The sequence below is a fragment of the Rattus norvegicus genome, chromosome 2, assembly GCF_036323735.1.
Source record: "Rattus norvegicus strain BN/NHsdMcwi chromosome 2, GRCr8, whole genome shotgun sequence".
Taxonomy (NCBI): domain Eukaryota; kingdom Metazoa; phylum Chordata; class Mammalia; order Rodentia; family Muridae; genus Rattus; species Rattus norvegicus.
Window position 1 is genome coordinate 251,337,195 of NC_086020.1, and position 60,385 is coordinate 251,397,579.

General features: G+C 37.6%; 1 protein-coding gene across 2 annotated transcripts; it reads left to right on the top strand.

The window, feature by feature from the left end:
• The first annotated feature begins 6,055 nt into the window (after window positions 1–6,055).
• Depdc1 (DEP domain containing 1) lies at window positions 6,056–39,515 on the top strand. 2 transcript variants are annotated; one of them, NM_001305205.1, is made up of 12 exons: window positions 6,087–6,230; window positions 8,993–9,258; window positions 15,806–15,962; window positions 16,955–17,076; window positions 17,473–17,603; window positions 18,370–18,417; window positions 23,476–23,616; window positions 25,164–26,003; window positions 26,421–26,593; window positions 36,216–36,392; window positions 37,584–37,769; window positions 38,574–39,515. In NM_001305205.1, exons 1-12 carry the CDS (start codon window positions 6,183–6,185, stop codon window positions 38,712–38,714), a joined length of 2,430 nt encoding a protein of 809 aa, NP_001292134.1. In that variant the 5' UTR covers window positions 6,087–6,182; the 3' UTR covers window positions 38,715–39,515. The 2 variants fall into 2 exon arrangements, with proteins under 2 accessions (XP_006233599.1, NP_001292134.1); XM_006233537.5 differs by lacking the exon at window positions 25,164–26,003 and having other exon boundaries at window positions 6,056–6,230.
• Window positions 39,516–60,385: the final 20,870 nt, after the last annotated feature.

A 60,385-nucleotide genomic window follows, 5' to 3' on the forward strand; every position in this document is an offset into this window, starting at 1 on the left:
CTTTTTCAGCATCTAATGAGAAGATCATGTGGCTTTTTTTTCTGAGTTTATTTATAGTAGATTACATTGATGGATTTCCTTATATTGAACCAATCCTGCATTCATGGGATGAAGCCGACTTTATTATGATGAATGATCTTTCTGATGTGTTCGGTTTGCAAGAATTTTATTGAGTATTTTTGCATCAATATTCATGAATGAAAGTGGTCTGAAGTTCTCTTTCTTTGTTCGGTCTTTCTGTAGTTTAAGTATTAATGTAACTGTGGCTTTATAGAATGTATTAGGTAGTGTTCCTTCTGCTTCTCCTGTATAAATTACTTTGAGAAGTATTGATTTTAGGTCTTCTTTGAAGCTCTGATAGAAATCTGCACTAAAACCATCTAGTCCTGGGGATTTTTTGGTTAGGAGACTTTTAAATGACTGCTTCTATTTCCATAGGGGTTATGAGACTGTTTAGACGGATTATTTGATACTGATGTCTTTTTATTGGGGAATCGAGTCCATTGATATTGAAAGATATCAATGCTTCCTGTTATTTTGTTTTTAGAGGTGGGATTATTTTGTGTGGTTCTCTTTTGGGTTTGTTGTGAAAAGATTAGTTTCTTGCTTTTGGGTGTAGTTTCTCTCTTTGTGTTAGAGTTTTTCTTTTATTATCCTCGGTAGAGATGGATTCATGGAAAGATATTTTTTAATTTGGTTTTGTTATGGACAATTTTGATTTCTTCCTTTATGGTAATTGAGAGTTTTGCTGGATATAGTAGCCTGGGTTGGCATTTTTGCTCTCTTGGGATCTATATGACATCTGCCCAAGATCTTCTGACTTTTAGAGTCTCTGTTGAGAAGTCTAGTTTAATTTTTATAGGTCTCCCTTCAAATGTTTCTTTACCCTTTCCTCTTACTGATTTTAATATTCTTTCTTTGTTCTGTGCATTTGGTGTTTTAATTGTTATGTATTGAGAGGAATTTCTTTTCTGGTCCCATCTGTTTTTGTAGGCTACTTGTATGTATATGGACATCTCTTTCTTTAGGTTAGGGAAGTTTTCTTCTACAATTTTGTTGACGATATTAACTGGCCCTTTGATTGGGGAGTCTTTACTCTCTTCTATACTTATTATTCTTAGGTTTGGTCTTTTCATCCTGTAATGGATTTTGCTTCTTGACTATTGCATTTTATTTTCTTTGACTATTGTTTCGATGTCCTCTAGGGTATCTTCTGTGCTTGAGATTCTCTTTTCTATCTCTTTTATTCTGTTGGTGATGCTTGCATTTGTGACTCCTGATCTCTTTCCTAAGTCTTCCATCTCCAACGTTGTCTCCCTTTGTATTTTCTTTAATATTTCTATTAAATGAGATATTAGATCTGAATCTTGCTTTTTTGGTGTGTTAGTGTATTCAGGGCTTGGTCTTGGGGGAGAACTGGGTTCTAATGTTGTCAAGTAGCATTGCTTTCTGTTGCTGATGTTCTTGTGTTTGCCTCTTGCCATTTGGTTATCCCTAGTGCTAACTGCCCTTGCAGTCTCTGACTGGAATTTGTCTTTCCTGTGATCCTGCAATATTGGGTGTGTCAGAGCTCCTAGAAGTCGAGCTACCTTTGAGATCCTGAAATCCTGGTGTGACCAATCTCCTGAGTTCCTGTTTTGTCAGAAAACCTGGGAGTGACTTCCTCTGTGAGTTTTAGGAGTAGGTGCAGAGCCAATGCTCCAGGTCTGCTCCAGGTTCAGGTTCAAACAGGAAGGAATACATGCCTCGGGCTGCTTGGGGTTCCTGGGTCTCTGGATCCTAGGGGTCTCAGGTACTTCAAGTGTTGGGGCAGATGTTGTGGCCTCACCTGTGATCCTGGGAGTTTTTTTTTTTCCTTTTTTTTTTTTTTTTATTAACTTGAGTATTTCTTATTTACATTTCGAGTGTTATTCCCTTTCCGGTTTCTGGGCAAACATCCCCCTAATCCCTCCCCCTCCCCTTCTTTATGGGTGTTCCCCTCCCCATCCTCCCCCCATTGCCGCCCTCCCCCCAATAATCTAGTTCACTGGGGGTTCAGTCTTAGCAGGACCCAGGGCTTCCCCTTCCACTGGTGCTCTTACTAGGATATTCATTGCTTCCTATGAGGTTGGAGCCCAGCGTCAGTCCATGTAGAGTCTTTGGGTAGTGGCTTAGTCCCTGGAAGCTCTGGTTGCTTGGCATTGCTGTACATATGGGGTCTCGAGCCCCTTCGAGCTCTTCCAGTTCTTTCCCTGATTCCTTCAACGGGGGTCCTATTCTCAGTTCAGTGGTTTGCTGCTGGCATTCACCTCTGTATTTGCTGTATTCTGGCTGTGTCTCTCAGGAGCGATCTACATCAGGCTCCTGTCAGCCTGCACTTCTTTGCTTCACCCATCTTGTCTAATTTGATGGCTGTATATGTATGGGCCACATGTGGGACAGGCTCTAAATGGGTGCTCCTTCTGTGTCTGTTTTAATCTTTGCCTCTCTATTCCCTGCCAAGGGTATTCTTGTTCCCCTTTTAAAGAAGGAGTGAAGCATTCACATTTTGATCATCCAATCCTGGAAGTTTTAAAGCACGTTGGAGTTAGGCTCCCTCTGGGTGTTGAAGAAATGGGTGCATAGCCAGCCTCCCAGGTCTGCCCATGAATTTCCTTTAGATAGGAACAATTCTGGAAATGGTCTCTACAGTTTCTATCTTCTCTTTGTTGGTTATTTCAGCTAACGTCATCCATGTTGGGTCCTGGGAACCTCTTGCTTCTCTGGCATCTGGGAATTTCTAGTGGCTACACCCAGATCAACATCCCCTACTGCTACATATTTCTGTTCAATTTTCTGACCCTCTGTACTTCTCTCCTATCTCTTTCCATACCTGATTCTGCTCTCCGCCCCCCCTTTTCTCACTTTCCCTCCTCTCTTCCTCCCAGGTCTCTCCCTTTGCCTCCCATGATTATTTTGTTCCGCTTCTAAGTAGAATTGAAGCATACAGATTTTGGTCTTCCTTCTTGTTAAGAGTCATGTACCTTAGCAATAACTAACAGGTCCCTTATTGGTGTTAAATCCTGCTCAACAAGAGGGAAATCATGCCTGGTGATGGAAAGTAGCCAACTACCTGGTCATGGATAACTTACCATCATAAATTTACTAACTCAGTACTATCCCTAACTAACTTTTAAATAGTTGTCCTTTTACCCACAGATAAATGTAGTCTCCCTTCCTCAAAAAGAAGACTTCTGTTTAAAACAAAGGCCATTTAAAAAAAACACACACACAATCAATCAAATCACAGAGTTGTCGAATCCTGTCCCAGCTGAAAACATAACTCCTGGTTTTAGGGATCATTGCAAAAGGAAAGGCAGAAGAACAGAACAAGAACCAGAAGAACAAGAAGTTTGCTCTAAGACTGTGTCTTCTAGGAATGTGAGAAGCTACACTCATAAAGTTTCAACAATCTGACTGTGGTGGCTTGAATGAGAATGCTTCCCATAGACTCATATATTTGTTACTTACTCTGTATTTGGTAGAATTCTTTGGGAAGGATTAGGAAGTATAGCCTTGATGGAGTAAGCCTGTCACTGATGGTGAGCTTTGAGCTCTCTCTCTCTCTCTCTCTCTCTCTCTCTGTCTCTCTCTGTCTCTCTCTCTCTCTCTCTCTCTGTCTCTCTCTCTCTGTCTCTCTCTCTGTCTCTCTCTCTCTGTCTCTCTGTCTCTCTCTCTCTCTCTCTCTCTCTCTCTCTCTCTCTGTCTCTCTCTCTCTCAGTGGCTGTTTCAACATTCCATCCTACAGGGTGGTCTTTACTATTGCTGCATAGAGACATCATGGTCATGACAATTCTTATAAAAGAAAATATCTAATTGGGGCTTGCTTAGAGTTTCAAATGGTTTTAGTCCATTATTATCATGGCAAGAAAGCATGATGGCATTCAGGTAGACATGGTACTGCAGACGTATCTGAGAGTTCTACATCTGGGTCTACAGGCTGCAGGAAGAGAGTCAGTGGGACTGGCTTAGACTCTTGAAACCTCAAAGCCCATCTCCAGTGACACACTTTCTCCAAAAGGGTCACACCTACCCCACTGAGGACATACCTCCTAATCCCTTGTTCTACATTTTCTGTGCATGTTTATGAGAGCATTTCCAGATTTAGCTGAATATGGAAGACCCATCATGAATATGGATAGTGCTATCCCATGGGCTGAGATCATCTGCAGGAAAGAAAGAAAAATAGGAAGGAAGGAAGCAAAGAAGGAAGGAAGGTAGGACGGAAAGAAGAAAGGAAAGAAGGAAGGAAGGAAGCAAGGAAGGAAGGAAGGAAGGAAGGGAGGAAGGAAGGAAGGGAGGAAAGAAGGGAAGAAGGATGGAAGGATGGAAGGAAGGAAGGAAGGAAGGAAGGAAGGACAGAAAGAAGAAAGGAAAGAAGGAAGGAAGGAAGCAAGGAAGCAAGGAAGGAAGGAAGGAAATCCAGCTGAGCACCAGAATTCATCTTTCTTATTTTTCTGATTGTGGATGTAATATGGCCAATTGTCTAATGCTCCTGTCACTGTAATCTCTGCCATGATAGACTGTTCACTCAAATTATAAAACAATGTAAACCATTCTTTAAGTTGATATTGTTGAGTATTTTGCAATGATATGGAAAAAATAGCTAATACAGATCATTATCCAGAAAAACAAAGGAATACATATTTTAAATTTAAGTAGGCCCTCCAGAACTCATGAAGCTATAAAATAGAGTTAAACAAAAAACCCTACCAAAAAGAAAGGCCTCATAACTTTTCTACCCATTCCACATAGTTCATTAAGGTTATCATAGTGATTAAGAAAATACACAATCTATTTATTTACTTCACAAGTTACATAAAACATGAATTGTGCTTACTGTAAATTTAGGCAAATTGAGAGAAAAACGTCTAAAAGGGACACTTTTTTGAATAGAGTAAACCTTTACAGACCCATTCCCCCTGGTTGATATATTTTCATTTTTTTCCAATAAATTGTCTTTTCAGAAACTAACAAAGCAGTGGATAAAAACAGATCATATACAAATACACATATTAGTAAATGCACATACATATAATATTAAAGATCATTGGGAAGTGTAAGAGAAATAGGAGAAAGAAAATCTTGATATTGCAAGTAAATGTGGACAAGAAAACAGATGATGTGAAATTTATAAATAAACGTCAAGTACTTTGAAAGAATGTTCCTTTTTCTATGAATTTCTATTATACACGTTAATTTCCAGACTTTTTGGTGGCCTTTTCTCAAAAACGACAACAAAATCTTCATAATGTTTTCACTCTTCTGTGCAAATTATTTCTGTCATTGTTATTATATAAATCATTACCTTTCCTAAGAGGAGATAGAAGAGCAAGTCAAAGGAGTTTTTACAGAGGTGTGACTTAACACACACACATGTATGCATCTTGGTTCTACAGTACAACTGTAAAACAGTACAACTAAGGACCACTGTTTTAAACGGTAATAAGTCATCCTAATTGAAAAAACATAAAAAGCATATTAAATAAGGTCAAATATTCTGTGTGCACATGTTACCTAAGCCAGCACTTTCTTCTAACAGGTAGGGCCTGAAAGATGCTAGGAAAACCTGCAAGCCTGGTCTGCTTTGATATGTCAAATAGGCACCTAAGCTGCTTGCCCTGGGTTTAAAACTTTGCGTGCGTGTGTGTGTGTGTGTGTGTGTGTGAGAGAGAGAGAGAGAGAGAGAGAGAGAGAGAGAGAGAGAGAGAGAGAGAGAGAGAGAGAGATACAGAGTCACAGAGACAGAGAAAGACAGAGAGACAGAGACGGGGGCGGGGGTCGTCATGGAGGGAAGTTGAAAGGAAACAAACACACAGAGGCCAGCCTTCTAGGTGTAGTGTCCGGGTAAAGCCCAATGTGGTTTATATTAGCATTGGTGAAGAATCAAGAAGGAAGAATCGTTTCTGCTGTCCTGCGGTTCATTCGCTTTGCAATCCCTTCGGATCTGAGCTCCACAGCCCTCCCGTACCACCCAGACAGGCTGCGTGCACGTCAGAGCGCCTTCTCCTCCGTGAAGCATCATGTGACTCAATGGCGCCGCCAATCAGCTTCGCTCCGAGATATTCAAATCAGCAGCGCGGCAGTTGTTCCGACACCAACTCCAGGCCACAGAAGTTCCTGCTACAGCGCTGTTTCCGCCGCCTCAGCCTGGCAATGACAGCATGGAGCGTCAGGGTGCTCCTCTTGGACCTTACCGGGCCACCAAGCTGGTAAGAACGTGGAGGAGAGGGACCAGGGACTGAGGTTTCCCGGGGAATCCTGGGTGTTTGAGGGACTTAAGTCTCCTGAGGGAACTCAGAGTTACCAGATTCATGACGAGCCAGGGATCTGGTACCTCTCCTGAGCCAAGGCTCCAAGATTTCTGAGATGCCGTGGGAAACTAAAGCGACTGCTCCCGCCCCACCCCCGTCTTTGACTTGCGCTCCACTCTGGTGTCTCTCAGCTTCAGATCCAAAGTGCTGTACCCCAAAGCTACACCACTTTCTGACTCTGTGAGACAAGTCCTCAGATGTCTTCTTTCCGGGTTCTCATAATAGTCTTAGCCACTTTACACGTGTGATTTACAGCCTCTCAGAATTAGAAATTAAAGTTTCAAGTCTGGAAGCCCAGACATGACAGTTTGACTTATTGACCCTGTAGAATTCGTAAGTAGCACTAGGAAAGAACTATTCAACCTAAACCCAGAATACTTTTAGTAACCACTTTTAATAATCACTGGGATTGTGCATTTGAATTACGGTAACAGGTTCACCTAACCTGTTTCCATTGGAAAATTGTACAATGGTGCAATACATACCCACTTTAAGAGATTTTCTAAAAATATTCTGTGTATAAGAATGTGTGGTAGTCTATAGAATAGCAAGCAAATTGTCCTCTCACAAATGCTGGTCCTACTTTACCATTGTGGGAACTAAGGCTCAAAGAAGGAATTCTCCTAAAGCCACATAAATGGTGAATGAAAGAACTAGAAAAAAATGAAGCTTTTTCTGGTATGTGATCTTGTTATTCTATTGCTCAACAAGTAGTGGTGGTTATGTTTATCCGTATAGTTCTGCAATGTACCATAAGGAGTTAGTCCTGTCACATTAAAAATTTACTGTATTAGACAAAAGTAGCATAGCACCACCCCCTAAATGCCAAGTACTTACAAATACTTTACATAAAGTAAGGTTTTTTTTTCTAATTACCACAAGATAGGTATTAATATAAGGATATTGGGGTACAGGCAAAGAAAGAACAAAGATTCATAAACAAGAAGTAAAGGTAAAGTTTAAGCAAAGCCTAAATGTTTCACTCTGGGACCTTATTAATCAGTCACATTTCAAAAGTATTCTGTGATGTCTGTGAGTGCAGAGTCACGTGTCACTCTACTATTGTAGTGAAGCAGTTCAGTAAAGTATTTTGAATGTAAGTAATGAGAGAAGTTTGGGAAGAAAAGAATTATGGTTATTGTTTTTCAGGTGTAAGGTCAATATTGTGATCCTATGTGTGACACAACAGTAATATAATTAGTAGTCTCTTCAATCAGGTTAATAATCTGATTTCTAACATGACTTTTTCTGTTAAAAAGTTGTGTTTTTAATGTATTATGTTCTAGTGTTAATGTCACAAGTCTAGACAATTGACTTATTTGAAGGTAGCTCAGAAAATAAGTGATTTTCTTTACACAAATATGCATAAGTTAATTAAATGTGCAATGGATTTGTTTTACTATCATTTTTATCTATACGATGTTGATTATAGGTGTTTGTTTGTTTGTTTGGAGGCGGGTCTTTCTATGTGGTTCTGGCCGTCCTGGTACTCACCATGCAGACCAGGTTGTCCTTGAACTCACAGAGATCTGCTAACCTTTGCCACCATACCCAACACTATAGGAATCTTCATAAGAGGCACTGTACTAAGTAACTGGCATTAAAAGCCCTTCGGCATTATAATCGCTGCGTGCCAGAAGTCTTATCTGACTAGCACAGTAATTGAACACAGATTTAAGACAGAGTTGGTTAAACCTGTCTTTTGTTGTTTGTTCATTTTGTTTCGATTTTGTTTTGTGATAACGACCTATGAAGTCAGTTCTACTTTTCCTTTTCAGACAGGGTTTCACTAAGTTGTGCAGAGTAGCTTTGAACTCACCCTGTATCCCATCCGAGATTTAAACATAACAAAGCTCATACCTCAGCCTCTGAAATTATAGGCTTAAACTTAAACATGGATCTGATTATTTACGTTAATCTTTTAGATCAGTAGTTCTTAACCTGTGGGTTGTGAACTGTTAGAGGATTGCATATCCAATATCCTGTATATCAGATATTTACATTATAATTCATAAGAGTAGCAAAATTACAGTTATGAAATAGCAATCAAATAATTTTATGGTTGGGTATCCCCACAACCTGGGGAACTATATCAAAGGATCCCAACATTAGGAAGGTTGAAAACCACTGATTTAGATACATGCTGTGCTTCTTTTACCTTATATAAAAATGAGCTAATAACATCTTTATAAAACTGAGATTTATAGCTAAATACTGAACATAAGCATATTGTTTGGCATAAATTATTAATGTTAATTAAACAAAAAAAACCCTAATAGTAAATGCTTCATTGACTAAGAAGTAGGAACATTATACTTCTTTTCATTCTGAAGTTTCCTAAGTAATTGGAATTCCCAATGAATATTTAGTAAAGAAAGCCTATTAAAATAAAATATTATTTTGACACTAGAATTAGTAGTAAAAAATCTGTGAGATAAGAGTTTATGTATCACAGATAAGATTTTTTTCTTCAATAATATTTACAGTATAATTACCTGTGAAATAAAGAATTTTCTTTGTTCCATTTGGTTATTTTGAGATAGGGCCTCATGTAGCCCAAACTAGCCTGTAACTGGCTACAAACCCAAATCAATGAGATTTCATTTTTGCTCTGTGTATGTGTATGTGTGTGTATAAAAGTATTTTTCTTCTCTTTGCAGTGGAACGAAGTGACCACATCTTTTCGAGTAGGAATGCCTTTAAGAAAACATAGACAACATTTAAAAAAATATAGCAATTGTTTTACTGCAGTTGAAGCAGTAGATTGGCTTTATGATCTATTGAGAAGTAATAGTAATTTTGGTCCTGAAGTTACAAGACAACAGACTATTCAACTGTTGAGAAAATTTCTTAAGAATCATGTGATTGAAGATATCAAAGGTAGATGGGGATCAGAAAACCTTGATGACAACAATCAACTATTCAGGTACTGAATTGATATGTCATTACAAAGCCTAATTACCTCTGCTTTCACCATTATTCCTTGGTAAAAAGCCCCCTAAATAGTTACCCAATACCAGATGGTCATCCCCGAAATCATACACATACAAGTAACTTTATATAGATTGAGCAGGTTGTGTTTCTATATTTAAAACATGTATGTACAATATATACATGAATTTGAGAGAGCAAGGGTATGTGAGAAGGATTGGAGAGAGGAAAGAGAAGGAGGGAATCATATAATTATTTAATTTCAAAAATAAAAACTAAACACAAAAAAGATTAAAGAGCTGAAATTACAATATAATTGTAACTCCACATTTGTTACAGCTTCACTGCAATAGCAGCTTCTTTCTGTGGTAATGCTTTTTAGAAAGGTATTGCTGCTACTTTTTTCTTTTATTGAAAATAGATTTTTTTTGTACAATATATTCTGATTATGAATTTCTCTCCCCAAACTCCTGCTAATCCCTCCATACCTCCACTTCCACACAGATCCACATGCTTTCTTCTTGTTTTAGAAAACAAAAAACAAAAAACAAAACAAAAAAAAAAAAACAGGTATCTAGGGAATACTAATAAAATAAAATATGATAAATAAGAAATAAATCATAACATGATAAAACAGCCAAAACACAAGAAATGTATTTTAGATGCAAAGACACACACATTCAAAAATCCCATAGAAACACAAAATAAGGAGTCATAAATTATATATATGGCTTGGTAAAGGACCTGTAAGGTAAACAAAACAAACCGTGCCTTAACCTTATGAGACAGAGAACCTTTAGAGTTGCTGTCAAGTTCATTTATGTTGGCCGTCTAGTGCTGGGCACAGGGCAATACCCTTAAAGAGTGTTTTGTTTCCCCAGGGAAACTCCCTTGAAGAAAACTTAATTTTTCATTTGAAGTAGATATCAATTGGAGGTAGCTTCTCCGTTAGGGATGGTGTACGTCCACTTCTTTCAGCTCTGGGATGCCGTCTGGTGCAGCCCCTGTGTATTCTGCCATAGTCTTTGTGAAGTCCTCTGTGTGCCAGTCCTCTCGTATCTAGAAGGCCTTGATTTTTTACTGTTCTCCATCCCGTCTGGCACTTACACTCTTTTCGCATTCTCTTCAGTTTTTTCTGAGACCTGAGGGGAGGGGTTTGATGGAGACCATTTACAGCTTCGTGTTCCAAGAGCTCTCACTCAGCATAATGTCTGGCTGTGTGGGTCTCTGTACATTATTCCTATCTGCAGAGAAGCAGGAGGAAGCTTCTTGACGATGGCTGAGCATGGCACTAATTTACAAGTATAGTAGAATGTTGTCAAGTATCATTGCTACGTTTTGTTGTTTTGTTTTGTTTTGTTTTAAAATAGTAGTGTTTGGTTTTACCCTAGTTTATCTAGTATCAGGTTTTTAGTCAACCAAGCAATGTTGGGTATGGGTTCCATTCCACAGCCTGCTGCTTTGTTTGTAATGGTGATGTCTTGCTATACAGAAGCTTTTCAGTTTCATGAGGTCCTATTTATAAATTGTTGCTGTTAATGCCTATCCTATTAATGTTTTATTCAGAAAGTCTTTTCTTGTGCCAATGAGTTCAAGACTATTCCCTACTTTCTCTCAGATTTATTTTATCTGGTCTTCTGTTGGGTATTTGACCTATTTGTAATTGAGTTCTGTAGAGGTTGATAGATATGGATCTATGTGTATTCTTCTACATGCATTCAGTTTGATCAGTATCTTTCATTGAAGATGCTCTCGTTTTTCCTCCTTCTGTGTTTCTAGCTTCTTTATCAAAAACCAGGTGTCCATAGATGTGTGGAGCTATATTTGGGTCTTCAGTTTTACTCCATTGATCAACATGTCTGTTCTTGTGCCAATATCCTGCCATATATATATATAGATAGATAGATAGATAGATAGATAGATAGATAGATAGATAGATAGATAGGTAGATAGATAGATATAGATATAGATATAGATATATATGAACTACAGCCCTATAATACAGTTTGAGATATAATATAATTTGAGATCAAAGATTGTGATACCTCCAGCAGTTCTTTTATCATTCGGGGGTGTTTTCGCTATCCTGGGTTCTATGAAGAATTGTGTTGGAATTTTGGTAGGGATTGTATTGAATCCGTAGATTGCTTTTGGTAGGATGATCATTTTTACTATGTTAATCCTAAAGATCCATGAGCATTGGACATATTTCCATCCTCTAACATCTTCAACTTTTTTTCCTCCAAGACTTAAAATTTTTATAATAAAGTCTTTCACTTGCTTTGTTAGAGTTAGCCCAATATATTTCATACTATTGAAACTATGGAGTATTGTGAAAACCATTTCTATGATTTCTTTCCCAGACCATTTGTCTTTTATACATGCAAAAGCTACTACTGTTTTTTGTGATTTAAATTTGTATTCAGCTTCATTGCTTAAAGTGTTTATCAGCTATAGGAGTTCTCTCAGGGAAAAATTTAGGATCACTTATATATACTATCATAACATCTGCAAATAATAATACTCTTTCTTCCTTTCCAGTTTGTATCTCCTTGATGTCCTTCAGTTGTCCCTTCAAGATCAATCTTGAATATGTATGAAAACAGTCGACCACCTTGTCTTGTTCCGGATTTTAGTGGAAATGCTTTGAAGTTCTCTACATTTAATTAGATATGTTGTATGGGCTTACTATAAGGGGATGTAGTGCTTGCCCATAGGGAAGATGCAGGATTCAGTGATGACCATGGAAATGTGTCTCATCGTAGCAGCTAATAGTGATAATGTATCCTGTTGCTGCTAAGTCCCTGGGGCAGGCAGTGGAGATGACTGGTTGCTAACAATAGGTCTGTTTAAATTGCTTATCTGATTTTGATTTAACTTTTATAAGTGATATATATCAAGAAAATTATGCATTTCTTTTAGATTCTCCAATTTAGTGGTGTACATGTAGTTAAAGTATGCCTTATGATTGAGTATGTGGTTAGTTTTAGAGAAAGTTTCATGAGCTATTCTTTTGCTCATGTATGAAATGTTCCATAAACATCTGTTAGATCTAGTTGTCTTATGATGTCACATAGTGCTAACATTTCTCTTCTCAGTTTCGTCTGGATGAGCTGTCAGTTGGTTTATTGAGAGCGACATATTAAAGTCACCCAGTATCACTGTGTGAGGGTCAATATGTAATTTAAGCTGTATTAGTGTTTATGAACTTGGGTTCTCTTGTGTTTGATGTATAAATATTAACATTGCAATATTTTCTTGGTGGGTTTTTCCTTTGATGTTCTTCCCTATCTCTTCTGATTAGTTTTGGTTTGAAGTCTACTTTGGTGGGTTTTAAATAGCTACACTAGCTTCCTAGGAACATGTTTTTCTGTCCTTTTACCCTGGGTCATATGTTTGGTGCGTGCAGCAGAAGGATGGATCTTGTTTTTGAGTCCATTCTGTTTGGTTTTTGCAGAATTGAGTCTGTTGATGTTGTGTTAGCAATGAGCAGTATTTGTCGATCCCCCTATTTTGTCGTTGTAATGTGGGTCCTCTCCTTTTTTTTGTTTGCTGATCTAATTTACTCTTTTTGTTTGCTTGGGTGTGGTTAGATTCTTCAGGTTAAAGTTATCCTGGCACTTTCTATAACACTGGGTTTGTACACAGAGGCTGTTTAAATTTGTTTTCATCATGGAGTGACATTCTTTTTCCATCATTTGTGATAAAAGGATTTGCATGGAGTCTGGAGTGGATTCGGGTCTCCTAGTGTTTGGAACATCTCTTCAGGTCCTGCTGGCTTCTAGAGTCTCCATTGCAAAGTCAGGTGTTATTCTAATAGGCCTGCCTTTACAAATGATTGGTATTTTTCCCTTGCAGCTCTCAATATTCTTTCTTTGTTACATTTAGTGGTTTGATTATTATGTAACACTGAGGATTTCACTGATTCAGTCTATTTGGTCTTCTATATCCTTGTTCCGTTATAGACACCTCCTTCTTTAGGTTGAGAAACTTCCTTCTGTTTTTTGTTTTTGTTTTTTTGTTGTTTTGTTTTGTTTTGTTTTTTTAAAATATTTTCTGTGCCTTTGACCTGGGTTTCTTTCCCTTTCAATTTTCCTGTTATTCTTTGACTTGGTTTTCAGTGTCCTATATTTTCTGGATGTTTTTAGATTTAACATTTTCCTTGAGCAAGGTATCCATTTCTTCTCTTTCCTTCAACACCTTCCGTCTGTTGTATTCTGTTGGTTAGACCTACCTATGAGTTTCCCATTCGAGTGCCTAAATTTTTTATTTCTAGTTTTCTCTCAGTTTATATTTTCTTTATTGATTCTTTTTCCACTTGCAAACCTTGAACTATTTTCTTCATTTCATTCCACTGTTTGTGTTTTCATAGATATTTTTAAGAGATATTCATTTCCTCTTTAAAGACATTTATGTATTCATAACAGCTATTTTGAAGTCCCTTCCTTGTGTTTCAGCTATATTACATTTCTCAGGACTGACTTACTGTATTATGGTTGCTGGGATTTAGTGGAGACATATTATCCTGGTTGTTACTTATTGTGTTTTTATAGCGGGTCTAGGTCTAGGCATCTGGGTTTGGTTATAATTCTAGGTGCTGATACATGGTCTTGTCTTTGTTGTGTGGGTGTCCTAGTCCTTGTTTTCTGTTGCCCTCTCTGTTTCTTAGAAGAGTGTAGTGACTTTAAATTGCCTGGTAGGGAATTCTGCCAGACATGGCCACTGAGGGTTCTGGTTAGAATTAGTTTCTTTGTATTGGGAGCTGACAGTTACAGTTGGAGATGTGCTAGAAATGGGGTGGGGAGCCATAGGAGGGATGAAAGCAGGATGTGCCCCCAACATCTGCCTTTTTTATTGGGAGTGCAGGAAGAGAGGGAGGAGAGGTCACAGCAGGTGATCTGCTACAGAGTTAGAGATAAGACTGGGGGAGGGGAGTTGTAGGAAATGAAGGAGAGTGAAGATCTAAAGATAACCGCATGCTGCCCTGGCTTATCTGCTTCCCAGGGGCTGCCTGTGTAAGTGGATGGAGTGGTGAGCAGGTGTAGATCTTCATGGTCTGCGAGAGAAGGGCAGAGAGGAAGGGAGATAGCAATAGGTTGTCAGAGCCTGAGATGAGAATGGGGGATTCGATTTGGAAAGGGGAGGGTAAGTGAAGGTCTGGAGATTGCCTTGTATCGCTGCTCTCAAGTCAATTAAAACGATGTAGAAAACTGTATGGTTGAAGGTTGTGAGTTACAGAGTTCAGCATTTTTGAATGTTAAATAAAACATAATAAAATAGGAAGTTGGAAGGATAACAGTACTTGTGTTTTTGTATGTTATGGAAGTTTTATCACGTTTCAGTGACATTATTATTGACCTTAAGTTTTATTAATTCTCTAGTTACAAAACAAAGTCACAGGTCCTTGCCTTTAGATAATGTATAATTATTATAACTTGTAATAAGATGATGAGGGTTAATTTGTTGCCTCTGGACTCTGAAGATACCTATAGTCACATGTACATACCTACACGTAATTAAAAGTTATATATTTTTTAAAAGAAAACACTATAACTGCTTCAAATACCTCAGTTAAAAAAATCAAAACTTTTATGAGATAATTTTAAAATTATATTGTAGCAAAGTTTCTCATGCCACAAAATGTTAAGTATAAATTTAGTATATGATGAAAGATACCAAAAAAGAACAATACACAAGACTATAATGTTTACGAATATTTATTGAAAGCCTAAACACATAAAAACCATAAGTTTGTGATTCTTCTTAGGGCAGGAATGAGATTTTTATATAGTCAAAGACTTTCTTGTACTTAAGAAAAAGACAACTATCCAGTAAAATATCAATAATTATATTGCTTGATGGTTACATAATGCATTTTGGTTTATATTCTGTTGGTTGTTTGTATCCTTGAAATGCTTCATATTAAGATGAAAAACAAAATGCACCGTAGTCAAAAAAAGTAAGAGACTAAATCCTAAAATTGGAACAAAATGTCAAAAGGCTGGAAGTACATACAAACTATGAGGTTTTTTATGTTTTCTTATTTGTTTGTTTGGTTGATTGGTTGGTTTTGGTTGTGGTTTTTTGAGACAAAATTTCTCTGTACAGCTCTGACTGTCCTGGAACTCACCTGTAGACTAGGCTGGTCTCGCACTCACAGAGCTCCACCTGCCTCCCTCCTCCTGAGAACTGTAATTAAAGTCAGGCACCAACACTAACTACACAGCTATGTTTTTTTTTTTTCCAAAGAGATTTACACAGCAGTTTCCTAGAGCTATTTGTATGTATGCATTCTTTCTTCAAACAAATTAGTCCTAATTGTAACCCTGAACTGAATATAAGCAAAACTGAAATGTGCACGTATACAAAAGAAACAAGAAACTACTAAGATACTTTAAAGGTTTAATGGTAATATTGATTTAATCTAGAATTTCTATTGCTTGGTAGTGTAAGTAAATCAGATTTTTGTATGACTTTTAAAATATACTCTAGAAGTTTATTTTTATCACATCCTATTTAACTCCATATTATTTTTATACCAGATTTCCTGCAACTTCTCCACTTAAAACTTTTCCACAAAGACATACAGAAATCAAGAAAACCAGCACAGAGTACTTTTCCAAAGACAGAGATAGTATTTTTAAATTACGAAACTTATCTCGTAAAACTCCTAAGAAGCGTGGACTACAGTTCTCTCAGGTAAAATATTCTTTTACTAACCAGTAGTTTAAATAGCATTACCATGTGGTTAATAGTAAGATCATTTAAAGTAAATGATGCTTTAGTATCTGAAGCCAATACCGAAATCTCCTAAATTACAATCTCAAAAAAAAAAATTGTGTGAATGTGTTTGAAACCTGCCAAAACAGTGTCGAATACAACAATGAGGTATTTTTGAAAAGCATTTTTGTAATATAGTGTTTTGTCATTTGTTATACTTCCTATTTGTGTTAATCAGGTTACCAACCACTGTGATAAAAATCACTTTCAAAGTAGGTAAGCAACTTCAGATTCCAAAAGTTCAGTCCATATTCTCTAGTCTCTCTTACTTTAGGTTTTATAGCAAGGCACTGCGGTCACAATAGGAGCACATGAAGGAGGAAGCTGCTTATGGAAACAGGAAGGTGAAAGAAGGAAAAGGGTGCTAGATTGGGGTACCAGTAGCTCCTCCCAAGAACCTGCTGCTTGTGATACGATATCTTCCCATGAGGCTTTGCCTCTTAAAGATTCCACCATATAGTAAGACCAGGTTGGACATTAAGACTTAAATTTAGCTTGTTTGCAGCACATTTATGATCTGAACAATAGCCCTATAATTTTATAACTCTTTAACTCATCTCTCTGTCACTAGTCTTTTCTAAAACCCAAACTAGATACTTCATGTACCTAGACATGAAGTTGATTTGTAAGTGTTGGGAAAGCTGCAAAACTGAGTGAGAACTGTGTCCCATTAGTTTTCAGATACTTCGTAACTCCACAGGAGACTTTGACTTATACAGTTATTAAGTATGAAAAACTCTACCTCAATAAATAAGCTGGGATGCATCAAGAAAGACACCCGATGTCAACTTCAGTCCTACACATACATAAACACATACACACACCAACAAACAAATGTGTGTTAACAGTGCTCACCATTCCTTCAGTTTGGGTATAGACTGTAACAAACCAAAGCCTTTTTTTCCCTTCAGGAAAATACAGAAAAGATAAATCATGAAAGAATAACCAATGAAGATCAAGAAAATGTACCTGAAAACAAAGAAATAAGTCAGGAGGATGTTGAAGATGTTTGGAGATACGTTACTATGATCTAGTAAGACAAAAATAAGTAATAGTTAAGATTCTGAAGTATGTGGATTATTAATTTGATGTTTTTCATCCAAATATGAGAATGAATAAAATTATTACTTTTCGAAGCTTAGAATTTAAATACACGTGTATGGTTTTAGTAATTGCTTTTGGTATAGATCTAGTACAGCATAAAGAAGGAAGTTGCACCTTTTAAGTCATCACTGGAGCTTGAGATTTTTATTGGATTCCTCTGAGTTTTGTTGAGTAAGTATATGTGTAAAAATAGAGACTAAATACAATCCTTGAAGTTTTGTTAAGAGAAAAATAAAGTACTCTTTGTGACTTTGTTTGTTGCAAGACAGGTTGTGTTCCTCCTACTTTATAAAGAAAAAAATAATCGTTTATACTCTTCTTTTAGCCTGCAAACTATCTTAGGTGTGCCATCCATAGAAGAACTCATAAACCCAAACCAAGTAATTCCTCAATACATAATGTACAACATGGCCAACACAAGTAAGCATGGAGTGGTCATACTACAAAACAAATCAGGTAGGTGTTTAGAAAAGAATTTGGGATCTTTTCAAACCTAGTAACCAAAGGTGCATTTATAAGACAGTGCAGAGATCCAGGTATAGAAAGTGGAACACTTTCCAAGGGACATTCATTTAGCAATAATGATAGAATTTTTGTAAGTAAATATTATTCATGCTATCACAAAAATTATTTAGTTGCTAAAGTGAATTAATATATGACTTTAAATATATGATAGTGATAAGCATCCAAAATGTAGACAATAAAACTGTTATTAACAACACTTGTGTTAATGACCCACGATGTGCCAATATTTTACTAAAGCTTTAGTGATAAATAAGCTGGATATGGTGCCAATTTAAATATTTGAAGCAGGCCTCAATGTAAGAGTACCCTGATGTTCAGCCATAGTTAATTTCAGTTGTAAGCTTCACCTAGATCAGTAACGCTCCTGTAGAATAGCAATAGAACTAAAGTGGAACTAAAGAGAAATTACTAGTACATAAAGATGATATTTAGTTTATATCTCAACAGCCCCTCCTAGATAATTAATTCTTGGTTTTGGTAGCTACTTCTTTTAAGTATTATAGATAGAATCAAACTCGAGATCTCTATACATTTTTAACTTTTGTATTTTAAAATATTGATCTGTCCTTGGCTGATAGATAGCTAAGCTGGTAAGAGACTTTGATAGTAAGCAAAGTATAAAGTCTAAAAATAAAATAAAACAGATTATTAAAATGGTATAGCTAATTATACATTCTTTGTATTTTTTTTTATCTAGAGGATCTTCCACACTGGGTATTATCTGCTATGAAGTGCCTAGCAAATTGTAAGTTAAAGCAGACCACGTGTGTGTGTGTGTGAATCTGTCTATCCATTTTTCTGTCTGTCTTTCTGTGTGTTATATTGTGTTTAACAAGATTAAAAAATATTTCATGAGCCAAATGATTATCAAATAGAATTTATTATAAGCTTTTTTATTTCCTATGTAAAAAGTTATTTTGTGATTGGAATCTGTCATTTATGGTTCAGTTTAAATAAATCATAACTCAGAGGCTCATAGGGTTTGAAAGACTCAGGTAAAATCTGACTGCAGTAATTGCTACAAAGCCCAAAGGCTTAAAGGTGGCAGTTTAGAAGTATAATAGCATATGAGTAAAAGGTTAACACAGAAATATAGTTACGTAGAGCCCATGTTCATCCTTTTCATGATAAATTACTTCTTAGAACATATTAATAGAAAAAGCTATGTTAGTAATCTATAAATCAGGTTTTAGCATTTTATTCTTCAGCCTTTGTTGTAGTATTTAATCTCAAATCAGGATTTCTGCCCCACCTTACTTAAATCATTCAGTTCCCAGGTAAAAGACACACAATTGTTATATTTATTATAAGCCTTTATCAGAAATAGCTGGGCAGATTATCTACTTACCATACTATATGTCTACTTTCCTATCATAACCCTGAGTTATAACTGGCTGCTCTTAACTCCAATTGGCCAGACCTCACAGCCATGTTTTCCTAATTCACCTATCCCATGTCACCTCTCCACTCTCCACCGTCTACTCTTTCTTCCTCCTTCTGATGGTCTCCTGCTACCCTCAGCCTGGGACTCCAAACCTTGCCTACCTCCCTTCTGCCCAGCTCTGTGCTGTAGGCATCTTTATTCAGCCAGTAGTTTTAATTAAGGTCACATAGCATTACTTTGTGTACATGCAGATTCTCTAATCTCTGTGGAACACCAGGCCTTGGGGAGGGGAGGGCTAGCATTTAACATCACAATACATAGCAAAAGACCAAACCTCAACAAACCTTTTTCTTATTAATAAGTGAGGGTTAGGGGGTTGGGGATTTGGCTCAGTGGTAGAGCGCTTGCCTAGCAAGCGCAAGGCCCTGGGTTTTGTCCCCAGCTCTGAAAAAAAAAAAAAAAGTGAGGAGTGAGGGTTGGTTTTTATAATGTAAGCCTCTGATTCAAGTAATAAATTCATACTGCTTTCAAAATAAATTTTTAAAATTTGCAGATATATGCTTTAAGTTACCAAAAGTTAAAGTGTATTTTAAAAATTCTGGTGATAGAGGTCCTTTTCCAGTTATTATAAAATTAGTATTGTTGAAATTTTAATGGGATTAAATATTGGAGATCATATTCCTTATCATATGTCAAAATAACAGAATAGCAAAATAAGTAGTCATTATGTAATAACTTGCAGAAACATTTTATTCATGGAATTAAGATGAAGAGCAGAGATTTAAGCATAGACTTCTGAGTATCTTTTTCTGTAGTGCCTGCCCAACTCTCTTGTTCTCCTATGACTCATGGTGAGGAACACAGACAAACATACTCACAGAAATTTATCTGTCCATCTTTAGGAATCTTCCCAGTTCATATTATATAACAATTCTTCCACCTACTGGATTTCAGTTAATAACAGTGTGTTTAACTAGAGTCTATAGTGACGGTTCTCAACTACTGGGCATGATCTCTATCTCCAAAACTATTCACATTACAATTTATAACAGTAGCAAAATTCTAGTCATGAAGAAGCAACAAAAATAATTTTATGGTAGGGATCACCACAACATGAGGTATTAATGGGTTATAACATTTGGAAGGTTGAGAACCACTGGTCTAAGGGAAGAACAGTATTGGAAATTAATCTGTTTTTTTTTTTAATTTTTTTAATTGGATATTTTCTTTATTTATATTTCAAATGTTATCCCCTTTCCCAGATTCCCCTCCAGAAACCCCCTATCCCACCCCACTCCCTCTGCTTCTATAAGGGTGCTCCCCTACCCACTCCCTCCTGCCTCCCCACCCTGGCATTCCTCTACACTGGGGCTTTGAGCTTTGACAGGACCAAGAACCTCTCCTCCCATTGATGCCCAACAAGGCCATCCTCTGCTACATATGCAACTGGAGCTGTGGGTCCCTCCATGTGTACTCTTTGGTTGATGCTTTAGTCCCTGGGAGCTCTGGGGGTTCTGGTTGATTAATATTGTTGCTCTTCCTATGGATTGAAAACCCCTTAAGCTCCTTCAGTCCTTTCTCTTAACTCCTCCATTGGGGACCCTAGGCTCAGTCCAATGGTTGGCTGCTATCATCCGCCTCTGTATTTGTCAGGCTATGGAGACAGCTCAGGAGATAACTATATCAGTCTCCTGTCAGCATGCACTTCCAGGCATCTGCAATACTGTCTGGGTTTGGTGACTGTATGTGGGATGGATCACCAGGAATGGCAGTCTCTGAATGGTCTTTCTTCAGTCTCTGTTCCACACTTTGTCTTCACATTTTCTCCTATGAGTATTTTGTTCCCCCTTCTAAGAAGGACTGAAGCATCCACACTTCGGTCTTCCTTCTTTTTCTTGAGCTTCATGTGGTCTGTAAATCGTATCTTGGGTATTCTAAGCTTTTGTACTAATATCCACTTATCAGTGAGTGCATACCATGTGTGTTCTTTGGGTTGCCTTACTCAGGATATTTTCTAGTTCTCCACCCATTTGCCTAAGAATTTCATGAAGTCATTGTTTTTGATAGCTGAGTAGTATTCCATTGTGTAGATGTACCAAATTTTCTGTATCCATTCCTCTGTTGAAGGACATCAGGGTTCTTTCCAGCTTCTGGCTATTATAAATAAGGCTTCTATGAACATAGTGGAGCACGTGTCTTTGTTATATGTTGGGGCATCTTTTGGGTATATGCCCAGGAGAGGTTTAGCTGGGTCCTCAGGTAGTTCATTGTCCAATTTTCTGAGGAACCTCCAGACTGATTTCCAGAATGGTTGTACCAGTCTGCAATCCCACCAACAATGGAGGAGTGTTCCTCTTTCTCCACATCCTCGCCAGCATCTGCTGTCACCTGAATTTTTTATCTTAGCCATTCTCACTGGTGTGAGGTGAAATCTCAGGGTTGTTTTGATTTGCATTTCCCTGATGACTAAGGATGTTGAACATTTCTTTTAGATGTTTTTTGGCCATTCAGTATTCCTCAGCTGAGAATGTTTTGTTTAGCCCTGTAGCCCATTTTTAAAATAGAGTTATTTGGCTCTCTGCAGTCTAACTTCTTAAGAAGAATACTATACACAACTTTTTCCCCCAGAGTTTAAAAATTAAGATTCTCAGAACCTTCTGACTAACTATATTGTCTAACTATAAAGTCTTTGGGTTTGTTTCTGTTGTTTCTATTGAACCTGTGGTTTCTATTTTAGAAAACTTGCTAATGATTACTTACTATTCTATTTATTAAAGGTGGAGTGAAGCTAGTCTGATCTACATAGTGAGTCCCCGGATAGCCATAGCTATACACTAAAACCGTCTTGAAAAGAACAAAACAAACAAAAAATGTAGAATTTAGGTCTAATTCCTCCCAGCCCTATGCCCCCAGATATAAGATTCAAACTCAAAATATATTTACAAATATGTTGGCCATATAGCTAGGGTCTTCTCTGACCATATCCTAACTTTATAAAACCCATTTATCTGATCTCCATTCTGCCCTGTGGCTGGTTACCTGTGCTCAGTTACCACAGGTCTGGCTTGTCAAGTCATCCCAGAATCCTTTCTGCCTCCTGGAAGTCTCACCTCCTATTTCCTGCCTAAGTTATAGGCCATCAGATTTTTATTGACAGTGCCATATCCATAAAGACAGAATTTAGTCTCTACAAAGAACATTTCTTAATGTCTGCTTTAGAAAAATATTGTTTAGTCCCTATAAATCAAACATTAGCTTTTAAACTGTTATGTATGTACTTTGCTTTTCTTTAATCATTTTCATTGTGTATGCTTACACATGTAAAGCCATATAAAAATTTAGAGATAGAAAAAAAACCCTATATTTGTTTCAGGGAGAAGGATATTTGATAATAATGGCTACAAAATCTGAATGTGTATTTTATTCACTAGGGAGATATCCCCAAAACTCCCATGCGGTTGAATCTTTTTTTTTTTTTATAATAAACCATGTTCTTAAAGGAAAAGTCCCAAGTAAAAGTTTAGAGACCACTAAATTAGAGTAAATTAGAGAGTACAGAGTAACTAATCCTAAGGGAGTAAGTTCCTAACTTCCCTGATAGATTCTAACCTGTGTACAGAAGTTTTTGTTTTTAATAGATCAACAGTAATCAATTAAAAGTCATGGTTATTTCAATACTAGAATTAAGTCTAACACTTAATAATGACAAAATATTAAAGTCATTTAAAATTTTTAAAGAAGTGAATAAGTAAAAAAAATGAAATTTAAAAAAAAGTCACAACATAATAAAAGCTTGGACCAATATCTAATGATAGTGTGTTTACATTACAAATAATTCCATCCTTCTTGATATGTTTATGATGTATCTGATTTTTCTACTAATTAATGCATTAAAATTTATTCATACAAATATTGACATACAAAGGATGTTTAGAAGAAGTATGTTATCATTCAAATATTCTTGTCTTCACAAAATAAATTGCAACAAAATTTCATTAAAGTAATTGATGCATTTAAATTGATGGTAGCTGGCAGCTGACTGTAACTCCAATTCCAGGAGTCTGTGGCACCAGGTATGCATGTGGTGCATATATACATATATAGTTATATGTATATATAATTTTTAAAAATCGCAACATAATAAAAAGTTGGACCAATATCTCATGATAGTTTGTTCACATTGCAAACAATTCCATTTGGCATATATGTATGCATGCAAATAAAATACTCATACACATAAAATAAATAAACTTCTAAAAAGAGAACAAGAGATATGAATTGATGAATTGCATATATTGTAACATGAATTGTTGTTAACCATAGCTCCTTCATGAAATATAAGTTTAAATGTATGCATACTTTTAACTATATTTAAATTGAAATTTATTTTGCCCATTTCTTTTGCCTTCTGTTTCTTAGGGCCAAGATGTAATGACACCAATAGTCTAACTTATGTTGGATTTGAACGTGATGTATTCAAAACAATTGCAGATTATTTTCTAGATCTCCCTGAACCTCTACTTACATTTGAATATTATGAATTGTTTGTGAACATTTTGGGTATGTGTGAATTTTACTTAATATTTAAATTTATTCTATTAAAGTCTTTAAATTTCTTCAAAGTTAAAAGTCTAAAAACATGGTAAATATGAATGTGGTAAGATATAAATTATTTCAGATTTTAATAATACTATGGTTATACCAGATCAGATGGTTTAAGTATGTTTTGACACCACTTGCCCTGCAATCAACTGACATATAGTTCTATTTAGTTCTGACATCGTTCCCTAGAGTTAGCCCTAATCCTACAGGAGAAAAGCTCAGATCCACAAACCTTCCCTTACTTCTGGTGCTGGCAACAAATAAGTTCCCTTTGCTCCCTACACTTATGCTCAACTACCTACTAATCAAAAGGTCCCTTTGAACTCCTCTATAATTTAGTCATTCACTCATGAAACCCTGGAAAGTAATTGTTTGTTATTTTGTTTTAAAAAGGATAGAATTCAGGAACAGACAAATTGAAGAGACGCTCATGGAAGAGAGTAGGGGTGACCCAGAGCCTCTATAACCTCTCAGGAAAGACACCCTGAACATCTGTGTGTTCAACCCAAAGCTACCTAAGCGTCATTGTTTCAGAATTTTAAGTAGGTTTTATTGGCTAAGTATGATAGTGTAGTTGATTAAGTTTTTTGTTGCTGTTGTTTTGTTTTGTTTTTCTTGATATTGAACTCAATCTCCATCTCCCTTCCCTTCCCAAGAGGTTGTAGGCAATACAGATACGTGACTAGCCATGAGTTACATTAGCACAAACTCATGTATATTTGCAATAGCTCCTGGATAACAAGATTGATTACTCAGGAAATTCAAGGATTTTAGTGGTTCTATGCCAATAACCAAGAACAGAGACCAAGTATAGATACAAGTATCACTGTTTTTCATGTGCTGTATTTGCCTATCTCTGGATTCAACCAGTCCATAATCAAAAGTGTTTACTGTTCAGTGTAGCTACATAGAACTACAGGGTGTTTTTTGTTGTTTTGGTTTGGTTGTTGTCATTATTCTCTAAACAACAAATATATACATAATGTTTAACTTGTGTTATTGTATGAATAATCTAGAGATTATTTAAAATAAATGTTTAGGTTATATGTATGTACATGACACCATTTTAGATAAGAGACATAAATTTTCAGATTTTATCCATGGGTATCCCTGGAACCACTCTTCCCATAAACACTGAGATGACTATATATGTGCTGCTATATATACAGTTGTCATATAATTAAAGGCTTCTAAGTACTTGTAAAATTAAAAACAAGTATTTATAAGTGTGTTCTGATTCAATCCTCCTAATTATTTTGCTAAATTAATTTTTAATTAATTATTTATATCACAAATGGAAATACCACTAGTCAGTCTTGCATGTTTATAACTGAATGTTGCATGTGTCCTATTGAAATGGCTTCCAAATTAAGCATCTGCTGTGTGTTCTCTACTAACAATGTATGTCATAGTGATGCCTTATTTTTTTAACTTTACTTTGTTTCTGTTGTATTTTTATTCACTGTCTTGCAGTTGCATCTTAATTTTTGTTTATTTTCTGGTAGTTGTTTGTGGCTACATCACAGTTTCAGATAAAACAAGTGGGATACATAAAATCCAAGATGATCCACGGTCTTCACAAATCCATGATTTAAGCAATTTGAATTCCTTCAAATCAACTGAGTGCCTTCTTCTCAGTCTGCTTTCCAAAGACAAAAGCAATGAAGAATTGGATTCTACTGAGAGACTACAAAGAAGTGATCAAGGATTTCAAGAAAGATGCACCAAGAAAATGCAGCTAGTTAATTTAAGAAACAGAAGAGCTAGTGCTAATGACATAATGGGAGGAAGCTGTCATAATTTAATAGGCTTAAGTAATACAAATGCCCTGTCCTCTAACATAAAACCAAGGTGCTCTTCTTTGGAAGGAATTATAGATATGCCAGTGAATTCAAGTGAAAAGAAGTCCAGTGTCTTCTACCTGTCAGTTCTGAATATAGAAGAACACAGTAGTGAGCAGTCATTAGCACCGGTGCCCAAGCAGAAATCCCTACTTAATCTTCACTCAGAGGAATATGCTCAGCAGCCACACTCTGTTGGTTTTAAAAGAACTTCTGCTTTGACTATTGAAGACCAAGAAGACGTATGTAATGGAAAGTACACGTCAAAACAGCTTTGTAGATCTCAGAGTTTACTTTTAAGAAGTAGTACAAGGCAGAATAGTTCTATCAATAAACCAGTGGCTGAAATTATAATGAAACCAAATGTTGGACAAGGCAGTACAAGTGTACAAAGTAAGCTCGGAGGGTCTATTACCACAATCAATAAAAGACTGTGCAAAAGCACCATAGAACTTTCAGAGAATTCCTTACCTCCAGCTGCTTCTGTGTTGACTGGCACACAAAGTAAGGCTGGTTTTGGTGCATGTGATGTTAACTTTTAATGTTTGCTAACTCAGCTTTGTATTCCTGGCTTTTCTTCTCTGAAATTGCTTTGTTCTTTCCTTGAGAAAAAATGATTGTGAAATACTTTGGTCATGGCATAACCAACAATTATTCTACCCTACTTAAAGCACTTAATTTCTTTTCCTTTAATTTTACTTAATCCGTGTCACTTTATTTTCTAAGTGAAGGATTTTAATACTTAGAAATAAGCTGCAAAACAACAATGATTATCTTGCTATATTTTAAATGAATGTAGGAATTTGTAACCATAATTGAAAGAATACTATTATATTATCCTTGTTATATAACTGTATTCTGTTCATTTGAAACCCATCGTCATTGATGATTCTTTTGGGGTGGGGTGACTTTGCCTTCTAGGTTTGCTGCAGCCTCACTTAGAGAGGGTTGCCATCAATGCTCTACAGTTGTGTTGTTTGTTACTTCCCCCACCAAATCGTAGAAAGCTTCAACTCTTAATGCGCATGATTTCTCGAATGAGTCAAAATGTTGATTTGCCCAAACTTCATGAAGAGATAGGTACAAGATCATTGGTAAGTTGAATTTCTAAGAATAATTTTTGTTTCTTAAGAATTTCATAAATGTATACAATATACTTTGACTATATTCACCCCTTCCTCTGTCTCCTCCCAGCTTCATATCCTGATTTTTAAATAAATCATTAAACCCAATTAATGTTGCCCATATGTACATGGAGATAGGGCCGTCACTGGAGGATCATTGATCATGCTGGGGCCACACCTCTAAAGCAAGCTGGCTTTCCCTCCCCTAATGGACATCAACTGTCAATAGCTCCTTGGCTATGAGTGGGGTTTGTAAATCCCTCCACCTCCATACTGGAATGTTGATTGGATTGATCTTGTGCAGGCAAACATTTTTGTGAGTTCTGTCATATCAGGAAGACCATGTTTCATTCAAGTTCTCCCTGATTTCTGCCTCTTCCATGATGTTCCCAGAATTGTGTTTGTGCGTGCGTGTGTACATGTGTGTACACACATGCTGGTGCATGAATGTTTCAATCTGGTGGTGTTTCTTCCTCACCCCCAGTAGAAAAAAGACAGCATTTTTATTTATTTATTCATTCATTCATTAATTCATTCATTCATTCTCCATTCATTCATTCATTTATTTCTACACTCCAGACTTTATTGCCCTCCTGGTCTACCCTCCAACTGTTCCACATCCCATACCTCCTCCCTACCCCCTGTCTCCATGAGGATGTCCCCTCCCCTCACCCCACCAGACTTCTAATCTCCCTGGGACCTTCAGTCTTTTGAGGGTTAGGTACATCTTCTCTGACTGGACCCAGACCCTGCATTCCTCTGCTGTATATGTGTTGGGAGCCTCATATCAGCTGGTGTATGCTGCCTGGTAGATGGTCCAATGTCTAAGAGATCTTAGGGGTCCAGGTTTATTGAAACTGCTGGTCCTCCTACAGGGTCGCCCTCCTCAGTTTCTTCTAGCTTTTCATTAATTCAACCACAGGAGTCAGCAGCTTCTGTACATTTGTTGGATACAAACATCTGCATCTACTCTTTGAGCTGCTTGATAGTCTTTCAGACAGCAGTCATGATAGGTCCTTTTTGTGAGCTCTCCATAGCCTCAGTAATAGTGTCAGGCCTTGGGGGCCTCCCCTTGAGCTGAATCCCACTTTGGGCCTGTCACTGTATCTTCTTTTCCTCTCCCTTTCTGTCCATCCCTGCAGTTCTTTCACTCAGGAACAAATGGGTCAGAGTTTTGTCTGGAATGGCAACCTCATTTGATGCCCTGTCTTTCTGCTGGAGGAGGGTTTCATAAGTTCTCTCTCCCCACTGTAGGACACTTCACCTAAGGCCCCTCCCTTTGAGTTCTTAATGTCACCTTCCAGGTCTCTGGTACATTCTGGAGGGTTCCCCCTACCTCTTACCTTCCAGGGTTGTCTGTTTTATTCTTTCTGCTGGCCCTCAAGGCTTCAGTCCTTCTACCCACCCAATAACAGAGATCGTGTTTCCCTCCTTCCTTTTCCCCCTCCCAACCTCCCATCCCCTTTCCTTTCCAGATCCCTCCCTCCCTACCCTCTGGTGATTGCTTTCTTCTCCCTCTCAAGTGGGACTGAGGTGTCCTCACTTGGGCCCTTCAGCTTGTTGACCTTATTGATTTCTATGGACTGTGTTTTGGGTATTCTGTACTTTTTTTGGCTAATATCCACTTATTAGTGAGTACATATGTGACATGTCCTTTTGGGTCTCAGTTACCTCACTTAGGATGATATTTTCTAGTTCCATATATTTGCCTATAAAACTCAGGATGTCCTTGATTTTAATAGCTGAGTACTATTCCATATTGTAAATGAATCACATTTTATATATCCATTCTTCTATTGTTGGACATCTAGGTTGTTTCCAGCTTCTGGCTATCACAAATAAGGCTACTATGAACAAAATGAAACACATGCCCCTGTGGCATGGTAGGGCATCTTTTGGGTGTATTCCCAAGAGTAGTATTTCTGGGTCTTCAGGTAGATCTATTTCCAATTTTCTGAGGAAACTCCATATTGATTTCCAGAGTGGTTGTACCAATTTGCAATCCCACCAGCAATGGAAGAATGTTCCTCTTTCTCCACATCCTCACCAACATGTTGTTGCCTGAGGTTTTGATCTTAGCCATTCAGATTGGTCTAAGTTGGAATCTCAGAGTCATTTTGATTTGCATTTCTCTGATCACTAAGGACTTTGAACATTTCTTTAGGTGCTTCTCAGACATTTGAGATTCCTCTGTTGTGAATTCTTGGTTTAGTTCTATACCCCATTTTTTTAATTGGATTTTTGGGGGTTTTGGTGGTTGGCTTCTTGAGTTCTTTATGTATTTATTCATTCATTCATTCATTCTCCATTCATTCATTCATTTATTTTTACACTCCAGACTTAGCCCTCTTTTGGACGTGGAGTTAGTGAAGATTTTTCTTAATCTTTAGGTTGCCAATTTGTCTTATTGGCCTTTCAGAAGCTTTCCCATTTATCAATTCCCATTTATCAATTCTTGATTTTAGAGCATGAACCATTCTGTTTAGGAAATTTCCCCCTGTGCCAAATAGTTCTCTCCCACTTTCTCTTTTATTAGATTTAGTGTATCTTGTTTTATGTTGAGGTCCTTGAGCCAATTGGATTTGAGCTTTGTGCAAAGTGACAAATATGGGTCTGTTTTCATTTTTCTACATATAGACAGCCAATTAGACCATCACCATTTATTGAAGATGCTTTCTTCTTTCTTGTATATTTTTGGCTTCTTTGTCAAAGATCAAGTGTGTGTAAGCATGTGGTTTTATTTCTGGGTCTTCAATTCTTTACCATTGTTCAACCTGTCTGTCTCTGTACTAATACCATGCAGTTTTTATCACTATTGCTCTGTAGTAGAGCTTGAAGTCAGGGATGGTGATTCCCCCTGCCTTTCTTTTATTGTTAAGAATTGTTTTCGCTATTCTGGGTTTTTTGCCTTTCCAGATGAATTTGAAAATTGCTCCTTCCATGTCTTTGAAGAATAATGTTGGGATTTTGATGGGTATTGCATTGAATCTGTAGCTTGCCTTTGGTTGGATGGATATTTTTCCTGTTAATTCTGCCAATCCATGAGCATGAGAGGTCTCTCTATTTTTCTGAGATCTTCTTCGATCTCCTTCTTGAGAGACTTGAAGTTATTGTCATACAGATCTTTTACTTGTTTGGTTTGAGTTACTCCAAGATATTTTAAATTATTTGTGGCTATTGTGAAGGGAGTTGTTTCCCTAATTTCTTTCTCAGCCTGTTTATCATTTGTATAAAGGAAGGCTACTGATTTATTTGAGTTAATTTTATATCCAGCCACTTTGCTGACAGTGTTTATCAGCTGGAGAAGTTCTCTTGTAGAATTTTGGGGGGTGCTTATGTATACTATCATATCATCTGCAAATAGTGATATCTTTAATTCTTCTTTGCCAGCTTGTATCCCTTTGATCTCTTTTTGTTGTCTTATTGTTCTAGCTAGCACTTTGAGTACTATATTGAATAGATATGGTAAGAGTGGAATCCTTGTCTTGTTCCCGATTGCTTCAAGTATCTCTCCATTTGATTTGATATTGGCTGTTGTTGTGCAGTAAATTGCTTTTATTATGTTTAGGTATGGGCCCTGAAGTCCTGATCTCTCCAATACTTTTAACATGAAGGGGTGTTGTATTTTGTCAAATGCTTTTTCTGCATCTAAGGAGATGATCATGTGATTTTTTTTCTTTGAGTTTGTTTATGTAGTGGATTACATTAATGAATTTTCATATATTGAACCAACATGCATCCCTGGGATGAAGCCTACTTGATGGTGGTGAATGATGGTTTTGATGTGTTCTTGGATTCGGTTTTCAAGAATTTTATTGACTATTTTTGCATCAATATTCATAAGCAAGATTTGTCTGAAGTTCTCTCTTTTGCTTGAGTCCTTATGTGGTTTAGGTATCAGAGTAATTGTGGCTTCATAGAATGAATTACGTAGTGTTCTTTCTGTTTGTATTTTATGGAATAGTTTGAGGAATATTGGTATTAGGTCTTCTTTGAAGGTCCGGTAGAATTCTGTACAAAAATCCATCTGGCCCTGGGCGTTTTATGGTTGGAAGGTTTTTAATGATTTCTTCCATTTCCTTATGGGATATGGGCCTGTTTAAATAGTTTATCTGATCCTGATTTAACTTTGGTACTTGGTGTCTGTCTAGAAAATCATCCATTTCATCTAGATTTTCCAATTTTGTTGAGTATAGGCTTTTGTAGTGGGATCTGGTGTATTTTTAGTTTCTTCCCTTTCTGTTGTTATGTGTCCCTTTTTATTTCTTATTTTGTTTATTTGGATACTTGTTGTAAAAATATAAAAATAAAAAAGGTATTGGTTGTCTTTTACCCTGCTAGGTCCACACCATGGTGCCCCAAGATATCTGCTAGATACCTTGGGAGAAACACATCCCAACTTCACCATGGTGGCCCAATGTCTCCTGCCACCACACACTTTCCTACACTCAAACTGTCACATAAAAGAACACACAACACAATAATCTTTGACCCAATTGATAAGATATAATTGCCCACTTAAACATACAAAGCCCGGTACCAACCATCCCTTAGGAACATTGATAACAACCTGTAAATACACAGAGCGAGATCTTTACGGCAGCCTCCATTGTCCTGCCACGGCTTCTCCCCTTCTCTCTCCCTCCTGTCTCCTTTCTGTTCCAGTCTCCTCTTCCTTCAAACTTCTCTCCCGCCCACCCTTCCTTCTCCTCCAATGACAGGCCTCCTTCTATCCTGTACCTGCCCCTCGCCTGTTTTACAAATTCAATGGAGAGAAGGTTCTGGTGAAGTCACCTGATTCCTGAGTACTGTGACTAGGCAGCTGTCCTTGGGGCAGTGGAATTAGCATCAAAATACAGATAACTTCAGGGCAAACCACAACAGACACTACCTTTGAGTTCTTTAGTTAGTTATCTAAGGGCTTATCTAGTATATTCTCTCAAAAAAAACCCAGCTTTTGATATTATTGATTGTTTTATCCTCTTTGTTTCTATTTGGTTGATTTTGGCACTGAGTTTATTTCTTGCCCTCTACTCTTGGATGTTTTTGCTTCCTTTTGTTCTAGAGCTCTCAGGTGTTGTGTTGCTAGTAAGATCTTCCCAGGTTCTTTATCAGGGCAGTTAGTGCTATGAACTTTCCTCTTAGCACTGCTCTCATTGTGCCCCATAAGTTTGGGTACGATGTTTCAACATTTTCATTAAATTCCAGGAAGTATGTAATTTCTTTATTTCTCTCCTAACCATGTTATCATTGAGTAGAAAATTGTTCAGTTTCCACATGTATGTGGACTTTCTGTTGTTTTTTCTGTTTTTGAAGACCAGCCTTAGGCCATGGTGGTCTGATTGAATGCATGAGATTTTTTTTCAGTCTTCTTGTATAGGTTGAGAATTATTTTGTGACCATTTATATTGTCAATTTTGGAGAAGGTACCATGAGGTACTGAAAAGTAGATGTATTCTTTTGTTTTAGGGTGAAATGTTCTGTAGATATCTATTAAATCCATTTGGTTCATAACCTCTATTAGTTTCACTGTGTCTCTGTTTAGTTTCTGTTTCAAAGACCTGTCCATTGGTGAGAGTGGGGTATTGAAGCCTCTCACTATTCTTTATGGGGTTCAATGTGTGTTTTGAGCTTTAGTAAAGTTTCTTTTATGAACGTGGGTGCCCTTGCATTTGGAGCATAGATGTTCAGAATTGAGACTTTCTCTTAGTGGATTTTCCCTTTGGTGAATATGAAGTGTCCTTCCTCATCATACTTGATAACTTTTGGTTGAAAGTCCATTTTATTGGATATTAGGATGGCAACTCCAGCTTGTTTCTTGGGATCATTTTCTTGGAAGCCCTCTTTCCATCGTTTCACTATGAGATAATATCTGTCTTTGTTATTGGGGTGTGTTTCCTGTTTGCAGAAAAATACTATATCTTGTTTGCGTATCCAGTCCATTAGCTTATGTGTTTTTATAGGCGAGTTGTGTCCATTAATATTGAGAGATATTAAAGACAGATGACTGTTGGTTCCTGTTATGTTTGTTTTTGTAGGCAGCTTTATGTGCTTGTGGTTCTCTCCTTTTGACTTTGTTGTAAGATGCTTAATATCTTTTTTTCTTCCTTTGGTGTAGGTACCTTCCTTGTATTAGACTTTTCCTTCTAGGATCCTCTATAGGGCTGGATTGGTAGATAGATACTGTTAAATTTGGTTTTGTCCTGGAATATTTTGGTTTCTCCATCTATATTTATTGAGAGTTTTCCCGGTATAGTAGCCTGGGCTGGCATTTGTGTTCTCTTAGAGTCTACATGACCTCTGACCAGGCTCTTCTGGCTTCCATAGTCTCTGTAGAGAAGTCTGCCTTTGCATGTTACTTGGCCCTTTTCCCTTGCAGCTTTTAATATTCTTTCTTTATTCTGTGCTTTTAGTGTTTTGACTATTATGTGACTAGAGGATTTTCTTTTCTGGTCCCATTTGTTTTGTGTTCTGTAGGCTTCTTGTACCTTTGTGGCCATCTCTTTCTTTAGGTTGGGGCAGTTTTCTTCTATGATTTTGTTGAAGACATTTTCAGGTCCTTTGTGCTGAGAATCTTTGTTCTCTATTCCAATTATTCTTAGATTTGGTCTTTTCACTGTGTCCTGACTTTCCTGGAGGTTTGGGGTTAGGAGTTTTTTGTGTTTTGAATTTTCTTTGACAGTTGTGTTACTCTCTTCAGAGAGATTCTCTCTTCTATCTCTTGTATTCTGTTGGTGATACTTATATCTGTAATTCCTGACCTCTTTCCTAGATTTTCCATTTCCTGCTTTGCCTCCATTTGTTTTTGGTTTGTTGTTGTTGTTGTTGTTGTTGTTGTTGTTGTTGTTGTTTTTAATTGTTTCTACTTCCACTTTTAGGTCTTGGACCACTTTATGCAACTCCTTCACCTATATGATTATGTTTTCTTGTATTTCTTTAAGAGATTTATTTGTTTCCTCTTTAAGGTCTTCTACCTGTTTACGTATGTTTTCCTGTATTTCTTTCAGTGAGTTATTTATATCCTCCTTAAAGGACTCTATTATCTTCATGAGATAGGATTTTAATTTAGCTTCCTGATGTTCAGATGTGTTGTTGTATTCAGGGGTAGCTGTGGTGGGAGAACTGGATGATGCCCACGTATATTGGCTGCTATTGCTTACCATCATGTGCTTGCCTCTTACCATCTGGTTATCCCTGGTGTTTGCTGGTCTGGGTGACTCTGTCTGGAATCTGTCTCTTTTGTCCCTGGGTTGTTTCAGTTCTTCCTGGTAGGCCTGTGGCCCTGGCTGTAGCATACCTCCGATGGAGCCTTCCAACTAGGGAGGTCTTCAGAGGGGCAAAGAAGCTGCTGGTCTGTTGCCCTGACTGCAGTAGATCTCCTGGGAGGCCTTCAGTCTGTTAGGTCTTCAGAGGAAAAACAGTCATACTGTTGTCCTGAGTGAAGCTGTTCTTCAAGGGAACCTATGGACTGTGGTTTCTGTTTCCCTGTGTGCAGCAGAACTCCATGGACCCTTTCATTCTGTTGGGTCAGTTGCCCTGTATGACACAGAGCCCCCAAGAGGTTTTCAGACTGTGGTGTCAATTGCCCAGTTGCCCTGTGTACAGAGAAACTCCTGGGATGCCTTCAAGGTGTGGTGTCTTCAGAGGAGCAGACAAGCTGGCAATCACTTGCTCAGTTGCTCTGTATGCAGCAGACCTTCTGGGATGTCTCAGGCTGTGGTGTCTTCAGGGGAGCAGGCTTGCTAGCAGTCTGTCCCAGCAGAAAGGACCAGGCAGAAGGGGACTGGGGATGTTTCTTATAATGGAAAAAGTAAGTCATAAAACTAAAAGAAAACCAGGTTATTTGAAAGTGCTATTTAACTGATATTTCTATCTTATAATGCTTGATTAGAAAATCCTTCAATAATAAAATAAAGTATAAAATATTTTTAAAAATCATTTTAAAGAAAACAAAGCAGCCTCAGAAAATCAAAGCCATGTATGCAAAGCACAAAATAAAGTTTAATAATTTTACAGTGGTAAACTATTCTACCAAGGTTACATTCTTTTTTGTTTTGTATGATTGGCCAGTTCATTGTTGTTTCACTTTATGCCAAATATTTGGATTAAAAAGTTGGTTAAATTTTAAAGCATAAGAAAAACAGACCCTAAAAACTTGACCTTTTCAAGCAAAAAGTAGTGTTACACAAATTGTTTGTGTTTAGGCTCTTATACTTTCACATTTTATTAATCTTAGCAGATGACTTTACATTCTTTCTCCTTTTGCCCACCTCACAGTGATTGATCTAGTCAGCCAAACCAGAATATATCACCTCATATTAGTTCTGTCTGATTGGGAGGGAAATGGACTTGTAAGTGCTATTAAAATTAAGAGCACTTCAGCCGTGAGGTAGAGAGTAAGGAAATAATCAATGAATAATTTGCCAAAGTGTTTCCAAGAGTATGCCAGTGGGGAAATGATATCTGATGAGTTATAACAATAATCACTATGGACAAGAGGTACTGGAAAACAAAACAGACAAACAAGAACTATTACCAAGCAGCCCTAGATCAGGCTGCTTAAAAATGAGGATAGAGGGATTGATATACAGATATTGATGGGAGATGAATTTTTGAAAATTTCTGTCTCTCTGTGTCTCTCTCTCTCTCTCTCTCTCTGTCTATTTCTCTATCTCTATCTCTGTCTCTCTCATTTTTTTTCTTATGAATTGTCACTCTTTAGACTCCAGCTTAAATCTATAAAATGTTCTCATAATAAGCCTGGGTACTCTGCTTAGCTGTTCTGCTCATCACTGTGGATAATTCATTAACAATGACAGAATAGATAAAAAAAGAAAAATGTTAGTGAATATTTATAGCATTGAAAAGCATAAGAATTCAGTACAGGATGGTGTTTGAAAAGGAGATAATTTTAGTTTTCTTCTTTTTGGTTTTAAAGTTATTAAAGCATCTAAATAAAGTTTGTCCAACAGAATTTTGGAAATATGAGCCTTGTAAAGGAAAATCAAGGCAGAAGATATAGATTATATAGCTATGAGAGTAATGAATTTTCCATTTTTCCAGAGTTTCAAAATCCTTATGATAGAAATAGAGATCTGTGCATTAACTCACTGCCTAAACACTAATTATCATTAACAACCGTTTTCCAGAGTTTCAAAATATAAATAGTGCCAACTTTGCAACTTCTGCTGAACATGTGTTCCATATTATATAATCCTGGTTTGTGGTTTCGTGTAATTGGTTTAATATAAAAAGTCATTATTCTCTAACAATTTTTGACTTAAGGCTTGCATCTCTATATTAACGGAAGCTGTGATATATATTAATAAAATTATGACAGACTGAAATAAAAGCCTGTTATACATGATCCATTAGAACTTTGATAACATAATGCATAACAAATGTTATTACTGTACTGTAATGTAATATAATAAAATTCTTATCTTCCTAACTATAATAAATTATTTCCATGTGTCATAAACTGAAAGCTGCTTATCATTTTATCCCTATACATCATGCAATGAAAATTGGAAATTATTGACACTGTCATTTATATGAAAACTTGGGTTTTTAAATTGACATCTTTTTGTAGATGATAAATACTTTTTCTCGATGTGTCCTGTGTTGCGCTGAAGAAGTGGATCTTGATGAGCTTCTGGCTTCAAGATTAGTTTCTTTCCTAATGGATCATCATCAGGAAATTCTTCAAGTACCCACTTATTTACAGGCTGCAGTGGAGAAACATCTTGACTACATTAAAAAGGGCCATGTAGGTATTTTAAGCCTTAAAAATCTCCGCATTGCTTATTAGCAAGTAGCAAATCCATCTCAGAGTAACCCCATAAAAAATGGACACTTAATAGCTCATATATTCATTCTCTAAGTCAGGAATATATACAGCCCTGGGACTTTTCTTTGCCTTTCCTCTCTTGCAGTCCCATGTTGACAAATGTTTCCTTTACATTACGAAAAATATGATTATTTTTTAATGCACATAACATTGGGTTTCAAATCTAAAGTAAAAAGAAAATAAATCCCTTTACCTCCAATTTTTAAAAAAAAAAGAAAAAAAGTACCCTCAGCTCTGGTGTAAGACAAGCATGTCACTGTGGCCAGTTTTTATGTTGGTGCTGGTAATCCAAACTCAAGGCCTTATGTCTGCTTGGTAAACACTTTACCCACTGAGCCATCTCCCCAGTTCCTATGTATGAACTCTTGATTATCTCATGCTAAGTTAAATGTCAATTCTTTGAAAATCTAATGGTAAGTAGGATGAAAAGAGTCTTATTCTGATACATTCTATATAATTAATTTATTATAGAATTTGTTGTAAAAGTAGAAAAGAAGAAGGTTAATGGAATAAGCAGAATGGAAAAAAAAATGTTAGAAAAGGGGGGAACAAAACACTAAACAAAATATCTACCATATTCAGGAGTTGGCTAGCCAGCACATTTTGTTGGTGCTTTTTCTCACGTATGCTATTATAATGTTATACTGGCTTACTATAGATGTGTACCTTAAACTTTATTATCAGTAGGTATGTAGGCTCTGATAGTATTCTGGTTCTCAAAAACAATTGATCAATACTTCATTACTAAGTGAAAATATTGGTGTTTTAAACTGAATTAAAATATTTAAATTGTTATATTTTATATTTCAAATAATAAAATCTGTGATAAAAATTAGAATACCTTCCTTTAATGCTTTTATATACATGAAACTTTCATTTTTATGATTAGGAGACAGATCAAGAAAAGTTAATTCAGGGCTATAAAATAAGTTGTGGTGCTTAGATTTAGATCCTGCTCACTTTCCTCTAGTGTATAATCTTCAATTTTCTTAATACACTGAATGTGTGATTGAGGCCAAATGATAGATTATAGATTCCATCAAAAGTGTTCTATATGGGAAAAATATAACCGGAATGTACACGTTTCACTGTCTTGCTTTTCATTGACAGGTTAAAAATCATGGAGATGGACTAGTTGTTCCTTTGCCAACATATTCTTACTGTAAGCAGATTAGTGCTAAAGAATTTGATGAACAGAAAATTTCAACTTCCCAAGCTGCAATTGCAGAACTTTTGGAGAATATTGTTAGAAGTAAAAGCTTGCCACTAAAGGAGAAAAGAAGAAAGCTGAAACAGGTACAGAATGTACAACTCTCCATCCTGCAAATGTTTTCCAGTGTGTGGTTAGTGATTGCTGCTTCTAATGACATTTGGGATAAGATTTTAACTTTTACATATATAGATTGCTTATTGTTCTTCATTATGTATTTGAAGTAATTATTTTAAATTTAAAATAACTACAGCAATATTAATTGATTTTCTTTTATGTTGCTTTTATTTGTTATAATTATATCTTGAATTATCCTGAGAAAGCATTAGTAAAATCTGGATTATAACACCTGTCTCTCGGTGACTCGTCCCTGCCACTGTTTAGAATCTTCAGCTCTAAAGCAAAATGCAAGAGTCACATAATTCTAGAAAGAACACAACCTGTAAAACTCAAAAGTGAAATACAAACTGTACCAAATCCCTGTGACCTTCATAGGCCTTACCAGTGAGAAAGATTTGGGTTTAGGGTAAAAATTAACAGACGAGAACCCTAGGATTTTAACATGGACAGGGAGGGGTCTGAAGGATCTTGCAGTGACCCCCGTCAGAAAAATAGAGAGAAGTAAGTGTCAGATGAAAAATACACGACTAGTTTTATATGAGAAAATATTCAGGAACTTCAGGAAGTTTTTTGTTTGTTTTATTGTTGTTGTTTTTGTTTGTTTTGTTTTGTTTTTGGGGCATGTTTCTCTGTACAACAACCCTGCTTTGTAGACCAGTCTGGCCTTGAACTCTCAGAGATCAGCCTGCCTCTGCCTCCCTAATTCTGGGGATTAAAGGTGTGTGTCACCACACCTGGCCAGGATTGCTAATCCTTCCCTCCTTTTTAAGTTTCAGAAGGAATACCCCTTGATATATCAGAAAAGGTTCCCAACCACTGAGAGTGAAGCAGCACTTTTTGATGATAAACCTACAATCAAGCAACCAATGCTGAATTTAAGAAACCCCAAGCTTCACAGTCTGCGATACTGACTTAAAACTTCAACAAATGAAGCCATATAAGAGAATATTTCTACTTAAAAGGAAGTCTGTTGATATTACAGTTTTCCTTAAAAGGACATTATACAAGGAGATGACAAAACCGTCTTTTTGTCTGTACTAGGCTGCTAAAACTACAGGATCTTAGCTAAGTGCCTAACGAAAAGTAATACCAAATATTTTAATTAGAAACTTTTTTAATGTAATGATCTGGTAAGACTATCAGAATGAATTGTATCTTCCAGATAAAATTGTGGTGCTCTTTTAAAAGAAAACACATCTGTGTCTATATGTATATTAGCTAAAGAACGGGTTGTTTAGGATTGCTTCTTTATTTATAAGTATCAGATTATGAAAAATATTGTACTCTTGTTTAATCTTTTTATACTTGTGATCTATTTAACTGTATATAAACACACTTGTAGCTTGGCTTTTATTATTGGACTTTGGTTTATTCGAGGACAAAAGGAGGAATTTTTTGAGATAAAGTCTCCCTGTGCACCCTATTCTAACCTCAAACTCATTCCTCCTGCCTTATTTTCTTGAGTGGTAGGAATACCGCCATTCCTGACTTATATGTGTATTTTAAAAATATGTGTGAGATTTTTGTTTTCCGCTAAACATTATCTCAATTACTTCAGTTTTTTCCAGAAATATGTTTTGAATGCTTACATTTACTATCTATTCTGCTATACCAAAATAGATGTAAAATAGTTATTTAGCAACAAAAATGTGTCTTTCATTGTTTCTTAAATGTGTAGACTGTGATGAATAAAGCAAAATTTCCTCTCTTAAGACATTTATCTTTTTTAATCAAGGCTACTACAGGAAAAAGAAAAAAGGAAAAAAACCTGAAGATGTTGGAGTAGCAAAGATTTTTAGCTAAGAGCCACATGCAACAAAAAAAAAAAAAAAGAGAGAGAGAGAGAGAGAGAGAGAAAGAAAGAAAGAAAGAAAGAAAGAAAGAAAGAAAGAAAGAAAGAGAGAAAGAGAGAAAGAAGGAAAGAAAAAGAAAGCAAGGGAGACAGGCTGCTGCTCTGCTGGAAGATCAGAATCTTGTTCCCAGCACCCGCTTTGGGCCTCTTAGAATTATCTGTAACTCTAGTTCTAGGTAAGTTAAGAATATGCAGTCTTCTCCACAGAAGCCTGGAGAAACTTGTGTGGCTGCATGCACAGAGCCACACAAACACATATTTTTTTTAATTTAACATACATACTTAATAAGTAGGATTCAGCTGTGGAAAAGTATGAACTCTCATTTGTGACAATATGGATGAAAATGGGTAACACTGATAAATGGAGTAATCCAAGTACAGAAAGACAAATATGTTTGATTTGTCATATAAAAATTGTTGTCAAATATAATAGGAATGAATTAGAGTCATATATAGGAACAATGTTTTTTTTTAATTTCTGACAAAGAAGTGATAAGTGATTTTTATTGTTTTCTATTATCTTTTCTGTGTTTTTTTTAATTCTTCTCTCATACAATATATCTCAACATAATTTCTGCTCCATTAACTCCTCAGTCCATCCCCACTATCTCTCCATTCCCCAGATCCACTCCTCCATTTTTCTTCATAAAAGAGCAGTCATCTTGAAGGGGCTTGAGACCCCATATGAACAACAATGCCAACCAACCAGAGCTTCCAGGACTAAGCCACTACCCAAAGACTATACATGAACTGACCCTGGGCTCCAACCTCATAGGTAGCAATGAATAGCCTAGTAAGAGCACCAGTGGAAGGGGAAGCCCTTGGTCCTGCCAAGACTGAACCCCCAGTGAATGTGATTGTTGGGGGGAGGGTGGTAATGGGGGGAGGATGGGGAGAGGAAGCCCATATAGAAGGGGACTGGAAGGGATTAGGGGGATGTTGACCCGGAAACCAGGAAGGGGAATAATAATCGAAATGTAAATAAGAAATACTCAAGTTAATAAAGATTAAAAAAAAAAAGAAGAAGCTTCCTGGTTGCTGCCACCGCAGAGAGCTCGTAGGCAGCACCCCACGAGCAAACTTGAGCCTCCGGACCACAGGTAAGACCAACTTTTCTGCTGCAAGAGACCCGCCTGGTGAACTCAGGACACAGAGGCAAAATTCCTCTAGGACCGGGCACTTCCTGTGTTTACCGGGAGTCCCAAACCCGCGGATCCCGGCCCGCAGCAGCTCTCTGCTCCCAGACCCCGTGGGAGAGAGACCTCACCGCCTGGTCAGGTGGGCACTCCTGAGGCTGCATAGCGGAAGAGACCACCAACACTGCCCACCCCTGCCCACATCCCTGGCCCAAGAGGAAACTGTATACGGCCTCTGGGCTCCCGTGGGGGAGGGCCCAGGAGCGGCAGGACCCCTGCCTGAGACACCGCTGGAACCTGAAGGAACAGACCTGATAAACAGTTCTCTACACCCAAATCCCGTGGGAGGGAGAGCTAAACCTTCAGAGAGGCAGACACGCCTGGGAAACCAGAAGAGACTGCACTCTGCACACATCTCTGACACCAGAGGAAAACACCAAACGACATCTGGAACCCTGGTGCACGGAGGCTCCTGGAAAGAGCGGCGCAGATCTTCCTGGTTGCTGCCACCACAGAGAGCTCGTACGCAGCACCCCACGAGCAAACTTGAGCCTCCGGACCACAGGTAAGACCAACTTTTCTGCTGCAAGTGACCTGCCTGGTGAACACCAGACACAGGCCCACAGGAACAGCTGAAGACCTGTAGATAGGAAAAACTACACGCCCGAAAGCAGAACACTCTGTCCCCATAACTGGCTGAAAGAAAACAGGAAAACAGGTCTACAGCACTCCTGACACACAGGGTATAGGACAGTCTAGCCACTGTCAGAAATAGCAGAACAAAGTAACACTAGAGATAATCTGATGGCGAGAGGCAAGCGCAGGAACCCAAGCAACAGAAACCAAGACTACATGCCATCATCGGAGCCCAATTCTCCCACCAAAGCAAACACGGAATATCCAAACACACCAAAAATGCAAGATCTAGTTTCAAAATCATATTTGATCATGATGCTGGAGGACTTCAAGAAAGACGTGAAGAACTCCCTTAGAGAACAAGTGGAAGCCTACAGAAAGGAATCGCAAAAATCCCTGAAAGAATTCCAGGAAATCATAATTAAACAAGTAGAAGCCCATAGAGAGGAGTCACAAAAATCCCTGAAAGAATTCCAGGAAATTATAAATAAACAAGTAGCTGGTGCACTGAAGCTCCCGGAAGGGGCAGCACAGGTCTTCCTGGTTGCTGCCGCCTCAGAGAGCCCTTGGGCAGCACCCCGCGAGCAAACTTGAGCCTCGGGACCACAGGTAAGACCAACTTGTCTGCTGCAAGAGAGCTGCCTGGTGAGATCGGGACACACAGAGGCAGAGTTCATCTAGGACTGGGCACGTCCTGTGTTTGCCGGAGGTCCCACGCCCGTGGATCCCGGGCCCGCAGCAGCTCTCTACTCCCAGACCCTGTGGGAAAGAGACCTCACCGCCTGATCAGGTGGGCACTCCTGAGGCTGCAGAGCAGAAGAGACCACCAACACTGCCCACCCCTGCCCACATCCCTGGCCCAAGAGGAAACTGTATAAGGCCTCTGGGCTCCCGTGGGGGAGGGCCCAGGAGCGGCAGGACCCCTGCCTGAGACACCACCGGAACCTGAGGGAAACAGACCGGATAAACAGTTCTCTGCACCCAAATACCGTGGGAGGGAGAGCTGAACCTTCAGAGAGGCAGACAAGCCTGGGAAACCAGAAGAGACTGCTCTCTGTACATACATCTCGGACGCCAGAGAAAAACACCAAAGGCCATCTGGAACCCTGGTGCACTGAAGCTCCCGGAAGGGGCGGCACAGGTCTTCCTGGTTGCTGCCGCTGCAGAGAGCCCTTGGGCAGCACCCCGCGAGCAAACTTGAGCCTCGGGACCACAGGTAAGACCAACTTGTCTGCTGCAAGAAAGCTGCCTGGTGAACTCAAGACACAGGCCCACAGGAACAGCTGAAGACCTGTAGAGAGGAAAAACTACACACCCGAAAGCAGAACACTCTGTCCCCATAACTGACTGAAAGAGAGGAAAACAGGTCTACAGCACTCCTGACACACAGGCTTATAGGACAGTCTAGCCACTGTCAGAAATAATAGAACAAAGTAACACTAGAGATAATCTGATGGCGAGAGGCAAGCACAGGAACCCAAGCAACAGAAACCAAGACTACATGCCATCATCGGAGCCCAATTCTCCCACCAAAACAAACATGGAATATCCAAACACACCAGAAAAGCAAGATCTAGTTTCAAAATCATATTTGATCATGATGCTGGAGGACTTCAAGAAAGACATGAACACACTTAGGGAAACACAGGAAAACATTAATAAACAAGTAGAAGCCTACAGAGAGGAATCGCAAAAATCCCTGAAAGAATTCCAGGAAAACACAATCAAACAGTTGAAGGAATTAAAAATGGAAATAGAAGCAATCAAGAAAGAACACATGGAAACAACCCTGGATATAGAAAACCAAAAGAAGAGACAAGGAGCTGTAGATACAAGCCTCACCAACAGAATTCAAGAGATGGAAGAGAGAATCTCAGGAGCAGAAGATTCCATAGAAATCATTGACTCAACTGTCAAAGATAATGTAAAGCAGAAAAAGCTACTGGTCCAAAACATACAGGAAATCCAGGACTCAATGAGAAGATCAAACCTAAGGATAATAGATATAGAAGAGAGTGAAGACTCCCAGCTCAAAGGACCAGTAAATATCTTCAACAAAATCATAGAAGAAAACTTCCCTAACCTAAAAAAAGAGATACCCATAGGCATACAAGATGCCTACAGAACTCCAAATAGATTGGACCAGAAAAGAAACACCTCCCGTCACATAACAGTCAAAACACCAAATGCACAAAATAAAGAAAGAATATTAAAAGCAGTAAGGGAAAAAGGTCAAGTAACATATAAAGGCAGACCTATCAGAATCACACCAGACTTCTCGCCAGAAACTATGAAGGCCAGAAGATCCTGGACTGATGTCATACAGACCCTAAGAGAACACAAATGCCAGCCCAGGTTACTGTATCCTGCAAAATTCTCAATTAACATAGATGGAGAAACCAAGATATTCCATGACAAAACCAAATTTACACAATATCTTTCTACAAATCCAGCACTACAAAGGATAATAAATGGTAAAGCCCAACATAAGGAGGCAAGCTATACCCTAGAAGAAGCAAGAAATTAATCATCTTGGCAACAAAACAAAAAGAATGAAAGCACACAAACATAACCTCACATCCAAATATGAATATAACGGGAAGCAATAATCACTATACCTTAATATCTCTCAACATCAATGGCCTCAACTCCCCAATAAAAAGAAATAGATTAACAAACTGGATACGCAACGAGGACCCTGCATTCTGCTGCCTACAGGAAACACACCTCAGAGACAAAGACAGACACTACCTCAGAGTGAAAGGCTGGAAAACAACTTCAGAAGAAGCAAGCTGGAGTAGTCATTCTAATATCAAATAAAATCAATTTTCAACGAAAAGTCATCAAAAAAGATAAGGAAGGACACTTCATATTCATCAAAGGAAAAATCCACCAAGATGAACTCTCAATCCTAAATATCTATGCCCCAAATAAAAGGGCACCTACATATGTAAAAGAAACCTTACTAAAGCTCAAAACACACATTGGACCTCACACAATAATAGTGGGAGATTTCAACACCCCACTCTCATCAATGGACAGATCATGGAAACAGAAATTAAACAGAGATGTAGACAGACTAAGAGAAGTCATGAGCCAAATGGACCTAACGGATATTTATAGAACATTCTATCCTAAAGCACAAAGATATACCTTCTTCTCAGCTCCTCATGGTACTTTCTCCAAAATTGATCATATAATTGGTCAAAAAACGGGCCTCAACAGGTACAGAAAGATAGAAATAATCCCATGCGTGCTATCGGACCACCACGGCCTAAAACTGGTCTTCAATAACAATCAAGGAAGAATGTCCACATATACTTGGAAATTGAACAATGCTCTACTCAATGATAACCTGGTCAAGGAAGAAATAAAGAAAGAAATTAAAAAGTTTTTAGAATTTAATGAAAAATGAAGGTAAAACATACCCAAACTTATGGGACACAATGAAAGCTGTGCTAAGAGGAAAACTCATAGCGCTGAGTGCCTGCAGAAAGAAACAGGAAAGAGCATATGTCAGCAGCTTGACAGCACACCTAAAAGATCTAGAACAAAAAGAAGCAAATACACCCAGGAGGAGTAGAAGGCAGGAAATAATCAAACTCAGAGCTGAAATCAACCAAGTAGAAACAAAAAGGACCATAGAAAGAATCAACAGAACCAAAAGTTGGTTCTTTGAGAAAATCAACAAGATAGATAAACCCTTAGCCAGACTAACGAGAGGACACAGAGAGTGCGTCCAAATTAACAAAATTAGAAATGAAAAGGGAGACATAACAACAGATTCAGAGGAAATTCAAAAAATCATCAGATCTTACTACAAAAACCTATATTCAACAAAACTTGAAAATCTTCAGGAAATGGACAATTTCCTAGACAGATACCAGGTATCGAAGTTAAATCAGGAACAGATAAACCAGTTAAACAACCCCATAACTCCTAAGGAAATAGAAGCAGTCATTAAAGGTCTCCCAACCAAAAAGAGCCCAGGTCCAGACGGGTTTAGTGCAGAATTCTATCAAACCTTCATAGAAGACCTCATACCAATATTATCCAAACTATTCCACTAAATTGAAACAGATGGATCACTACCGAATACCTTCTACGAAGCCACAATTACTCTTATACCTAAACCACACAAAGACACAACAAAGAAAGAGAACTTCAGACCAATTTCCCTTATGAATATCGACGCAAAAATGCTCAACAAAATTCTGGCAAACCGAATCCAAGAGCACATCAAAACAATCATCCACGATGATCAAGTAGGCTTCATCCCAGGCATGCAGGGATGGTTTAATATACGGAAAACCATCAACGTGATCCATTATATAAACAAACTGAAAGAACAAAACCACATGATCATTTCATTAGATGCTGAGAAAGCATTTGACAAAATTCAACACCCCTTCATGATAAAAGTCCTGGAAAGAATAGGAATTCAAGGCCCATACCTGAACATGGTAAAAGCCATATACAGCAAACCAGTTGCTAACATTAAACTAAATGGAGAGAAACTTGAAGCAATCCCACTAAAATCAGGGACTAGACAAGGCTGCCCACTCTCTTCCTACTTATTCAATATAGTTCTTGAAGTTCTAGCCAGAGCAATCAGACAACAAAAGGATGTCAAGGGGATACAGATCAGAAAAGAAGAAGTCAAAATATCACTATTTGCAGATGATATGATAGTATATTTAAGTGATCCCAAAAGTTCCACCAGAGAACTACTAAAGTTGATAAACAACTTCAGCAAAGTGGCTGGGTATAAAATTAACTCAAATAAATCAGTTGCCTTCCTCTATACAAAAGAGAAACAAGCCGAGAAAGAAATTAGGGAAACGACACCCTTCATAATAGACCCAAATAATATAAAGTACCTCGGAGTGACTTTAACAAAGCAAGTAAAAGATCTGTACAATAAGAACTTCAAGACACTGAAGAAGGAAATTGAAGAAGACCTCAGAAGATGGAAAGATCTCCCATGCTCATGGATTGGCAGGATTAATATAGTAAAAATGGCCATTTTACCAAAAGCAATCTACAGATTCAATGCAATCCCCATCAAAATACCAATCCAATTCTTCAAAGAGTTAGACAGAACAATTTGCAAATTCATCTGGAATAACAAAAAACCCAGGATAGCTAAAGCTATCCTCAACAATGAAAGGACTTCAGGGGGAATCACTATCCCTGAACTCAAGATGTATTACAGAGCAATAGTGATAAAAACTGCATGTTATTGGTACAGAGACAGACAGATAGACCAATGGAATAGAATTGAAGACCCAGAAATGAACCCACACACCTATGGGCACTTGATTTTTGACAAAGGAGCCAAAACCATCCAATGGAAATAAGATAGCATTTTCAGCAAATGGTGCTGGTTCAACTGGAGGTCAACATGTAGAAGAATGCAGATCGATCCATGCTTATCACCCTGTACAAAGCTTAAGTCCAAGTGGATCAAGGACCTCCACATCAAACCAGACACACTCAAACTAATAGAAGAAAAACTAGGGAAGCATCTGGAACACATGGGCACTGGAAAAAATTTCCTGAACAAAACACCAATGGCTTATGCTCTAAGATCAAGAATTGACAAATGGGATCTCATAAAACTGCAAAGCTTCTGTAAGGCAAAGGACACTGTGGTTAGGACAAAACGGCAACCAACAGATTGGGAAAAGATCTTTACCAATCCTACAACAGATAGAGGCCTTATATCCAAAATATACAAAGAACTCAAGAAGTTAGACCGCAGGGAAACAAATAACCCTATTAAAAAATGGGGCTCAGAGCTAAACAAAGAATTCACAGCTGAGGAATGCCGAATGGCGGAGAAACACCTAAAGAAATGTTCAACATCTTTAGTCATAAGGGAAATGCAAATCAAAACAACCCTGAGATTTCACCTCACACCAGTGAGAATGGCTAAGATCAAAAACTCAGGGGACAACAGATGCTGGCGAGGATGTGGAGAAAGAGGAACACTCCTCCATTGTTGGTGGGATTGCAAACTGGTACAACCATTCTGGAAATCAGTCTGGAGGATCCTCAGAAAATTGGACATTGAACTGCCTGAGGATCCAGCTATACCTCTCTTGGGCATATACCCAAAAGATGCCCCAACATATAAAAAAGACACGTGCTCCACTATGTTCATTGCAGCCTTATTTATAATAGCCAGAAGCTGGAAAGATCCCAGATGCCCTTCAACAGAGGAATGGATACAGAAAATGTGGTACATCTACACAATGGAATATTACTCAGCTATCAAAAACAACGACTTTATGAAATTCGTAGGCAAATGGCTGGAACTGGAAAATATCATCCTGAGTGAGCTAACCCAAACACAGAAAGACATACATGGTATGCACTCACTGATAAGTGGCTATTAGCCCAAATGCTTGAATTACCCTAAATGCCTAGAACAAATCAAACTCAAGACAGATGATCAAAATGTGAATGGTTCACTCCTTCTTTAAAAGGGGAACAAGAATACCCTTGGCAGGGAAGAGAGAGGCAAAGATTAAAACAGAGACTGAAGGAACACCCATTCAGAGTCTACCCCACATGTGGCCCATGCATATACAGCCATCCAATTAGACAAGATGGATGAAGCAAAGAAGTGCAGACCGACAGGAGCCGGATGTAGATCGCTCCTGAGAGACACAGCCAGAATACAGCAAATACAGAGGCGAATACCAGCAGCAAACCACTGAACTGAGAATAGGACCCCCGTTGAAGGAATCAGAGAAAGAACTGGAAGAGCTTGAAGGGGCTCGAGACCCCATATGTACAACAATGCCAAGCAACCAGAGCTTCCAGGGACTAAGCCACTACCTAAAGACTATACATGGAGTGACCCTGGACTCTGACCTCATAGGTAGCAATGAATATCCTAGTAAGAGCACCAGTGGAAGGGGAAGCCCTGGGTCCTGCTAAGACTGAACCCCCAGTGAACTAGACTGTTGGGGGGAGGGGGACAATGGGGGGAGGGTGGGGAGGGGAACACCGATAAGAAAGGGGAGGGGGGAGGGGGATGTTTGCCCGGAAACTGGGAAAGGGAATAACACTCGAAATGTATATAAGAAATACTCAAGTTAATAAAAAAAAAAAAAAAAAACAAGTAGAAGCCCATAGAGAGGAATCACAAAAATCCCTGAAAGAATTCCAGGAAAACACAATCAAACAGTTGAAGGAGTTAAAAATGGAAATAGAAGCAATCAACAAAGAACACATGGAAACAACCCTAGATATAGAAAACCAAAAGAAGAGACAAGGAGCTGTAGATACGAGCTTCACCAACAGAATACAAGAGATGGAAGAGAGAATCTCAGGAGCAGAAGATTCCATAGAAATCATTGACTCAACTGTCAAAGATAATGTAAAGCGGAAAAAAAAAAACTGGTCCAAAACATACAGGAAATCCAGGACTCAATGAGAAGATCAAACCTAAGGATAATAGATATAGAAGAGAGTGAAGACTCCCAGCTCAAAGGACCAGTTAATATCTTCAAAAAAATCATAGAAGAAAACTTCCCTAACCTAAAAAAAGTGATACCCATAGGCATACAAGAAGCCTACAGAACTCCAAATAGATTGGACCAGAAAAGAAACACCTCCCGTCACATAATAGTCAAAACACCAAACGCACAAAATAAAGAAAGAATATTAAAAGCAGTGAGGGAAAAAGGTCAAGTAACATATAAAGGCAGATCTATCAGAATCACACCAGACTTCTCACCAGAGACTATGAAAGCCAGAAGATCCTGGGTAGATGTCATATAGACCCTAAGAGAACACAAATGCCAGCCCAGGCTACTGTATCCAGCAAAACTCTCAATTAACATGGATGGAGAAACCAAGATATTCCATGATAAAGACAAATTTACACAATATCTTTCTACAAATCCATCCCTACAAAGGATAATAGATAGAAAACTCCAACACAAGGAGAGAAACTACACCCTAGAGAAAGGAAGAAAGTAATCTTGCAACAAAAGCAAGAGAGCCACACAAACAAAACAACTCTAACAATAAAAATAACAGGAAACAGCAATCATTATTCCTTAACATCTCATAGCATCAAGGGACTCAATTCCTTAATAAAAAGACATAGACTAACAGACTGGATACTTATAAAGGACCCACCATTTTGCCACGTACAGGAAACACACAAATCAACAACTCAACAAAGACAGACACTACCTCAGAGTAAAAGGCTGGAAAACAATTTCCCAAGCAAATGGTCCCTAGCAACAAGATGGAGTAGCAATTTTAATATTGAATGAGATCAACTTTCAACCAAAAGTTATCAAAAAAGATAAGGAAGGAAACTTCATATTCATCAAAGGAAAAATCCACCGCGATGAACTCTCAATTCCTGAATATCTATGCTCCAAATCCAAGGGCACCTACATTCCTAAAATAAACCTTACAAAAGCCCAAAGCACACATTACACCTCACACAATAATAGTGGGAGACCTCAACATCCCACTCTCATCAATGGACAGATCATGGAAACAGAAACTAAACAAAGACAGAGAAACTACAGATGTTATGAAAAACTGAGTAATACTTCATTGTGTAAAGGTATCACATTTTCTTTATTCTTCAGTTGAGGGACATCTAGACAGTTTTTAGCTTCTGATTATTATTAATAAAAGTGTCATGCACACATTTGAGGAAGTTTTCTTGTGGTATAATGGAGCAATCTTTTGGGTATATGCTCAAGTGGAATAGCCAGGTCTTGAGGTAGTGAGATTCCCAGCTATCTGAAGAACCATCACATCGATTTCCAAAATGGCTGTACAAGTTTGTATTCTTACCAGCAATGGATGAAGATTGCCCTTGGGCCATATCCTCACCAGCATGGGCTGTTACTTCTTTGATCTTAGCCATTCTGTCATGTATAAGAGGGAATCTCAAAGTAGTTTTGATTTAACTTTCCCTGATAACTAATCATACTGAACATTTCTCTAAGTGTTTCTCAGTCATTTGAGATTCTTTTACTCCTCTGTTTAGATCTGTACACCAGTTTTTATTTGCTTTGTTGATGTCTAGTTTTTTTTAGTTCTTTTTATATTTTAGATATTAGCCCTCTGTGAGATAACGAGTTGTTGAAAATCTTTTCCCATTTTGTAGGATGCCGTTTTCTCCTATTGATGGTGTCCTTTTGTCTTACAAAAGCTTCTCTGTTTCATGTGGTCCCATTGTTGATCTTAGTACTTGCACTATGTTGTTCTGTTCAGGAACTTGTCTCCTGTGCCAATGTGCTCAAGGCTATTCCCACTTTCTCATCTCTCAGGTTTAGTATATCTGGGTTTATGATGAGATCTTTGATCTGCTTGGACTTGAGTGTTTTCAGGGTGATAGATATGGATCTATTTGCATTCTTCTACAGGCAGACATCCAATTAGATCAGCACCATTTACTGAAGATAATTTTTCCCATTGTATAATTTTGGCTTCCTTGAGTGTTTATCAGTCTGTGGATTTATACCTACATCCTCAATTTGATTCCATTGATCAGCCTGTCTGTTTCTATACAAAGACCATGCAGTTTTTATTACTATTTCTTTGTAATACAACTTGAAATAGGGGATGGTGATACCTTCAGAAGTTCTTTATCGTACAGGATTATTTTAGCTGTCCTGGGATTTTTGTGTTTCTACATGAAGTTGAGTATTGTTCTTTCAAAGTCTGTAAAGAATTGTGTTGGCATTTTGATGAGAATTCTGTACAATCTGTAGATTGCTTTTGGTAAGACAGTCATTTTATTACTTTAATCTTATGAATCCATGAGCATGGTAGATCTTTCCATCTTCTGATGTCTTCTTCAATTTCTATATTCAAAACTTGAAATTATGTCCTGCAGGTCTTTTACTTGTGTGGTTATTTGAATATCCTTGGCCCATGTGAAGTGGCACTGTTAGAAGATGTGGCCTTGTAGAGGACATGTGTCCACTGTGTAAGTAGTCTTTGGGGTCTTCGCCTATGCTCAGGCCCTTCCCAGAGCAGTTGAGACCCCTCATTGACTGCAGAGGAGTCTCCTGGCAGCTTTGGGTCAAGGTGTAGAACTCTCAGTTCCTTCTCCAGCACCATGTCTTCCTGTTTCCCTTCCATGCCTGCAGGCTGCCATGCTTCCCTCCTTAATGATAATGGACAGAATCTCTGAAATGCTAAGTCAGCCCCAATTAAATATTTCCCTTTAATAAGAGCTGCCTTGGTCATCAAATCTCTTCACAGCAATAAAACCCTAACTAAAACAAACTTTTGGTTAGAATTATATCAAGATATTTTATATTATTTGTGGCTATTGTGAATGATGTTGTTTCCCTAATTTCTTCTCAGATGGTTTGTCATTTATATAAAGGAGAGCTACCATTTTGTTATTATTGTCATTGTTTTGTTTCGTTTTGTTTTTAGTTTTTTTTGTGTCTAGTCATTTTGCTGAAGAGGTTTATCAGCTATTGAAATTCCCTGATTTTATTTTTTGAGATAGTATATAGGTTATGTTATCTCAAAATATATATTTATATTATTTGCAAATAATGATAGTTTGACTTCCTTTCCAATTTGTATCCCCTTAATCTCCTTCAGTTGTCTTTTTGCTCTAGCTCAAACTTCAAGTAATATATTGAGTCGATATTGAGAGGGTGGACAGCTTGTCTTGCTCTTGGTTTTAGTGGAATTGATTTGAGTTTTTCTCCACTTAATTTAATCTCGGCTATAGGCTTGCTGTAAATTTGCCTTTATTATGTTTAGGTATATTACTTGTATCCCTAATTCCTTCAAGACATTTATCATAAGGAGGTGTTGGATTTTGTCAGCATCTAAAGAGATGATCATTTTTTTCTTTCAGTTTATTTATATGACTAATTACATTGACTGACTTTTATATGTTAAACCACCCTACATCTCTGGGATGAACCTTACTTGGTCATGATGTATGATCTTTACAAGTTAGAGTCATCAAAAGGAAAAGAGCCTCAATTGAAGAAATTCCTTCATGAGATTCAGCTGTATGGCATTTTTTAAATTATTGATCAATGGGCAAGGGTAGTCCTGGATTCTATAAGAAAATAGGCTGAGCAAACTATGTGAAGCAAGCAAGTAAGCAGCACCTTTCCATGACCTCTGCATCAGCTCCTGCCTCCAGGTTCCAGCCTTGCTTGAATTCCTGTCCCAATTTCTCCAAAGATAAACTGTGATCTAGAAGTGTAAGCCAAATAAACCCTTTCCTCCCAAACTTCCTTTTCAGTCATGATGTCTCCACTTAGCAATAAAACCCTAAGACAGTCTTTTTAATATGTTCTTGGATTTGGTTTTCAAGTATTTTATGGAATATTTTTGCATTGATGTTCATAATGGAAATTGGTGTGTAATTCTGGACCTTTTTTATTGGAGAGAGGGGAACATTTTTTAATGACCGCTTTGATATTTTTAGATGTGTATGTCTATTTAAATTGTTTATCTGATTTGACTTAACTTTGGTAAGTAGAGAAAATCATCCATTTCTATTTATGTTTTCCAATTTTGTAGATTACAAATTTTAAAAGTATGACCTAATGATCCTTTAGATTTCCTTGATATCTGTTGTTATGTCCTCTTTTCATTTCTGATTTTGTTAATTTGGCTATTTTCTCTCAGTATTTTAGTTAGTTTGGATAAAGGCTTGGTTATCTTGCTGACTGTCTCCAAGAATCAACTCTTTGTTTCATTGGCTCTTTGAATTGCTCTCTTGTTTTCTATTATATTGATTTCAGTCCTCAGTTTCGATTATTTCCTGCTGTTCACGTCTCGTAGGTATGTTTGCTTCTTTTTGATCCAAAGTTTTAAGTTGTTTAATTTCTCCATTGTTTTTAATGTAACTACTTAATGTTGTGAACACTGCTTTCATTGTGTCCCATAAGTTTGCGTATGTGGTACACTCATTTTCACTAAACTCTAGAAAGTTTTTAATTTTATTTCTGTCTTTACTTAGTTATTATTCAGTAGAAAGTTGTTCAGTTTCCATGGGTTTGCAGGCTTTCTAGTGTTTCTGTTGTTTTTGAAATCCAGCTTTATTCTGTAGTAGTAGGATAAGATTCTAATTTTCTTGTATCTGTTTGGAGAAAGTTCCATGAGGTGCTGAGAACACTGTGTATTCTTTTGTGTTTGGGTGAAATGTTTTGTAACTATCTGTTCATTCCATTTGATTTATAACATATTAGTTTAAGTATTTCCCTGTTTAGTTTTTATTTTAATGATAGTGGGGTATCAAGGTCTCCCATTATCAATGTGTAAGGGTCACTGTGTATTATATCACTTTTAGAAATGTTTTTTTTACAAATATATATGGCCTTGCATTTGGAGAATAGATGTTAAGAATTAAATATCATTGGTGAATTTTTCCTTTGGTGAGTATGAAATGTTCCTCCCAATTTCTTTTGACTAACTTTGGTTGGAAGTCTATTTTGGTAGATACTAGAATTACTACATCAGCTTCCTTCTTAGAAACATTTACATGGAAAATCTTTTGACAACCCTTTACTCTGAGGTAACATCTATCTTTGATGTTGAGCTGTGGGTTTTGTGTGCAGAAAAAGAAGGGATTCTGTAGTTTCATTCATTGTGTTAGTCTGTGTCTTTTTATTGGGAAGTTGAGCCCATTGATATTGAGGTATGTCAATGACCAATGATTGTTAATTCCTGTTATTTAATTGGTGGTGGTGGTGGGTGATGGCACTTTGTGTGTGTGTGTGTGTGTGTGTGTGTGTGTGTGTGTGTGTGTGTTTCCCTTCTTTTGGTTTGGCTAGTGTGGCATAATTTATTTCCTCTGTTTTCATGTGTATAGTGAACCCCCTTGGATTTGTGTTTTTCTTTTAGTACCTTCTGCTAGGCTGGGTTTATAGATATTGTATAAATTTGAAATTCATACAGAACTCCACATGACTTCATCTGAAGCTTTGTCATAGCTGTATCGCTTTTTTAAATTTTGATCTACCACTTCTTTTTTAAATGTATTTTGTTTCCATGTAAGCCTTCTACACACACTGTATGGTTCAGTATTATTAAGTTCACTAGTTAAGACAATGAGCCTAAGGAGTGGCCAGAGAAAGTTGGTAGCGGTTCTCAACCAAGTAGTCAGTCTGAAACAGTATTTCTCAGTTGTTTCTTAGATTAAATGAAGCCTTTGGTTTTTTAAATTCACATAATCAATTGTGCATGTTTATATAATAGTATTACAATTAATTTAATCGGTATGTAGTAATCAAATCAGTGGACATTTTAAGTACTCCATTCAATACTATCTCTAACCTTCCCTCCCCTACCCTCCTCAGAATTTTCCCAAATCACATTACAAGACTTCCCTTGCATCAATGTAGAAACAAGAGCACTCTAAATGCTCTAAATGCAGAGCACTCCTAGGAGAAGCAGATCCTGAAGGAGAATAATTCAACGCTGTGGGCCCATAGCTTAAAACAAATAAAAAGGGGTCTGTGTGCCTTACTGTCCAAGAGATAGAGAAAGAAGGAATAATAGCAATAGTTTGATATTTTTAATGTTTGATATTTTATTTCTTATTTAAAGGTAGATACAATTTATAGATAATTTGAAAATAAAAAGTTAAATCTCTTACAGGTGCATCATTGCATTAAGAACATTGATAAAAAAAATCTACCACTTGTGCCCATTATGCACAATGTCAGACTTTTGTATTAATATGTATTTATTAGCTGATTTATAAGAGTAGAATCCTAAAGATTTCATCCATCTTCAGGTGTTAGCCACCCTGATGACCCCTGCATTACTAATTTCACAGGTAAAACCTCCAACTCCAGTAAAGGACCTGATGCTCTCTCCTACCCAGCATCAATGACTTGTAGCTCTTCCTTCCTTAGATATGTAATCTACCTGTTACTAGGCTGATGAACATTATATTCACTTCATTAAATTGAAAATTAAGTTCAACCATTCAAAGAACTATTCAGTTTGTAAACCACTCAAGAGTCAGCTAAGTTTTACATTGTGAGAGCAGTATTGTATAATTTCTAATTATTTTTGCAATTTTAAAGAAAGTCATCAGTTAAGTTAGAACTCGGAGGCAAAGGGCAGCACTGCCATCTACAGGCTTTGGTAAGCATTTCATACACTATTTGCTCTATGGGTTCACAGGGTAAAACAAAAAGTGAAATTAATCAAAATTTAACAAGAGTAAATTTACAAGTATATGTGTTTGTTAAGTAGTTTTTAACCACTGAGCGAGTATCAGCTATGATGTGTATGTGTATGATCAAAATTTTAACACAGGTTAAATACACATAATACACAGGTTGCAGAATAGTTATGAAATAAGTGTGCATATAAAAATCAAGCAGGAGAAACCCACCCTCTGCTGCATGCCAAGGGTGGGCAATAGACACAGAGAAGACCATCTGAAACCATGACACATGCTATGGCTAGGCAAAAGAAACACAAAGACCTTCCTGCTGCCATGTCATGCAGCACAGGAGGAGGGAAGATGTCCAGAGACTCAACAGCTGCCATGCAACATGGGCAGGCTGAAACACCTAGAGGCCTGCCTGCTACCATGCCATTTCAGCAGGAAAAAGAGGTTATCCAGAGGCCTGCCAGACATGTGGCTCACCTGAAGCAGGAGCCACTATAATGGAGAAGTATGTAATGGGCAGATGAGAGAGAAAGAGAAATGGAACAGTCTGAGCGTTATGAAAAGAGCTGAAACTGGAAACGGAAAGGTGGAAAGGAATAGCCTGCTGTGAGTAGCTAGCCCTGCCCTCTGAGACCATGACGATGTCCCATTCCATGCCGCTCCTGAAGGGACATGTCCATGGCCAGGCAGCTGCAGAGTTTGGTGTTAATGTCAGTAGTTCATATTATCACTAGAGATCATGGTCTGGAAAGCTGCATGGGACAATATACATCCAGGAGTTGTGCAGAACTGGCCCCTCTTACTGGTTGTAGCACTGAACAAATTCTGACCCTGCACCTGGTCAGGGCAGCACAGTGGGGCTAACCCTGGTGGCAGGGGCTCCAATGACTCATACTGAAGGGCATGACTGTGAAAAAGCTGACCCCACCACTTGTCTGCTGTGAAGTGGTGACAAGTGTGAGGTGGAGGTGATGCCCTACCCCTGTTATCACTCCTTGCTACCTCTGGGTCCTGGGGTCATGAGAAGAGGTGATCTGGCTCTGACCCCTTGCTAGCTGCAGTACTTGGGAGAGCCTGCCCTGAACCTTGCCTAGACAGCACAGTAGAGCTGGTGGCTTCCCCACCACTTCACCACCTGCAGTAGTCAGGAAAACTAGGAGGAGTCTCGTTGAGGATACAATATTGATGATGTAGCAGAAACCAGAAAACCGGACCAATGAGTTATTGCAATGAAAATTTGCAAGTGAAAATGTGTGGACAGAAGGGTATATTGTGGAATATGCTATGATATACTACAGCTCCGTGACGAAATATTTTCTTTTGCTTTATTTATTTTTGTTTCTGCATTTTCTTATTTTATTGCAGTGGAGGGTGGTTGCAAGGACAGAGGGCAGATACAAAAGGGCAGAGAGATGAGTAGGACTAGGATGCATGCTGTAAAATTCACAAAGAACCCAAAAGATTTTGGTTAATGCAGAAGTAGATTCAAATTGAGGCACCAGCAATGTAAAGCCTTAACTATCTCAACTAGGAATAGTAGCATTGTCTATAATCTCAGCAATCAGAGTTAGAAACAAGAGGATTTCCACAAGTTTAAGACCACCTTAAGAAACAGAAGCTGAGTAAGATATGCTTACCTGCTAAGTTACACATAATAGACAGTGATTTTATTCATAGAGTTGTCTACAAAGTGCTCGCTTGGCAATATCTCTTGTCTTGAGGGAGTTCACTATCTGTGAGCAAACCTAAATACAGCTGCATTGACCTGTTTTTGCCTTAATTATGCTATGATCTTCAACAGTACAGGCTAAGCTAGAAAAAATGTGATAAATATGTGCTTTTTTGGAAGATACTGGCAAAAAAAAGTTGACAATTATTATTTTACCTACTATTTTTAAAGAGTCCTGAAGCTTTTGTTAGCATCTAATATGCTATTGTGTCTTCTTCATAGCAACATTGTTCAATCCCTCCAACACTATACACCAGATTCCTTTCTTATTCCTTAACTAAAGAATCACCAGCTCTATTGAGGAGGTCTCATGTATGCGCTCCTAAAGATATCCCATATCTGTACACATTACTGTTAAAACTATTTCTCTCAGTTGTACTACAGAGCTATAGTAATAGAATTATCATGATATTGTCACAAAAACAGACATAGTGGTCAATGGAATCAAATTTAAAAACCCATATTCACACAAATATGAACACCTGATTTTTTTATATAAAAAAGCTAGTAATGCATACAGCACAAAAAAAAAAAAAAGACACCATCTTCAACAAATGATGCAGGTCAAATTGTATAGCTATCTGTAAGTGTAAATAAACCAATATCACCCTGCAGAAAACTCAACTCTAAATTGATCAAAGACATCAACATAAAACAAGATACACTGAACCTGAAAAAAAAAAGCAAAAGTGAGGAGTGGCCTCAAGTTCATTGGCACAGGAAAACTTTATGAACAGAATACTGTTGGTACAGGCACTAAAGATCACCAATTAATAAATGGGACTTCATGAAACTGCAAATCTTCACAACAAAGGACACCATCATTCAGACAAAGCAGCAGTCTACAGAATCAGAAAAGTTTTCTTTTTCCAACTACACCCCCAATAGAGGCATAATATCCAAATATACAAAGAACTAAAAACTAGATTTCAAGAAAACCACCCAATTTAAAAAAAAAAACTACAGATCTAAATAGGGAGTGCTTAATAGAGGAAACTTAAAGAAATGTCCAGTATCTTTAGTCATCAGGAAAATACAAATTAAAATAACTTAGAGATTTTATCTTCCACCTGGCATATTAGGTTAAGACCAATAAAACAAGTGACAGCTCATCACTTGTTTCCCAAAGACTGTTTCATTCTATGACAGAGAGGCCGGCTTAATCATGTTCATTGCTTTTCTATTCATACTAGTGAGAAATTAGAAGTAAAATAGATGACCCCATCAGAACAAATGAATAAAGATAATGTAGTATATTTACACAGTAAAGTATTACTATATAGTTAAAAATGAAATCATGAAATGCTCAGGTAGATCAATAGAACTGGAAAAAATAATACTAAGTGGGGCATCCCACACATAGAAAGACAAATATGGTACATATTTGCTAATATGTGGATATTAGCTGCTAAGTCAAGCTACAATCTGTAGAATCAAGGGGTTATGTATAGATTAAGATAGTAGGAGGGAGAGATATCCCTAGGAAAGGGAAATAGAATAGATAGTTGTAAATGGATGTGGAGGCTTGAATAGGAGGAACACATGGAGAGGGGAAGAGGAGAGACATATAAAGGAGGAAATATGAGGAGGAATAGCTAAAGTTAAGTGTTAGTATGAAAACCTAATACAGTAGAAGCTTCCAAAAATATATGCATATATAAAGGCAATCTAAGTGAAATTGACAAAAACTGGGAGAGACAGAGCCACAGCTGACCTCTTAACACAAAATGAAGCTTTCAGTACTGTGATTGAGTTACATCTAATTGAGTTGATGGCTAAAGGGGTCCTGTAGAAATTCCCAAATTCCCATGCTGTTGCCAATATTATAGATGCTCTCTACACCTGGCAGAAAGACCCCAGTGGGGGTGGGGGACTAAATACCTACCCAATTCATTAACATGGGGAAGTCAAGCTGATGGCTACGTAGAGTTTCCATGCCTATGTTCCAGAATCTTTGGTACAAGAAGGAAGTTTGTACACTACCTAATGAGAAACATAAACACCAAGCAAGATACAAACCTTTTGATCTACAATGGCATTCCTTCCTGCAAGAAATGCTAGAGCAATGGTGGCACAAGGCTGAAGACCCACTACACTTGATAAAGCCCATACCCAACACTGTTTGAGTGACAAAGAACCCAAGATTAGATAGATTAGATTAGACAGCCCAGAAATCTACGGTAAAACCAAATATTCTGTTTAAAAAACAAATCCAAACCATAAACCATAGCAATAAAGTGACTTTACAATGACATTCTCTGTACTCATAGATCACTCCTCAAACTATTCCACGAAATAGAAACCACAAAATAGAAACATTGCCAAACTCATTTTATGAGGTCACAGTCACCCTGATACACCTAAACCACAACAAGACTCAACAACAACAACAACAAAAAAAATTCAGACCAATTTCCCTTTTAAACATTGATGCAAAAACACTCAATAAAATACTCTCAAACTGAAATCAAAAACACATCAAGGAGATCATCAACAATGATCAAGTATGCTCATCCCAGATAAGCAGGTGCGTTTCAAAATATGAAACCCATCAATATAATTCACCAATAAAGAAACTGAAAGAAAAAATACATGATCATCTCATAAGATACCGAAAAAATCCTTTAACAAAATCCAACACCCTTTCAGGTTAAAAGTCTTAGAGAGAACAGGGATACAATGTCCATACCTAAACACAATAAGGGCAATATTCAGCAAGCCAATAGCCAACATCAAATAAAAGCGATTACACGAAAATCAGGGACAATACTAGACCGTCGATTCTCTTTTAATTTCTTCAATACTTAAAGTTCTAGCTAGAGCAAGAAGACAACCAAAAGAGATTAAGGGGATACAAATTGGAAAGGAAAAAGTAGAAGTTTCACTATTCACAAATGATATGATAGTATGCATAAGTGGACACAAAACTTCTATCAGAGAACTGATACAGCTGATAAACACCTTGAAAGGTGGCTGGGATCAACTATCAGACTGAACTCAGAGACCCTGGTAGGGAAGCTGGCTGATGAACTGGATGAGTACTGGGGGATTGCAACTCTATAGGAAGC

Excerpts from the sequence above, each read along its gene's own strand:
- Depdc1 (NM_001305205.1), top strand. The coding sequence starts at position 6,183 with ATGGAGCGTCAGGGTGCTCCTCTTGGACCTTACCGGGCCACCAAGCTG. Across the intron at positions 15,963-16,954 it reads GTGGACTACAGTTCTCTCAG|GAAAATACAGAAAAGATAAA; the intron begins GTAAAATATTCT and ends TTTTCCCTTCAG. Across the intron at positions 17,077-17,472 it reads AGATACGTTACTATGATCTA|CCTGCAAACTATCTTAGGTG; the intron begins GTAAGACAAAAA and ends CTCTTCTTTTAG.